The sequence below is a fragment of the Protopterus annectens genome, chromosome 8.part0 (assembly GCF_019279795.1).
Source record: "Protopterus annectens isolate FY-2018-M chromosome 8.part0, PAN1.0, whole genome shotgun sequence".
NCBI lineage: Eukaryota > Metazoa > Chordata > Ceratodontiformes > Protopteridae > Protopterus > Protopterus annectens.
In genome coordinates, this window is record NC_056741.1 from 177,088,764 (window position 1) to 177,160,852 (window position 72,089).

The window sequence follows — 72,089 nt, forward strand, 5'->3', positions numbered from 1 at the left end:
TTAGATTCTTTCCCTTTTTAAAGTTCTCCACTATGACTTTATTTCAAAACAAATGATCCTTTGTTCCATATGACTTTCTTTTATTGCCCCTTTATTCTACTGCCATAACTGAGTTTTCCTTTAAATGACTATAAACTCTGTCAGCATCAATCTCTGTGTATAGTTTATACATCATGGAAAGGCAAGTTATTGGTCTATAATTTTTAGGGTAGTTTGCAGGTTTACTTTTAAGTAGGAGCATTGTTTTTTCCTGTTGTTAACCAGGTTGGTGTCTGTTCTGGATGCGCATATAAATAGGTCTTACTCATGTCTAAATCTTCATGCAAAAATTTTAATACTTTCAGACAAAAATTAAGTACTGCATCTGGGCCTGGGATTTTCCAATTAGAGGTTTTTTTTAACTTTGTTTCAATCTATCTGGCTGTTACTTCATCCCTTTTCATATTCTGTACCTTTAACCCCCTTATTCTTTATTTTACTTCTTCAATACATTTAGCATCTTTGTTATGTTTCACAGAATCTTCATAGAAACACCTCCAAAATGTATTTACTTCCTCTTTTTTGGCGGTCTTTCACTTCCTTTTACCTTATTTCCCAGTTCTCTATAAAACTTTTTTGGATCACCAATAAATTGCTTATTTTGTACTTTTCCTTAATCTTCGTATCTTGTAAGTCTTTCCAACTGTACTGAAATTTTTAGTTTGTTATTTGTGATAGTGCATGCATGATAGATCCTGGTATGTTCTAACACTGCATTTTTTTTATCACGTCTATCTTTCTTAGTATTTTTGTCGATTTATTCCCTCTTCTTTAATCTTCTAGCAGTGACATTTCTTGTCTTAACTGCTTTATAGTTTTGTCTATTTGATATTTCTATGATGGTATTCGATTTCTCCCCTTCCTTTCCCTCACTACCATGTGATCTTGTGGTAAATCTTTATCAGTTATTAATTTAGCAGCACAGTAGTATATCCTGTTTACTTCTGTTATATCACATGGGTCTCTAACAGTCCTAATTACTATGTTCATTTGTTTTATCAAACTCTTTATCATGCAGCTATTCCGATGTTGTTGAAAGTCAGAGGGGAGTATGGCAGCCCTCTCAGTTAGGTCTGTTTGCAAGGAATTGTTGGGAATTTTGCATATGAATTCTACAAGCAGAAGTACAATTGTCATAGAGAAGTCCCTAAAGAAATTCTCATTTGTAATACAACCAAGCCTTACAGACACAATGACAAATTTGTAGTCGGATTTAACTATGAATGAGGAGATGTGAGGTTGGTAAGAACCAAATAATGGATGTTACTGTCTCTATTTGGTGATTTTACAGTTTATTCCAATGCATTGGTACTTTCAAAATCCAGGAAATGCTGAGCATTATTACTATATTCAGAGGTGTAAGTATGTCAATCAAAGCTTAGGTAACTGATTTTCCCTAGCTAGAAAGTATTTGATTTGTTATTTAATGCCTCAATGGTGTTTTCATGATCTATGAGGGACACTGATGGTGATCTGCAGCTAGCAGTGAAGTAGATGTTGGATTTGATAAGGGTGATATGTATCTCCAGGGGCTCCAAGTTATGGTCAAGGGTTATTTGATGTAAGTTAATGGTGTTTCTAAGAAATGCAGATACTGTCTAGCATTTACCCAAGGGTCTGAAGGCATTATAGGTGCTACACCATGGTACAGAGGGAGTGCTGTAACTGCAGTGAAACCACACCTCAGTAACTGCACAAATACAAATGTGTTCATGTTGCAGGAGAGTCCCATATTCTGGCATATTTTTATTCAGCCTCCTAGCATTGAGTAGTGCCACCATTATGCTGTCCCAATTTGAGTGTGATTCTGTTAGGTAGGAGTGTCCAGTAAGTCGACTGTAACAAGAAAAGACACTATGGGAGAAGCAAACCCTAATATAAGACAAAGCAAATAGTCTTACCTGTTATCTCATCCAAGACTGACACATGCTGGATTACCCTAGAATGACATCAGTTACATAGCAGATTGTTAAATCTGATTATCTTGTCTTGATATTTTAATTATTTTGTCATGACTTGACTATAAAAGTGAAACATACGTAATACAATGAATATTAATAAACTCAGTGAAAGTAACAATCAAGTGGTATGGAGAGTATTAGAATTTTGGAAGGTATGCTTTATACGTACAATACACATAAGGAAGCTAGGATATACAATTTGTATAAGTATACATATTTACAAAGTTGATGTAGTTCAGAGAGTTGCTATGCAATTTGTTTGACAATACTAAGTTAAGAGGGGTTCATTAGCCACTTTGTCTAGCCATTGTATCTAGGCATCATTCTGAGTGAGTGCAAGCTACCACTTAAAAGGAAAGTCTTTCTTACCTCTCAATGTGAGTAGTACATTCCATCATGTCTCTCTGTATGCCCCTCTGGGTTGAGCACTTCATGTCATTAAGTCTCACAAAGGCAACCATAATGTCATAGTCATATTTGTTTGGCTTAAGGAATCTTTAACACCCTTGTAATATCACAGATGCTGGCACCGGACAAGCACCTCATATTCACCCAATTATTTTCCATTTCGGTGAGTGTGGATTCTGTGTGCCTAATTACAGAATTGCCTATGACTAAATATTTCTGTTGTGTGGAAGCAGACTTAGAATGGCTTATTTCCATAAGCCTGCTTACCCGATGACTCCTGAGTGAGCTGTGTGGATTTGCAGTATGTGTGAGTGGAGAAGTAGTAGGTGTTGCTTTCTGTGCTAGAGGCTGGGATATTTTAGACTGTGATAAAGGAGGTTTGGGCATCTTTTTTATCTTTTCGGCCTCAGTATAATCATAGGTCTAGTAGTTTGCTGTGATTGATATAGTGGTGTGGAGATATGATGCATACCGATAGTAAAGTCAAAGTCAAAAGTCAAAGTAACCTTTATTGTCATTTAGGACTACACAAGTGCAGGCTAAATGAAATTCTGAGTGTCTACTCACCAGAGAGTACAAAGGAAGGCAAGGATAACAACAACAAAAGTATAACATTTCAGTTTCAAAAAGATATCCAATACAAGACCCACAGAAGGATAAATAAATCAATAATAACAGCAAAAACACACACCCGCCAGACAGTCATAAGAATACTGTACATAGCAGCATGACAGAGGAAGATTGCACATGTTAAGATTGTCCTCCTTTGTTCATCTGCATCAGACAAACAGCAGGCAGTTGCACATGAATAAGAAATTATAATGCTACATCAAAGAATAAAAAAAAAAGATATTGCACAATTTTCAGCTGCGCTATGTATTGTGAATGATTATTGATTAAATAATCTGTGGTCGGTATCAGAGTTTATAAGTGTCAACACTGTTGGGTAGAAGCTGTTTAAGTATCTGGTGGTCCTGCAGTTGATACTCCGATATCTCTTGCCTGAAGACAATTGTGTACACCAGCCATGTGCAGAGTGAGAGGGGTCACAAATTATTTTGGATGCACGTTTAATGCTTCTTGCTGAACAGTGATCCTGAATTGATGGTAAGTTGGTGCCAATGATTTTTTCGGCAACTTGCACCACTCTCTGTAGCTTCTTTCTTTCTGCTATTGTACTGCTCCCAAACCAAACTGTGAAGCTACTAGTGAGAATGTTCTCAACTGCTCCTCTGTAGAATGTGGTGAGAACAATACGTGGGAGCTGTGCATTTTTGGGCCTTCTGAGAAAGTGGAGATGCTGGTGTGCTTTTTTCATCAACTGTTCAGTGATCACAGTCCAAGAGAGATCCTCCAAAATGTGTACCCCCCAAAACTTTGTAGATTTGACCCTTTCCACCTCTACCTCTTCACAACACTAGTTAGTGCACTAATGCAAGAAGTTTGACTTTGTGTTTATTAAATATTTGCATCTCTTGCAGGTGATACTGTCAATTGTTAGCAGCAGTGAACAATTAGTAGGCATAAGGCTGTTATTATACTGCCTTAGAAAACCTATTGCAATCAGAATAGCTTTAGTTGGTGTGAGAGCAGACTGCTGAAACATATTGCCAGTGGGTGGTGGACTGAGACTTGCATAGTACTTGAGGGTTGTGGAGAGAACACTATTTATTTATTTATTTTATATTACATTTGTTGACTGGGATTGTCCGACTGAGCTGAAGAGCCCTTTTTCAGCAGAGGCCCGGGGAGAAAAGCTCCAACATATTATACAATTTTCATTGTAAATTAAGATTAAACAGCAATGTTACAGGATTATTACAAGGCATTAAGTAGCAATACAATGTTATACAGTGTTAATAATCATGAGTATAGTATAACTATTTCAAGATGTATAAAAAGAAACATGTCATTAAGACGAATATAGTTTTGGGGGTAAGTGGTTACAAAACCCCAGTTTTATCATAATGTAGTTGCATGAAGGCAAGGCAATTACAATGGAATGTTTCACTGAGGTGATTTGCTTAATAGAATTTAGAAGACAGCAGAAAGAGTAGTCAAGGAAGATTAGAGACAGCTAGTCAGAAGAATGAGTTAAGGGCAGAAAGTAGATTAAGGTATGAGAAGTAGGGGATGTTTAAGGGGGGAGTTAGTGGCAGGACCAGTGACTTTTAAAGTGCTCTTTTGTGGCTGTCTTAAATTGTTTAGGATTTGTAAGGGTCCTGATTCTAGTGGGAGCCTATTCCATGCAATAATGGGGTGATAGCTGTACATGTTGTGTCCAACTTTAGACTTGGGTTTGTAGATTTGTAGTAGGTCTTGGTTAGAGCTTCGGAGAGGTTTGGAGGGAGAATAATGGGAGATGAGCGGGGATAGTGTTGGGCAGTAAGAAGGCTGGTATAGGATAGAATGGATGATCTGGAGCTGAGAGCTGGTAGGGTAATTCAAGCCAGTTTAGGTGTTTTAGAGTGAGACAGTGATGGGATTTTTAGGTTTGTTGGGCAGCAAATCTAGCTACCTTGTTGTAGGTAGATTCGAGTTTGGTCAGGAGTGCTGAATTAAGATTTGTGAGATTTTGAGAATTGTACATTAGACTGGGTGGAAGGTAGGTAAGAGAGAGTAATCTTGGCTTCAGAGGTAAAGAATTTCTTGTTACCATAAAGGAGCCCTAGTTTTGAATGAGTCTTTTTAATACAGTTATTAACATGCAAGTCAAAGTTAAGCTGATTGTCTATGGTTACGCCTAAGAGCTTAGTGCTGGATTCTACCTGAATGGGAGAGTTATTAAGGGACTGTATGGAGAAGGAGTGTTTAATATTGTTGAACTTTTTAGGTAGGAAGAGTAACAGCTTTGTTTTTTTAGGGTTAAGAATGAGCTGGTTGTTGGAGAGCCATGTTTCAACTAAGTTAAAAGATGCTGAGAAGAGCTTAGAGGGAGAGTTGGCTGTGGTGGTGAATGTAGAGTCATCTGTGTATTGCACTAAAATGACTGAGGACAGGAGGTATAGAGCTGATTAGTAAAGATATTAAAAAGTAAAGACCCTAGGACAGACCCTTGAGGTACACCCATTTTTACAGGGAGAGGAGGGGAGAGTGCAGAGTGCCATCTCACTACTTGAGATCTATCAGTGAGGTAGCTGGAGAACCATACAACAGTATCAGAGGAGAAGTTGAGGTTATGCAGTTTGTGCAGCAGAAGAGTGTGAGACAGTGTCAAAAGCTTTTGAGAAGTCCAAGACTAGGCAAGAAATAAGTTTATGGTCATCCATGGCTATAGAGACAGTGTTGAGGAAGGATAATAGAGCTGTAGTGGTGCTATGTTTGGATCTGAAGCCATGCTGAGTGAGTGTAAGCAGATTTTCCTGTATTAGATATTGCATAACTTGTTTATGAATACATTTTTCTAGTACTTTAGAGAGAGGGGAGAGGCTAGTGATAGGTTTAAAGTTGGCGATATCAGAGGAGTTACCTCATTTGTGTATAGGTAGAGTGTAGCATTATTTCCAGATGGAAGGGACTTTAGATTCAGAGATAGAGAGATTAATTAGGATAGATACAGGGAGAGCAAGATAGTCAGCTGCTAGTAGAAAAAAAGTGGAAGGAAAACTGTCAGCTGATGCTGAGCATGGTTTTAATTTATTGAGTAGAGTTTTGATGTAGCTAGTAGATACAGGTTTGAGGGAGAAGGTATTTGAGGAGACAGTATTAGGAGTAGGTTCATAAAAGTTGGAGATGTTAGTAGTAGAGGAGTTTGGGTTTGGGTTCAGTAGCTTAGATATTGAATCAATAAAATAGGTATTGAAGATAGTGGCAGTTTCTTCAGATGTCTTGTCTGGGCATGGATTGGGGGAGTTAAGATTACTGGGATGTAATATTTGGTTACCAGAGTTCCAGAATTTTTTAGGATTAGATTTTAGGGCTGTGGGAGGTTTGTTATAGAAGTCTTTTTTATCTTTTTTTATGTTTTTGTCAGATTTCTGAGTTCTTTATATTTTTGCAAGTATGCAGAGAGCTTAGTTTGTGACTGTTACACTACACTACACTACAGTAGACTGGATAGATTTACAGATGAAGTATTTACGGCAATACTCTGCAGTTAGTTTATAGGGTAGAGAATTTCTCAGTACTTATTGAAAAGACATTTGCCTTTTGGTTCTTCTGGCTATTATTAATTCTGATCTCAGCACAATTCCAGACAACTTTGAATCACTGTCAATTTGCTCCATCTCCCACCATAGGCAGAACACTAATCCCAAATGTTCATAGGTTCATAGGTAGGCACTAGTCTATCAGTCCAAGGGCCTATGTAAGCCTAGTCAACAAGGTTTCCTGGCTTTTGCCACCCAAGAAGGTTATTTTCCTGTGCCCCTATCGAGCAGGGCCACAAAATTGATCCCGGGGGTGAACTTCCTATTTCCCATCCACTCATCAAGATTTTTCTTGAAGAGTGCTAGTGAGGAACTCTGCTTGACATAGATAGGTAGCTTGTTCCAGAGTATGAGGAGTCTCTGGGACAGGAATCTATCCCTCCAGCACATCCTGTTTATTGTGGTGACAAGGTTTAGGTCTCTAAAGTGTGTAGCTTGGGGGGGATTGGGATTTCTTTGGGTGTAGCATGTCCAGCAGTTCTGGGTTTGACACAGCTTTGTATGTTAGGCAGAGATCAACTCAGAGTAGGTGATATGCTATGGAGTAAAGATAGAGTTTTTTGAGAAGGTCAGCATAGGGCATCTGTTTGAGTCCCATAATCCTCTTTGCGAGGTATTTTTGTGTCCTTTCCAGCTGTTGCAGATGTCTTGTGAGGTACATTCCAAATGGGGCATTTTACTCAATAATGGGTCTAATGAGAGCTGAGTAGAGGGGAACAATGACCTCTTTTTTCCTGAATGAGAGCCCTTTCATGATGAGATGCGCCACGTGTAAGGATTTCCTGACTACCGTGGCAATGTGATTATCAAAGAGAGACTACTGTCCACCTGGGTCCCAAGGTCTCTTATCACACCTTCGGCATTAAGTGGACTGTCGCCTATGTGATAGTTCATGGGTACGGAGTTTTTACTAAAGGGGATGACAATGCACTTTTTGGCATTGAGCTTGAGGCCATGGCTCTGACACCAGGCATCAGTCTCAATGAGGCCATTCTGTAGGATGTCCACGTTGTTTGAGGACTCGACTATGGCACCTAATTTGCAGTCATCTGCAAACTTCATCAGCCAGAGGCCCTCTGCATTAGCCTGTAGTTCAGAGAAGTAAATCCCAAACAGGAGAGGACCCAAGACTGAGCCCTTTGGTACTCCACTTGTGACAGGTTTGAAGTCAGATTTGGAGTCTGCAACCTTTACAGTGTGGGCTATGTCAATGAGCCAGTTGGCAACCCATCTTGTGACATATGGATTTATACCCAATTTAGTGAGTTTATCTATGACTCCAGAATGGGGGATGGTGTCGAAAGCCTTGGCTAGGTCAAGATAGGCTGTGTGAACTACCTTACCCTTGTCTATGGCTTTGGTGACTGTTTCAAAGAAGTCAGTCAGGTTCAGCAAACATGATCTGCCCTTCACAAACCTGAACTGGGTGGGGTCCAGAGTTTGGAGGTCACCAATATCTTTGTTTATGAGTTCCATGATGATACGTTCCATGGCCTTGCAAACCAGGCTCATCAGGCTAATAGGGCGATAATTCCGGGGTCTGTAGTGGCTCCCCTTTTGTGGAGTGGTATAACAGTTGCTGTACACCATTCAGTGAGTACAAATCCTGTTGTGAGGCTATAATTGAACATGGTGCTTAGGTGGATGGCCAGTTCATTTTGAAGTTCATGCAGAACGCAGCCTGGGATGTTGTCCGGTCCCATGGATGCTGTGTTCTTGGCTTTTGAAAGTGCAGTTTTTACCTGCTTAGTTGTGATTGCAGGGCCACTGCATTCTTCCAGTATGGATATGGGCCCTTTAGGGGGTGAGGGGGGGTAACATTATCACTGAACCTATCAGCCAGGATGTTGGCAATATCAGTTGGCTCCATGATTCTCATAACATTGTGCTGTAACCCAGAGCAGATCTGGGTGTTGCCATTGAGATTCTTGACATAGAGATAGAATGCTTTGTGGTTGTCCTTCGAGTCAGTGGCAATTAGATCTCACAACCATCCTAAATTACTCAGTTTTTACTGAGTTTTGGGGTCCAAATGAAGGGGTGCCACAATTCCCAAGTGGCACTCCTTCATTTCCGATTTCTTTGCTTTTGTTTTTTTTTTTTTTTTTTTTTTTAATTTTTAATTTTCGCGCTGTTGGAGCTGATGTCATCACGTGTGCGATAATGTCAGCTCCATCAGCACAATCAGGCAGTTGGAATTGAGCTCAAGGAGCTCATGTCATTATTTCCGGCTGGCTGGGAGCAGACGGGAAGTGAATTTGAAAGAAGAATGCTGTTTCAGATGTTTTACAAGGGAACTGCTTTGCTGTTTGGCTTTAATTGCACTTTTTGCTGCTGTTTTGGACGTTTACAAGGGAGATGGGAAGAATGCTGGCTCAGGCAGAAACTGCTTTAACTCCGGCCTCTGCAGACAGCTTTGCATTTTGCTGCCATTTCAGAAGTAGGGACGAATGCTGCTTTGCCGTTTGGAACTTAAGTTTAAATCCGAGTTCGAGACTTTGCCTTAGGTAAGGTGTGCGTGTTCTCTTCAAAAGAGTAAGCTTTAGGTCTTCTTCTCATAGCTGATATTTCAGACTCTGCACCATCTCTGACGTTTTGATCTAGACTGTCTGTAATGGAGATACTCTCTTCTGAAGTTTGATTTTGTATCTTACATGCTGTCTGTTCTTTCAGACATAAGCTTACTGTTCTGGGCAGCATTAGGAAGTCCTTTTGAAAGGATTTAACATTTCTCATATTTTGCCACTGGAAACATGACAATTTACTTACTTATGTTCAATATGAGACTGAAAATAACTCAATGGCACCATTCTCAGCCATTCATGCTGAAATATATCAAAAATGCAAACCTAAATATGGTGAAGTATGAAATATAGCTTGACTAAATGTTCAAGCTGTACATCTAACCTGAAACAGAAATAAGATCGGAATTCGGAAACAAAGTCACAATTGCTTTAGTAAGCTGTTGTCCCTCTCAGCAACTGCTTTAATGGCCAAATAAAACAGGGTTAAGTATTTTTCAGGTATTTTTTTAAGCAAGGGTGAAGGAGTAAAGGTAATTAGATATGGGTAGACAGTATGGCAGTGCATTGCATAGTTTAGGACTCAGAGTGAAGGATGCTTTAAAATATTTGAGACATTTTCTCTATAAAAGTAAAATAGCTGCATCTACTGTAATATCCATTAATACACTGAAAGTGGATATTATTTTTAGATTCCACTCCTTTGTGTTTTTTTGCCACTGAGCATGCTCTTATTTAAACACATTTTTGTAAAGTTGGTCTGTGGACGTTTGTGCTTCATTTTGAGGAAAACACTGAACATGAAAGTCACAGCACACATAAAAGGCAAGCAGTGAGAAATGACAACAGACATTTTCCAGGACTTGTAAATGCAGTGAGATAACTGGCTGTTTTCCTTTATTATATCTGGTGAAATGCTTACACGGATGGACATGGCTGTGATGAATACGTATTTTAACAAGATGAAGGAGCATAGGGTGACATATAAGAGTGGAGGAAGATGCACACAGGTGGATTATATCTTATATAGAAGTGCAAGTCTGAAGAAGATTGGAGACTGTAAAGTGGTGGCAGGGGAAAGTGTAGTTAGGCAGCATAGGATGGTGGTTTGTAGGATGACATTGGTGATCAAGAAGAGGAGGATGAGTGTGAGGGCAGCACCAAGGATCAAATGGTGGAAACTGAAAAAGGGTAATTGTGAGGTGATGTTCAGGGAAGAGTTAAGACAGGCACTGGATGGCAGTGAAGAGTTACCAAGTAGCTGGGTAACTACAGCAGAACTAGTAAGAGAGATGGCTAGAAAGGTGCTTGGTGTGACATCTGGAAAGAGGAAGGAGGACAAGGAGACCTGGTGGTGGAATGAAGAAGTACAGGAGAGTATACAGAGAAAGAGGTTGGCGAAGAAGAAGTGGGATTGTCAAAGAGATGAAGAAAGTAGACAAGAGTATAAGTAGATGAGGTGCATTGCAATGAGAGAGGTGGCGAAGGCTAAGGATAAGGTGTATGAAGAGTTGTATAAAAGGTTGGACACTAAGGAGGGAGAAAAGGACATGTGCCAATTGGCTAGACAGAGGGACCGAGCTAGTAAAGATGTGCAGCAGATAAAGGTGATAAAGGATAATGAGGGAAACGTACTCACAAGCGAGGAGAGTGTGTTGAGCAGATGGAAAGAGTACTTTGAGGGGTTGATGAATGAAGAGAATGAGAGGGAGAGAAGGTTGGATGATGTGCAGATAGTGAATCATGAAGTGCAGTGGATTAGCAAGGAGGAAGTAAGGATAGCTATGAAGAGGATGAAGAACGGAAAGGCTGTTGATCCAGATGACATACCTGTGGAAGCATGGAGGTATTTAGGTGAAATGGCAGTGGAGTTTTTAACTAGATTATTTAATGAAATCTTGGAAAGTGAGAGGATGCCTGAGGAAAGGAGAAAAAGTGTTTTGGTACTGATTTTTAAGAATAAGGGTGATGTGCAGAGCTGCAGTATCTACAGAGGGATTAAACTGATCAATCACAGCATGAAGTTATGGGAAAGAGTAGCGGAAGCTAGGTTAAGAAGAGAGGTGATGATTAGTGATCAGCAGAATAGTTTCATGCTAGGAAAGAGCACTACAGATGCAATGTTTGCTCTGAGAGTGTTGATGGAGAAGTACAGAGAAGGTCAGAAGGAGTTGCACTGTGTCTTTGTGGATTTAGAGAAAGCATATGACAGGGTGCCTAAAGAGGAGTTGTGGTATTGTATGAGGAAGTCGGGAGTGTCAGAGAAGTATGTAAGAGTGGTACAGGATATGTACGAGGGTAGTGTGACAGCGGTGAGGTCTGCAGTGGGAGTGATGGATAAGTTTAAGGTGGAGGTGGGATTACATCAAGGATCAGCTCTGAGCCCTTTCTTATTTGCAATGGTGATGGACAGGTTGACAGACGAGATCAGGCAGGAGTTCCCGTGGACTATGATGTTTGCAGGTGACATTGTGATCTGTAGTGAGAGGAGGGAACAGGTGGAGGAGACCCTGGAGAGGTGGAGATATGCTCTAGAGAGAAGAGGAATGAAGATCAGCAGGACTAAGGCAGAATATATGTGTGTGAATGAGAGGGAGGATAGAGGAATGGTGAGGATGCAGGGAGTAGAGGTGGCGAAGGTGAATGAGTTTAAGTAATTGGGATCAACAGTTCAGAATAATGGTGAATGTGGAAGAGAGGTGAAGAAGAGAGTACAGGCAGGATGGAGTGGGTGGAGAAGAGTGTCAGGAGTGATTTGTGACAGACGAGTACCAGTAAGAGTGAAAAGGAAGGTCTACAAGAAAGTAGTGAGACCAGCTATGTTATAAGGGTTGGAGACAGTGGCATTGACAAAAAGGCAGGAGTCAGAGCTTAACGTGGCAGAGTTGAAGATGTTAAGATTTGCATTGGGTGTGACGAGGGAGGACAGGATTAGGAATAAGTATATTAGAGGGTCAGCCCAGGTTGGAAGATTTGGAGACAAAGCCAGAGAGGCAAGATTACGTTGGTTTGGACATGTGCTGAGGAGGGATGCAGAGTATATTTGGAAAAAGATGCTAAGGATGAAGCTGCCATATAACAGGAAAAGAGGAAGGCCTAAGATAAGGTTTATGGATGTGGTGAGAGAGGATATGCAGGTGATTGGTGTGACAGAGCAAAATGCAGAGGACAGGAAGAAATGGAAACAGTTGATCTGCTGTGGCGACCCCTAACGGGAACAGCCGAAAGAAGCAGAAGTAAAAAATGTTAGAATCCTTCACTGTGTTCTGGAAGATGAAGCTTGTAGTTTTGATTATATGTCACATTTCAGTTTTTATTTTCACTAATGCCACTTTTTTGAGGTAAGCCATGGCATCTGTCATATATCAATTTCTTCCAGAATTTTTTCTTTTCACTTTGAAATTTGTACTGTGAATTGTGTATTAAATCACAATTAGACTAGTAAATGAAAACTGAATCTATCATTTGTCATGAGACATTTCTTAAGAAATACTTTGGGGATATTTTATGTAAAATTGTTGTAGCAGTTTGAATTTACAGAAGTATGCCACTCTTACTAAATGCAGGCCTCAACCTTTGACCAAGCTATTTTACTTACATTCTTCACCTGCAACCATTTTAATTTTGGCTAGGACTTGTTTCAACTAGTCATACCTCTCTTTATGTAATGCACTGCCTCCCATTTTGCCGTCTGACAACTGCTGCTTTGTAATCATAGCACGTTTACTCTGGGGATTTCTGTCTACCTCACAAAAGAATAGAGAGAGAGGTCATAGACAGGAAGAGGAGAGTTTGTTGAATAAAATGTGCATAAAAGAATGGAAGGTTCAGGAAGCTTGCCATGTCATAAATAAATAAAGGTTGCTTTCTTTCTTTCACTGACTCCATGAACTGATGTTGAAATTCTTTTGCAATCTACTTCTCTTCATAATGTAGGTGTAGATGAGGAAGATGTGCTTTCCTGTTTTAACAAAGATCAGACCAAGGAAAACTAAATCTGTTTTTCAATGAAAACATTACGCTCTCACAAGGAGAAAGAATATGATTCATATTTAAAAAAAACTGGAAATTTAGATGATGGTTATTAAGATTGCTGTAAGAAATTATATGACACTCATTTTGTCTGCAATCAAACATGAAGCAATTGATCTATTAAAACACTTTTACTGCACTAAACAAGTCTGAATGAAAAAAAAAACAGTTAAACTAGTGAATGTGCATGATATGCCTAAATTTATTATTATGGATAAATAATTGTCACAGAATGAAAATAAAACAGTAACAGTTGTAGACTACATTGTTATGGTAAAGCAGTTAACAAATATCTATGTGCTTGAAAAATACCTGTGGGGGTGGGTGTGTGAATGTGAAAATGCCCCCAATGTATACACCTGGTGGCTAGAGGTATTTAGGATCAAACCCTGTACCTTTGGTACAGGGTAAAAAGAGCCTAAAGCCCCTAGCCACCACCACTTCTCAGCTTTGGTCAGATTTTTTTTTTGTTCTAAGAGGTTGAGAGCTATAGTGAGAAGTGAGAACTGAATGCACTAAATGATAGCCATTAAGTTTCAGTCTTCCTGTTGTTTAAATCCAAATCAAGGCAGAGGCACCTGCAAATAACTCCACAACTCAAAAAGAAATAGCGTATACTATTTAATTATCCGCTTTCGTCCGTAGACTTCTTCAGAAGAAGTCTACGGACGAAAGCGGATAATTAAATAGTATACGCTATTTCTTTTTGAGTTGTGGAGTTATTTGCAGGTGCCTCTGTCTTCGTTTGGATTTATTAGTTTTTTGGTCTTGATTTTATTATTGCTTCCTGTTGTTTAAACTGCTGATTTAGCATAGTGGTATGTTGCACTGACTGTAGTGTTCTGGGTTCAAGACTTGCCGATAACTTGCATGGTGGTAAAACAACTTTTTATTCTAACAGCTTTCCAAAATTATACAAGCAATGTTTAAAATGTGTCCCTGGTTTTTGACCTTTTGCCCCCCCCCCCAAAAAAAAAAAACTGAAATTGAAAATAAGTGTGAGAAACTGTGCAATATTCCTATGGCTTACACTACTGTCATTATGTTTATAGTTTGGGTGTGGAAGTAAACTTTTATGATGGAAATGTTCTGAATTGGGCAGTTTTGTAATTATTGGTTCATGCATTTTCTTTCATTGCCTACAGTACAGCCTACTGGAAAAATGTTCAAACAATAAATTTAAAATGTGCTCTGTCTAACAAGTATGCTGTATTATACAAGGAATATAGCTTAATAAAATCAGGAAGGTGTATCAAAGAAAAGAGCACGTGTATGTTTTTGTTTTGTGTGCAAGGGGCCAATGATTTGAAAACAGCACAAAGGTAATTTTTATCCACCACTGGCCAGATGCATTTTCTTTGGATGTGGTATAGGTTTCAATGTTTCAATGAATGTGAGTTTCAAAGGCAAAGAAGTTTTAATGCCAAGTCTATTTTCATTGTGAGACAGTATTGCTTTGTTTATCAAATGTCTGTTAGTTTGTGCATTGATGTGTTGCAAAATGTAAAAATAAAATCATTGTAAAAGTAAAGCAGTATGCACACATTAGTGTTTATGGTAAATGGGGTGAACTAGCCATGTAATGGGACATTGGAATGGCTGCAGGGGGACTCTGGTGCCATATTTTGGTTGTCTGTTCTTCAGTTTGTGTTCGAAAGTTGGTATCCCACAATTCCATCGGAGTTGGCGGGGTTACATAATCATGTATGCAAATTAGACGTTAATCAGCGTACAGATTTGTACCTATTTTTCATGGCCCTTGTCCAGCTTTTTGATGTTTCCAGCTTGAGATGTATGGTGGCAATCTTGTTTTCAAAGCTGGCTTTGAAAGATTTTATTAGGGATCTCAGCTTCTTATTGAGACTGACCCGGGAACTGTAGGTCAAAAATGCTTTTTTTGTATTGCATGTTGTATTGTTCAGGTAAAAAATATCCAGACTGTGTCTTTCAACTAAGCAATCTGATTTTGAATGCTGATTTAATAAATAATGTCTTCATACATATAAAAATAAATAAATAAATATACAAATACATACATACATACATGCATAACTACACATACATAGTTTTTACACACACACACACACAATTGATGTTCCTCTCCTGTGGAACACAGTCAACGTCAACTGTGACTTCCCCCCAGAGAAAAAAATTGCAGTTTAAGTTATTAAGTACTTATAAATAACTTGAGTCTACTAGTGAAATCACTGTTGAATGCACTAGTACAAAACTGGATCAACTAAAAAAAAAATCTAGCTTGACTGTTCATTTTTTTTGTATATATTTGCTCAGGCTGACTTTCCGTCATCAGCTCTGTCTCTCTGTCAATCAGCCATAAGGGGTGGTTTAGATTTGTGAAGTCTTTCATTCCCTGTGCATGCTCCGCTCACATGGGAATGGAGAATTAAATGGGTTGACCGCACTGGCCTTTCCAGAGTTTCAAGCAGGCCTGGTCTCCTATCATCAAACATAGGTTTCTCCACCAGAGAAATCCCACCACACCTTGTGATCTCCACATCCCTTGTCCCCCTTCCCCTCCAGATAACAGATGAGTGAACAACACCCATTTATTAGTCTCCTTCTTTGTCTGACTCCTTCAATACCAGAGCTGCTAGTCAAATCCCAGTTACCTGAGTCACAGTCAGTGCTTCATCCTGACCAGAGCTGCTAGTCATACTTCAGACAGTGCTCCATCTCTAACCAGGGCTTCTAATCAAATCCTAGACACCTAAGTCTCAGTCAGTCCTCCATGCTTGACCAGAGCTGCTAGGCAAATCCCAGTTACCTGAGTCATAGTCAATGCTACAGCCTTGACCAGAGCTGGCAGTCAAATCTCAGGCACTGGAGTCGTGGTCATTGCTCCATCCCTGTACATTATAGATCCAGGCTAGATTGACTATGCATCAGGCATGACCTACCCTCGTATTCGAAGAAACAAAAGACTAGAAAGTATTGTCAGTCAGTCAGTCTTCCCAAATGGAGTCAGCTAAACTGTAATTCTTATAAAGCTGGGTCTCCATTTCAGATTACTCAAGATCACTTAAGGTTGATGACTATTTGCTGACAACACTCTGCTGAAGGCCAACAACCAAGAAAAAAGTAAATCATTCAATCGTACAACTCCAGCCATAATTGAAAAAAATGGAAGGGGGTAAGTAGGCAAAAAAGCAGGGAAAGGTCAGGAAAGGAGAAAAATAATGATACAGTAGTAAGCAATGGTCTAAGAAATAATTTATGGTTAGGATTAATTCAGTGTTGCACTTCATGCTTTCATACATCACATTTAGTTTAATATTCATAAACCATTGATAGTGTTTGAGTCTTTCTATAAAGTCCCAGCTATGTTAGTAAAGTAAAGTAAACTAAGTTTACACTGTAAATTAATGAATGTTGAGTGCATTTACTTGACTGAAAGTCATACAATAATCTAATTGTGAGAGACAGCATTTGTGCATTTGGGCCCTTGTATTCTGATATAGGTAGCTGTTCTGATCCATATTTCAGCATAATTACCTATCTGACATATAAAATCGGTGCTGTTCTATCTTGTCTAATTGGCTTTTACATTTTAAATGATCAGTAAATTAGCTTATATAACAGAAAACTAATCTTAGCATCAGGGGCATAATGGCAGTTATTTATTTTGACATAATTAATAAATATTTGCAGAAAAACAGCCCACTATTATAAATTCATAGGGAAATTTCAGAATTGAACTTCTTATTGTCAGTATCAGTTTGACAGTTGTCAGTCAATGATGCTTTTTTCATTAGATGTACTGCAGGCCCTCTTCACATATAGCACATCAGAGCCCATGTCATATTTGTACAGAGGCTTATTATAAACACAGCAAAGCTTTCTTAAGAACTTGAAAGAGAAGTATATTTCTAACCTATGCAAGAACACAATAGTGCTACGTGTATGAATTTAAATCATAATCAATTAAATGAAGACTTAGTGAACAATATGTATTACTAATTAACAATATACCTCAGGATTACTAATTGACAGCTGAGCAGAAAACTGCCTCCTTTTGTAGTTCATATGAAGTTCCTGGTAATGGCAATATATTTTGTTACTTCCTGGAGCTCAAGAGAACCTCCTAGACAAGCTGAATCACAATAGATTTAATAAATACAGCTTTCAAACAAAAGGAAGGTTGGTAGATAATGCACAGTTTTTTTTTTCAAAAATATTTTTATTTTGTTTTCATTATAAACATATGCAAATGTACATATAACAAATACAATAAAACAATAACAAAACTATTTACAATATTTCCATCCATCCACGAAAAACATCATTTTATCCATGAGAAGTTATCAGTATTTGTTCAAAAGGTTTTCCAATTTTTGCCATGCTATTTTTTATGAGAAATATATATAATGGGAATATATAATGGGAAAAGAGAGAAAAGGAACATTAGTAACAAAAAGATTAGGATGAAAGAAGAGAGAGAGAAAAAGACAGAATGTTATTTAAATAGTTAGTACTACATGTAATTAGAAGTAGATATAGAAAGGAAAAGAGAAAGTTAATAATAAAAATGATTGACATTGCCTTACAGCAGAGACACTTTCCAGAATCAAATATATTATGATTCATAAAACAAAGCATTTAAAATTAGAAGGAATTTATTCATTTGTCCTTTAGTTTCTTAGTTTTGTTTGCTCCTTCATTCACAGACCATCCATTTTTTGATGCCTGTCTCTTCAAACTTTGGGATGACCATTCCATTTCTTCTATATCTGACAGTATTTTCTTCTTTTTGAAAATTCTACTGATTCTCATAGGGAATCAAAGATCTTCACTCCTTCTAGCAATGTGATTTTTATTCTGTCAGGAGAAATAATTGGAGCTTTAATATTGGCTTTTTTCAAGGACTTAATTAGAGGAACACACTCCTTTCTTCTGGATATGACTGTAGGGGTGTAGTCATTGTCAAAACAAATAACTTTATCACACATCTTGATGGGGGAATTAGTCCAAGCTGATTTCAGCACTAAGTCCTTGTCTTGTGAAGAAAGAAATTTAACTATTATAAACATGGGGTTAGATGAACTCAGAGATAATGCTGGATTTACCAGGGACCAATGAGCCCTCTCAATTCCAAAAGAGAGGGATTCAGGCATGTTTAGTGCTGATGAAAACCACTTATTGAGGAAGTGAATCATGTTAGCACCCTCTTCTTTCTCAGGAATTCCATATATTCTTATGTTATTCCTCCTTGATCTACTTTCAAGGTCTTCCAATTTCTTAGTCAGTCTGGTGTTTCAGAAGAAATTCATTGTGATGTTCATTTTCTGTCACTCTAGTATCTAGGTCAGTTACTGTTTCCTCTAAGGCAAGAATCTGTTCAGATTTGTTTTTACTATTCCATTTAGAAGTTCCAGTTGTTTACTGCATTCTTGTTTGATAGTATCCATTTTGTTTTTGAATTTATCCATTTTTAGTGACAGTTCCTGGATGTTTGTTATTATAAGATGTAGTTCTTTCTTCACTGCACTCTCCTGGTGTGGGTTCTTCACGTTGCTCATGCTTTAGTGACAGTTCTTGGATGTTTGTTGTTATAAGATGTAATTCTTTCTTCACTGCACTCTCCTGGTGTGGGTTCTTCTCGTTGCTCATGTTTTTAGTGACAGTTCCTGGATGTTTGCTATTATAAGATGTAATTCTTTCTTCACTGCACTCTCCTGGTGTGGGTTCTTCACGTTGCTCATGTTTTTAGTGACAGTTCCTGGATGTTTGCTATTATAAGATGTAATTCTTTCTTCACTGTGCTCTCCTGGTGTGGGTTCTTCACGTTGCTCATGCTTTAGTGACAGTTCTTGGATGTTTGTTGTTATAAGATGTAGTTCTTTCTTCACTGCACTCTCCTGGTGTGGGTTCTTCACGTTGCTCATGCTTTAGTGACAGTTCTTGGATGTTTGTTATTATAAGATGTAGTTCTTTCTTCACTGCACTCTCCTGGTGCGGGTTCTTCACGTTGCTCATGTTTTAGTGACAGTTCTTGGATGTTTGTTATTATAAGATGTAGTTCTTTCTTCACTGCACTCTCCTGGTGTGGGTTCTTCACGTTGCTCATGTTTTTAGTGACAGTTCTTGGATGTTTGTTATTATAAGATGTAGTTCTTTCTTCACTGCACTCTCCTGGTGAGGGTTCTTCACGTTGCTCATGCTTTAGTGACAGTTCTTGGATGTTTGTTATTATAAGATGTAGTTCTTTCTTCACTGCACTCTCCTGGTGTGGGTTCTTCATGTTGTTCATGTTTTTAGTGACAGTTCTTGGATGTTTGTTATTTTAAGATGTAGTTCTTTCTTCACTGCACTCTCCTGGTGTGGGTTCTTCACGTTGCTCATGTTTTTAGTGACAGTTCTTGGATGTTTATTATAAGATGTAATTCTTTCTTCACTGCACTCTCCTGGTGTGGGTTCTTCACGTTGCTCATGTTTTTAGTGAAAGTTCTTGGATGTTTGTTATTATAAGATGTAGTTCTTTCTTCACTGCACTCTCCTGGTCTGGGTTCTTCACGTTGCTCATGTTTTTAGTGACAGTTCTTGGATGTTTGTTATTATAAGATGTGGTTCTTTCTTCACTGCACTCTCCTGGTGTGGGTTCTTCACGTTGCTCATGTTTTAGTGACAGTTCTTGGATGTTTGTTATTATAAGATGTAATTCTTTCTTCACTGCACTCTCCTGGTGTGGGTTCTTCACGTTGCTCATGTTTTTAGTGACAGTTCCTGGATGTTTGCTATTATAAGATGTAATTCTTTCTTCACTGCACTCTCCTGGTGTGGGTTCTTCTCGTTGCTCATGTTTTTAGTGACAGTTCCTGGATGTTTGCTATTATAAGATGTAATTCTTTCTTCACTGCACTCTCCTGGTGTGGGTTCTTCACGTTGCTCATGTTTTTAGCGACAGTTCTTGGATGTTTGTTATTATAAGATGTAGTTCTTTCTTCACTGCACTCTCCTGGTGTGGGTTCTTCACGTTGCTCATGTTTTAGTGACAGTTCTTGGATGTTTGTTATTATAAGATGTAATTCTTTCTTCACTGCACTCTCCTGGTGTGGGTTCTTCACGTTGCTCATGTTTTTAGTGACAGTTCCTGGATGTTTGCTATTATAAGATGTAATTCTTTCTTCACTGCACTCTCCTGGTGTGGGTTCTTCACGTTGCTCATGTTTTTAGTGACAGTTCTTGGATGTTTGTTATTATAAGATGTAGTTCTTTCTTCACTGCACTCTCCTGGTGTGGGTTCTTCACGTTGCTCATGTTTTTAGTGACAGTTCTTGGATGTTTGTTATTATAAGATGTGGTTCTTTCTTCACTGCACTCTCCTGGTGTGGGTTCTTCACGTTGCTCATGTTTTAGTGACAGTTCTTGGATGTTTGTTATTATAAGATGTAGTTCTTTCTTCACTGCACTCTCCTGGTCTGGGTTCTTCACGTTGCTCATGTTTTTAGTGACAGTTCTTGGATGTTTGTTATTATAAGATGTAGTTCTTTCTTCACTGCACTCTCCTGGTGTGGGTTCTTCACGTTGCTCATGTTTTTAGTGACAGTTCCTGGATGTTTGTTGTTATAAGATGTGGTTCTTTCTTCACTGTGCTCTCCTGGTGTGGGTTCTTCACGTTGCTCATGTTTTTAGTGACAGTTCCTGGATGTTTGTTATTATAAGATGTAGTTCTTTCTTCACTGCACTCTCCTGGTGTGGGTTCTTCACGTTGCTCATGTTTTTAGTGACAGTTCTTGGATGTTTGTTATTGTAAGATGTAGTTCTTTCTTCACTGCACTCTCCTGGTCTGGGTTCTTCATGTTGTTCATGTTTTTAGTGACAGTTCTTGGATGTTTGTTATTATAAGATGTAGTTCTTTCTTCACTGCACTCTCCTGGTGTGGGTTCTTCACGTTGCTCATGTTTTTAGTGACAGCTCTTGGATGTTTGTTATTATAAGATGTAGTTCTTTCTTCACTGCACTCTCCTGGTGTGGGTTCTTCACGTTGCTCATGTTTTCAGTGACAGTTCTTGGATGTTTGTTATAAGATGTAGTTCTTTCTTCACTGCACTCTCCTGGTGTGGGTTCTTCACGTTGCTCATGTTTTAGTGACAGTTCCTGGATGTTTGTTATTATAAGATGTAGTTCTTTCTTCACTGCACTCTCCTGGTGCGGGTTCTTCACGTTGCTCATGTTTTAGTGACAGTTCTTGGATGTTTGTTATTATAAGATGTAGTTCTTTCTTCACTGCACTCTCCTGGTGTGGGTTCTTCACGTTGCTCATGTTTTTAGTGACAGTTCTTGGATGTTTGTTATTGTAAGATGTAGTTCTTTCTTCACTGCACTCTCCTGGTGTGGGTTCTTCACGTTGCTCATGTTTTTAGTGACAGTTCTTGGATGTTTGTTATTATAAGATGTAGTTCTTTCTTCACTGCACTCTCCTGGTGTGGGTTCTTCACGTTGCTCATGTTTTTAGTGACAGTTCTTGGATGTTTGTTATTATAAGATGCAGTTCTTTCTTCACTGCATTCTCCTGGTGTGGGTTCTTCACGTTGCTCATGCTTTAGTGACAGTTCTTGGATGTTTGTTATTATAAGATGTAGTTCTTTCTTCACTGTGCTCTCCTGGTGTGGGTTCTTCACGTTGCTCATGTTTTTAGTGACAGTTCCTGGATGTTTGTTATTATAAGATGTTGTTCTTTCTTCACTGCACTCTCCTGGTGTGGGTTCTTCACGTTGCTCATGTTTTTAGTGACAGTTCTTGGATGTTTGTTATTATAAGATGTAGTTCTTTCTTCACTGCACTCTCCTGGTTTGGGTTCTTGACGTTGCTCATGTTTAGTGACAGTTCTTGGATGTTTGTTATTATAAGATGTAGTTCTTTCTTCACTGCACTCTCCTGGTGTGGGTTCTTCACGTTGCTCATGTTTTTAGTGACAGTTCTTGGATGTTTGTTATTATAAGATGTAGTTCTTTCTTCACTGCACTCTCCTGGTGTGGGTTCTTCACGTTGCTCATGTTTTTAGTGACAGTTCCTGGATGTTTGTTATTATAAGATGTAGTTCTTTCTTCACTGCACTCTCCTGGTCTGGGTTCTTCGCGTTGCTCATGTTTTTAGTGACAGTTCCTGGATGTTTGTTATTATAAGATGTAGTTCTTTCTTCACTGCACTCTCCTGGTGTGGGTTCTTCGAGTTGCTCATGTTTTTAGTGACAGTTCTTGGATGTTTGTTATTATAAGATGTAGTTCTTTCTTCACTGCACTCTCCTGGTGTGGGTTCTTCACGTTGCTCATGTTTTTAGTGACAGTTCCTGGATGTTTGTTATTATAAGATGTTGTTCTTTCTTCACTGCACTCTCCTGGTGTGGGTTCTTCACGTTGCTCATGTTTTTAGTGACAGTTCTTGGATGTTTGTTATTATAAGATGTAGTTCTTTCTTCACTGCACTCTCCTGGTGTGGGTTCTTCACGTTGCTCATGTTTTTAGTGGCAGTTCCTGGATGTTTGTTATTATAAGATGTGGTTCTTTCTTCACTGCACTCTCCTGGTGTGGGTTCTTCACGTTGCTCATGTTTTAGTGACAGTTCTTGGATGTTTGTTATTATAAGATGTAATTCTTTCTTCACTGCACTCTCCTGGTGTGGGTTCTTCACGTTGCTCATGTTTTTAGTGACAGTTCCTGGATGTTTGCTATTATAAGATGTAATTCTTTCTTCACTGCACTCTCCTGGTGTGGGTTCTTCACGTTGCTCATGTTTTTAGTGACAGTTCCTGGATGTTTGTTATTATAAGATGTAGTTCTTTCTTCACTGCACTCTCCTGGTGTGGGTACTTCGATTTGCTCATCTTGAGATCTCCAGTAGAAAATTTCTTGACAGGAATAATTAAAAATTCTCTTGACTATGTATTAATTTTTAGAAAATAATAACGAGTCTATGTTAATTTAACTTTTAGTATACTTTTAGTTAGATTTTTCTAAAACGTTAAAGTATATTTCCTGTCAGGGTATTAAAAACTAAGCAGAACTATGGATGTCTGCTGCTATCAGACTGGCATCTTGGCCACGCACCTGATAATGTGCAGTTTTTGATGATCATATTTACTTTATTAAGATAGCTGGGAAGTTTACAGAAAGACACAATAACATCAGAAGATTTGCAGTTGCTACAATATACAGGCAAACATGAGCATTGAATAACATTAAATTAATTTTCACCTTAAGTTATTGCATTGGCAGTGCATTATATGTTACTTTGTCTCTAAGTCTAGGAATGTCTAGGAATGTCCACTTGGACTACTTCCACATCTCCAGCTTCTTCTCAGCTATCTAACTCACTGCAAGAACCAAATGTTCTTGTTTAACAAAGAGTACAATGCTGCATTTCTTTGCATTTAGCTTCAGTCCATGGTCATAACAGAATGGATCTAGGTGGATTGGGCCCTTATAGACGTCACTGGTTTCTTCTGGTCAGAAGATGGTAGCTCTGAGACTGCATGCACAGCAAGCTTACTTAGTCAGAAGCCCATAACCTTGTGTTGGGCATCAGATTAGTCTACCCTGAAGAGTAGCAGTGCAGCTTGGCACCCTGCGGGACACCACTGGTGGCAAGTATCTTTCTTTGTGTAGAGTTTGTTGATGCCTGATGTCCACTATACAGGATTGTTTTAAAATTTGGCATTGCATTTGTGGAATATAAGCACAGATGCCTCAATGCAGGAATTGTTATGGAGGAGAAATCAGTGGTATAAGCAGCTGCTTTAGCTATGGGTTCTTGTCAGGGTGCACAGCCTGTAAACCTCCTTTGGTCACCTGCAAACATTAGGAGCTGAGCACAGCTCAGGCTGGGTTCTTACAAAAACATTATAGTATGGTTGTCTAATTGGGCAGGAATACAGTGAAAGTAGGTGTGAAACAGATAGGAGCTATATGACTGAGAACTACGTTGAGAAGATTTGTGAGTTTATTGGGAAAATGCCACTTCAGTGGGAGAGCTTGCTTTGATGAAGTACAGGAACCATTGTACGTATTTGCTGCATGTTATGTATATTTGAAAAGTTATGAATGTGTAACTGAAATCACCAAGAAAGATTGTGTTAGGTTTGATTAAATATCACTGTAACTTGTTAATGCTGGTACCATGAGCAGCAGGGGGCATGGAGGAGGTTCTATGGTTACCAATAGTGTGATTTTAGACTTTCCCAAATATACTAATATATGCATGAGTTATATGTGGTATTCTCATTTAATTATTTGTGAAGTGATAGGGCTATGACTAATAAAGATATACCACTCCCAGAAGCACAGTTATCAAGGTGAAAACTGAATGTGGTGACGGCACTGGACCCACTTTTATGTAACTGCACAAACGTAAGTGTTGACGAGTTTCATGAAGATTTCTCCTGTGGGCAACTTGTTATTCAGGGTGCTAACACTGGCTACTGCTACATTAATATTGCATAGATAAGAATTTCTTAGCCTGGAAGGTGTAGAAGCCTGAATGTGTCAGGAAATACACTATGGAGGCACAGAATGTCTTGCTCAATGTACAGAAGCCCTGAGGAGAGAGGTACAGGTCATACTTAGTAACACAAGAAAGACTGTCAACTATCGTCCTCTAAACTGACATGCAATTAACCTCCTTAGAATGGCACCAGCCCATAGGTTCATAGGTTCATAGGTAGGTACTAGGCTATTGGCCCTAGGGCCTATATAAGCCTAGCCAAAAAGGTACCCTGGCTTTCACCACCCAAGAAAATTACTTTCCTGCACCCCTGTTGAGCAGAGCCACAGAAGTGATGCCTGGGGTGAATTTCTTATCTCCCATCCAATCATCAAGGTTTTTCTTGAAGAGTGCTAATGAGGAGCTTTGTTTGATACAGATAGGTAGTTTGTTCCAGAGTATGGGAAGTCTCTGGGACAGGAATCTATTCTTCCAGCATGTTCTGTTTATTGTGGTGACAAGATTTAGGTCCTTAGAGCATGTAGCTCAGAGGGATTGGGATTTCTTTAAGTGGAGCATGTCCAACAGCTCTGAGTTTGACATAGCTTTGTATGTTAGGCAGAGATTACCTCTGAGTAGGCGATATGCGACGGAGTAAAGCTGGAGTTTTTTAAGACAGTCTGCATAGGGCATCTGTTTGAGGCCAGTAATCCTCTTTGTGAGGTATTTCTGCAGCCCTTCCAGTTGTTGTATATGTCTTGTGAGGTACATACCAAAAGGTGCGCTGTATTCTATAATGGGTCTAATGAGTGATGACTAGAGGGGAACAATGACCTCTTTTTTCCTGGATGAGAAACCTTTTGTGATGAGGTGTGTCACGTATAAGGATTTCCTGACTACTGTGATTATCAAAGGAGAGACTACTGTCCACCTTGTGTCCCAAAGTCTCTTATCACACTTCCAGTGTTAAGTAGATTACTGCCTATGTGGTAGTTCATGGGTTTCTGAATCACTTGCTGAAGTCAGTTATTTTATGCCTATATTGTGGCATCATTCATGCTGATGGAAGGACATCGCTTAAGACAAGTTACTTATCAGCCTCTGAAACATAAAACAGCAGCTTATCCATTTTCGTCTTCCTGTCTTCCAAGTGGTGCATTGAGGGTTATTCACCCTTACTTGTTCGATAGCCAGATCATATGTATTTTATTTATTTATCTATTTATTGTTTGTTTGTTTTTATACCTCTCAGAATGGCCATATTTTTGTCTCATATTTTTGGTCTCTTCCTCATAAAATGTGTGATTTTCTGGCAAAGCATAGAGGATTAAAGTCACTAAATGACAGACGTTTGAGTTTCATAGTTTATATCCTTCAGAAAATGCATGCTAATTAACTCCTGTTATTCTAACAACTTTCTAAGTTTGCTAACAGTATTTAAAAACCATCTCTATTTTTGTCCCTTTGTCCCCCTATTATTTTAGACTTTGTATAGTTTTTTGCACAGAAAGATAGGAGGTATGACTGTTTTCGCCAGGAAAGTCCAATTGGACTGAAGACCCATTTTCATTAGAGGCCCAGGGAGAAAAGCTCCGGTACAATACAATACAATTGAACATTAACAAACATCAAACATATATACTCTGTACTTCAGCATGGGAAGGGGCAGTTTTATGAAGTATGTGCATAAGCATGGAGAGCAAGAAATCGGTAGTGGAATAATATACAAACAGGCAGAGTCTTATAATGGCAGTTGTTCATTACATTATTGGTACAGTGTTCAGACATATTGTAGGTTGTAATTTTATCTGTTTTAGAAAAGAGAAAGAGTTCAGCAAGGACAGCAGTTAGATGACAGAATAGTTTAATCAGGTGGACAGCATATGCAGCACTATGAGTTGAGTAGGTTAGTTACCCCTAAGTACCAGTATAACTCAATCATAATCCATGTGGATGTGAGTGACCTGAAATGTACCTCCTTGGATTAAATGAAGAGAGACATGATTAAGCTCTCAGAATATGTGTCACAGGCAGGTATGAGCCTAGCATTGCACACATTCTACTGTCTCCAAGGATGATGCTACAATACTGACAGAAAATGATCAATTTTAAAAATTTGCTTAGCTACTGGTGTCACTCCAAATGGGTCCAATACTTGTTAGCCTGGAAGGATATGGTTGATCGACTATGCTGCTTTGACAGGTGTGGTCTTTACCTGTCACCTCTGGGCTTTCAGATATTGGCCAAAACATTATCCACTCCTATAGTGCCTTTTTTTTAGGCATTGCCAAACAGACAAACCTTCAAACATAACAAAAGCTACCCACGACAAGGTAAAGATGTTACTGCTCAATGCTAGGAGCCTCAACAAGAAATTGCACTCCTTGGAAGTTCTCCTCGCCCGGGAGGATGCAGACATCTGTGCACTTACTGAAACATAGTTCAAAGTCACAGAAAACACTCAGGCAATGCAATGCTATGATGTTTTTCATACATACTGACCACCCACTGAACATGAAAGAGCTAAAGATGGAGGTGTATCTATCTACATAAAGGAAAAGCACACTTCAAGGCTGGTCAAACAATATGACATGCTTGAACTACTCCATGTCCAACTGATCATGGGAAAAATCTAGAACCATATTCTTGCCAGCTACAAGTCTCCCACTATGAACCAGGAAACCCATACATCATACCTGAAATTACTAGAATCACTCTCCATCCAGACCAATACCATACTCACAGGTGATTTCAACTACCCCTCCATTAATTGAGAGCCATACATGACCACTAAGATGGTGGGCCAAAGATTTCTTGACTTTGTAAATTCAAATGCCCTAGTACAGCTAGTCTGCACTCCCACTAGGGGAACAAATATCCTAGATCTCATACTTACAAATATGGGAGAGGGCTGCACCCCCCCCCCCCCCAGTGTTTTGTCCTCACTAGTAAGATCAGATCACAAAGCGGTCTACAGTGAAATAAAGGTAAAACTAGTCCCCAACTAATCTAACCCCAGAAACTTTAAGAACGTCTCCAAGGTAAATCATCCCCTATGAAGGGATGACATAGCTAGTTTCTGAGTAGCCCCAAATGCAGAAAGCACAGAAACCTATGCAGAGGCATACACAAAAGCCCTGTATGATCATATAAGCAAATACATGAAAATGCCAGTATCAGACCCAAATAAACCCAGTTCAAACTGCAAAAACTCACCACCCTGGTGGACCCCTTGTATTAATAGACTATACAACAAAAGAAAGAAAATCCTGTTGAAAAGTAAGAGGGAACGTGGACAGCAGAGAAAAAAATCCCTCATTAGTCTAAACAAGTGAATCAGGGTACTAGTCAAGTCACTGAAAGAAGACTTTCAGGTAAAAATAACCTACAAAGCTAAGAATAACCATAAGACATTTTTCAGTTATGTCCCAACAATGTGCAGAATTAGTTGTAGATGGCATCACCTATACTCAACCAGAAGACATAGTAAATGTGCTGACTGACAAATTTAGCTTAAAACTTACCTCCCAACAACCCCCAGTTCTCCCCCAGAAAATACCCTCCACCTCTTCACTGCCAATTATCACCAAAGAACAGGTTGCCACTGCACTCTCTAAAGCTAAAAACCTGACTTTAATGGGGCTTGACAATATACCAGGTTGTCTCTTAAACAACTTAAATCAGGAATTATAAGACCAATTAGAATACAGCCTGCAAACTTGCTTTGCCCCAATAGAGTGTAGAACAGAAACAGTCCTCCCTCTGCATAACGCGGGACCATTTACTGACCCAAGAAATTACAGACCCAAAGGTTTAACTAGTCTTATATGTAAGGCCATGGAAAGAATAATCATGGACCTGATAAATGAGGACATAATAGACCTTTAAACACTGGACCCAACCCAATTCCGCTTTGTCATGGGCAGGTAATGCCCACTAAATCTGCTGGATTTATTTGAAAATGTCACTAAGGCCATGGATGAGGGCAAAAGAGTACATACCGCCTACCCTGATCTGCCTAAAGTATTTGACACAATTCCCTACTTAGGTATTATAAATAAATTCACAAAACTGGGCAGAAATCTCTATATCATGTGATCAATAGTCAACTGGCTCATGGACAGTACATGTTGTTAAAGTAGGTGAATCCACATCTAGCAAGAGGCCAATTACTAGTGGTCTGCCACAGGGCTAAGTACTGAGACCACTCCTGTGCAAGGCCTCTGGATGACAAAGTTTGCTGATGACTGCAAGCTGGGGGCAATTACTGAATCCCCCAATGATGCAGATATGCTTTAGGAGGGTCTAGATCAGACAAATGATTGATGCCAGAACCATGGCTTAAAACTAAATGCAAAATAATGCATTATATTACCTTTTGAGAAGTCAAATACCCCTACAAATTACAACATCAATAGCATACCCCTTAGAGTGACTCAGAGGCGAGAGATCTAGGTACACAGATAGATAGTATCCTGAACATTAACTGACATATGTACACAGTGGATGACAAAATCCTTTTATGTGGCACAACTTAAAGATATGGCACCCAGATTCAAGTAAATTATAGTCCTGCATACTCAGCCCTCATTAGAGCAATAATCGAGAACAATGCACCATTTGGCATGTACTGACTAGGCACTTACATGACCTGGATCAACCTCAGAGCTTCTTCACAAAGAAAACACAGGGTGTAAACAATATGAATTGTGTTGATAGACTAAAAGCCCTATCTCTATACTCTGGATTTTACCGACTGTTACGGGGTGACCTATGCTTGACCTACAAAGCAATCAAAACTTCAGCCCTGATGGAGCTGCTATACATAGCTAGTCAAACAGCATGAGGATGACTCAAACTAGGGATCTAAACTTAGTCAGCGACTCAAGCAAAATATGCTGGAGAGACAGATATGTGTTTCAGAGATTACCCCTTCTTTGTAACAGGCTTCCTCTTCACATTAAGCAGAGCCCTTCCCTGTCTCTCTTCAAATGCAATTTGCATCAATGGCTGGAGAATCACAAATTCACTCCTGGGATAGTGCCTATGTCCCTTATGGTGGGTCAGTCTTTAAGGTACTCATCGTATAGGCACAAATCCATGCCATCTTCTTGCCCCTATGGCCCATATATTGGGTAAAATTGGGTAATAATGACCAGACTTGTAAGGGGCCTTAAGCCATTAACCTAGTAATCTTCTATGAACCTATGAACCTAGGTGTGTTTTTGCTAAAGCTTAAAAGACATTATAATGGTTATTGCCTAACTGTTAGGAAGACAGAGTTCCAGGATTTGGACACCAAGTGAGAGTATAGGGTGCAGCCAGACAAGCCATTAGGTTTGGATATAAGGAGTAGGGATTTGTTGGAAGAGTGCAGTGTCCTAGTTAGGTACTAAGATTGTATTAGGTTTGTTAGGGATGGACAGTCATTTGGTTTATATAGCAGATTCAGAAATATTCTGGTACTGGAAGGCAATGCATAATAACTCCACGGCTTGGACAATAAACAATTTATTGCGAAAGCCAGAAATAAAAATAACTCCACCAACAAATACAGTTAAGTGCTTTCATCTGACAAATGCAGACTTCATCAGAACTACAACAAGTGGTTCTGCATCAATTAAATATACTTTTAGGCGCCAAACAACATTCCCGTTTAAAACTTTAAAGATATATGCATCTAATTCATTCAATAAAATGAAAATAAAAATACATAACATGAACAGTCCCTATTGTTACAAGTATAAATACATTTCTAAAAACATCCATACATAAAAATATGTAATGTGTTTTCAAATCTAATAATTATTAAAATAACCATGATAAACTCTAAACAATTTTTTTAAAAAAACTTATGGGGGTTGATTTGGACCATAAAACTATGGGGGAGTTTAATTCATTGTTTGACAGTTTTGGTTATAGTTATATGAGTTTGTTAGTTAAGAAAAATGATGATAAATTGTCCCAGTTGTTACAGGAAGTCGACAAATTAAATCATGAAATAGTTAGTAATGAAATGTTTCCCCAATGGACAGAACTGCATGATAAACAGTTTGCCTTAGCTGAACAGAAAGCTACTAACATTTACCACAGGAAAAGTAGGAAAATAGTCTGTGATGTGGATCAATATTCCAATAATAGAGCATACATATGGCTTAAGGGCAAAAGGGAAGTGGAAAGGGATAGATACCATAGGAATGAGGATGGACAGGTTGACCATGATTTAAATTTTCGAGGGGGCAGATTTTTTCCCCCACCGAAAAACTCATACACACCTTGGAACAGGAGAAAGAGATAAATAACTGAGATAAATAACTTAGGTACTGACGCAGGTGATTTTGAAACACATTTGAATGAACCAGTTCATGGACAATGTGACTCAGTATTGAGACCAGCTGGGGACGTTAATATAGGTGAGACAACAATCACTAGAGTAGACAACATCACAAACATTTATAAAGGGTTTAAGGTGTTTAACTATACAAATGTTGATATTTCTGATGAATTTTACAAGTTATTTGCTAAAGGAATGAAATTTATTCCTACTGTGGAGTTTAACTTGGTGGATGTAATTACAGAATTTAAATTATATTGTCGGAGATTAAATCTAGCTATAAAGTTTAAACAAAATGAACCTGAAAGTAATATTATTGAGCATGGTACTCTTAAAAAGAAAAGTACATATATTCCTAGTAGTAATCCAGTGGTAGCAAGTTTTGAAAAAATGGTCAGTCAGGATATTTACAATTATTATAAAATGCACAAAATGGACAAGAAGAGTGCATCCGTTATTAATGATAATTTGACTGAAGGTGAACTTGATTGTTTACAAACCATAGTGAATAACAATGAGGTGAGGGTTATGAAGCCCGATAAATGGGGAGGGATAGTGTTATATAACAAAATGGATTACATTAATGAAATATATAATATATTATACCAATCTGGTAATTATGAAGCTATCTCCCTCAACGAAGTAAACATTGGATATAGACGAATAGATTTAGCGCTAGAAGAATACCTGATTGATCAAAGAATTACTAGTGAAGTCTATCAATTTCTGAAGGTTGATTAGCCCACATTAGCCACTATTATAGGAATTCCTAAGGTCCACAAAAATTTGGAAAGTCCACCTTTTAGACCCATCATATCAGGAAGCAAGTCTAAAACTTTTCCCTTGGGAGTTGCCATTGATAAATGGGTTATGCCAGTTTATAACAATATACCCCATTTAATCAAGGACTCTTGGATGTTTCTTGGTAATTTGACTGCGCATTTATGGGAAAAGAATCTTATTTACATTACCATTGACGTCACTGATCTTTTTTCTTGCATCCCCAAAGAGAAAGGACTAGACTATTTTAGTAATAGTTTGAGGAAATACTCAAACATGGATTGGGACAAAATTTGTCTGATCACTGATATGATGAGCTTAGTGTTAAACCACAATTACATTCATTTTGAGAATGATTTTTTTAGACAAACTTGAGGCGTTGCTATGGGAGCATCTTGTGCTCCCATATTTGCCAGTCTTGTCATGCTTGAATGGGAAACAGAATTCTTGTTGAATTGTGAATTTTACAACTATATAACATATTATACGAGGTTCTTAGATGATTTGTTTGTGCTTTGGAATGGCCCTGTAGAATCGATACACCCTTTCATTGATTATATAAACAGTACAACAGGTTTTTTAAAATTTACATTTAATATCAATGAAAATGGCACAGCATTTCTGGATACTTTTATTAGCCATGGAGACAGAGGGTTTGTATCATGTATACATAGAAAGGAGACTTTTTCCAATGATTATTTAGAGTTTAGTAGCAATCACCCTAAACATATATTTAAAAACGTATTTAAGGGACAGTGCATCAGAGCAGCCTGTATGTCATCGACTAGGGACATTCTGGTCAAGGAATTAGACTTCATTAAGTCTATGTTTAGTGCAAGAGGATATCCTTAACCCTTACTAAATGACGTTGTAAGTTATGTTAGTAGGGAGTGGGGTAAGAAGTATGTACCCCTATTAGGTCACCTAATACATGAAGTTCCATCACAGGTGAATAAAGCAACAGTGAGCCATACTCATAGAGTTTGTGTACTTACGTATTCTCCAGTTGTTCAGTACATTGAGAACATTATAAGGCAACACTGGAATTTCATAACTATGAATGAGAAATAGAGAAGTATATAATATCACCGCTTTCCAAAGTGTCCTCAGGCAAAGCTGAACCTCGTATTAAATCCAAGTTGAAAACCACGGGACACACCACGAGAAGTGAGAATTTCTTCTTTTTATTCAAAACAGCATAAAAACAAAAAGATAAGCGCTTTCGCGTGCTAGGATGCACGCTTCTTCAGATCTCATTAAACAGTAGATACATCCTAGTTCAAATAGTAAACTACAGCCAATGAAAATACAGTTCCAATTAGTAGCTTAACAGTTTTAATTGAAACCTATCTATTTATTCAATTAATCTGTGGACTAGTAAACAGCAAATAAACAAAACCAAGCGTTGCAAAACTACATTAGGTAAACGTTCTCAATAAACCTTTGCCCTTAAAACTCACTTCTTATTGTCAATAATATACTCATGCTGATAAACCATTAGTATCATGCTGCTACTAGTACCAAGTTGAAACAGAAGGACAGAATAAAGTTAATCTATCCATTTTGAGCATACCAAAAATTTTCGTGTCGGTCTCTCCTGTACCTACGTGCGTATGCGCTACATCTAAGGTTGTATACTAAGTAGACTAACCTACCTAATAATAAAAACTGTTGGAATTTAAATCTTCCATTTAAACTAACTAACTATTACTTAGATTATGTATGCGGCTAAATCTAACATACAAATACTGTCCCTATAGTAAAAAAGACCGAAATGAAAAGCATACAGTCCTAAATACAATGTTAAACATAAATAATTTCGTTGACTAGTAACAAAATAAAGTTAGTCAATCTATTTTAGAACACATAAAAACTTTCGTATTGGTCTGTCTAAACGCTCTTTGTTAGAGGTAAACAATCACTGTTTGTTAGAGCTTAACTGTTAGTCTTCAACGTAAGCTCAGCTGGACAGACTCAATAAATCTATAAGTCTATACAATTGTAAAACCTGCTCGTTATTAATATATTCAAATAATGTGAATATTATAAAACTGTTTCCTACTCTAAAGCAGCATCGAAAATACCTATTAATAAATAACACTAGAATGTTTCTCCTGTACCTACGTACGTGTGCGCTTTATCTTATATGGTGTATAAAGTAGACTAACCTACCTAATAATAAAAACTGTTGGAAATGGAATCTTCCAAGTAAACTAACTAACTATTACTAAAGTTATATATGTAGCTAAATTTAACATATAAATACTGTCCCTGTGGTAAAGGCTGAGAAAACAAACAGCCCTGAACACAATGTGAAACATAAGTAATTACATTAACTAGTGAGTGAAATTACTCAATTTAATAACGTAAATATAATAAATCTTTCATGATGTACAAGAATTATATATGTATTTATTAATAAGGCAGTTTGGATTCTAACTACAACTTGCTGCATGAGCAAATAATCTGATAAAAAGATTATTAATAAATCATTGTTAAACTCGATAATATTGATAAAATAAAATATCCAAGCGTAATATGACTGGGCTTCATAATTTAAATTAAACCTATCAATATATGGCCTTGATCTAAGTTGAAATCTACTCATGTTGGCTAAAAATAATCTTATTCACATTAATTTACTTAATAATATAAATATTAAATTCTGTCTTATGGCGTGTCCATGGCACAAAATATGTGCTTCCTTTGCCATAGCTATGTTAAGATGAAGTGCCATTAATTATTTTGTGTGTTATTCTAATGCCTACTTCTGACTGAACCAAAGCTAATGGGAGTCTCAATGTAAGCTCTTAGGAAGCGTAATATAGTTGTAGTTCTATAACTTGATAGTATGCTATCAGAGATCTAGATCTAGCAATAGTCAGCCTTAAGGATATATATCTAACTGATTTATATAATAAGGGGTGACAAAACAGGCCACAAAATTATACACTTCATGATGGAAAATTTCATAATTGAAGCATTCTATTGTATCACCTTAATAAAACTAATTTTATATGTATTTTAAAAAGGTGTTACTTTAAAATAGGTTTCAGTGAGATGTAGTTATTTATGCCTGGATCTCTATAACTATGAATGACAACTTAGCTCAGGTTTTAGGCATATATCCTAAATTTGTTTATAAGACAGGTTTCAATCTCAAAAGGATTTTGGAATCTAAAACGCATGTAACAAAGGTAAAGACAAAGGGTACTAGGAAATGCGGAGCATGTAATCAATGCAGTACTGTCAATAAATTGCGGGTTTTAAATTGGATAACTTTAACAAGACATATGTACGAAGTAGGGCAGGTAATTGTAATACTAAATACGTGGTCTATATAGCAACATGTGACATATGTCCTGCGTTTTACATAGGAAAAACGGAGAGACAGTTGAGACGACGCATTTATGACCATCTCTATTGTATTAGAACTAAAGATAAGAAAAATGCTTTCTATAGACATATATTAAAAAGTGGGGACACGCACCATTTTAAATTTACTATTATTGATCAGGTTGATGTTACAGCATATGGTGGCAATGTTAAAGCCCTATTAGCAATGAAAGAGAGCAAATGGCAGATTCTTACGGATGACATCAGGCTCCCAGGCATTAATGACTACATTAGCATCAAACCATTTTTATGTTTAGTTTAGTTCTTTATGCATTATAGGTGGTCGAAATTAAACCCCCTTTGTTTAGGGTTTATCATGGTTATTTTAATAATTATTAGATTTGAAAACACATTACATATTTTTATTATGTTTAGTTATTTATCATATTATTTATATTTATATTTAAATATAACATTTATATATAATACTTATGTATGGATGTTTTTAGAAATGTATTTATACTTGTAACAATAGGGACTGTTCATGTTATGTATTTTTATTTTCATTTTATTGAATGAATTAGATGCATATATCTTTAAAGTTTTAAATGGGAACGTTGTTTGGTGCCTAAAAGTATATTTAATTGATGCAGAACCACTTGTTGTAGTTCTGATGAAGTCTGCATTGGTCAGATGAAAGCGCTTAACTGTATTTGTTGGTGGAGTTATTTCTATTTCTGGCTTTCGCAATAAATTGTTTACTGTCCAAGCTGAGGAGTTATTGTGCATTGCCTTCCAGTACCAGAATATTTGTGAATGTTCCGTTGTAGTTGTCTTGGTTTATATAGCAGATTGCGAACAGAAGGAAGTTGAGACTGTATAAGTTGGAGAGGCAGTTCAAGCCACTGAGGTGTGTGAGTGCTAGGCAGTGGTGAGATCTATGGGGGTGGTTGATTTTAAATGCTGCAACCTTATTGTAGCACTCTTCAGATTTGTTTAGGTAAGTTTGATGGATGTTGATAATAAATTGGAGCAGCTTAGAGAAGGATGGGTAGAAGAAGGGTTCTATAAACTTCAGTAAAAATCATGAATTCCAGCAATTGATTGGCATCTGATAGTTACTCTGTTATTGCTTATCTTAACAGATGGTGCAATCAGCATTCTAACCATTGAGTTTCCTATGAAAGGAATATTTTCATGTCTACTGATGTGCTCTGCCTGCCTTAATGGCTTATTATGCATGATGTTTCGTTGATCCTTCTTTGTGGTAGAATAATAGTGTTTTTGATGGACAAGGTATGATTGTTCTGCTGAGGTCTATGCACAACAGCACATCACCTTGTCACTTTGAAGGCCTAAGAGGCTTGGGGGCTGGGGGTTCTTAGCATTTCAGCACTAACAAAAGGTTTGGTGTTAGTCATATGATGTGTTGCTATGAGAGTGCAGGAAGCACTGACAAACTGGCCACATGAAGTGCCTGAAATGTTTCCCTCCCGTTTATATAAATATCTACGCATCTCAATAATGGATACTATATAACTGATAATGTGTTGATAATGTAGCAGTTCTTATACCACCTTAATTGCATGAAATGTTTGAAATCTAGCAGCAAAAGGAAAGCAGGCAGACAGTGATTTCATGAAGTCTGGTTATCTGATGGGGAATCAGTATAACTATTTAATGAGCAGGATACCAGCTAAGATACCTACAAGAAAAATGTCCCATTTTAAAAAATGGGAATGCGTACACCATTCAAGCCTAATTTTGGAAAGACGTGTTCAGACAGGATGGCATGCATTTGTCCACATCAGGGAAGAGAACATTTTCAGCAGATATTTTGCATTATTTGACAAACACAAAGCAGTATTTTGCTGGCTGAAAATTTAACAGTTCATATATAGCAACATTTGATGCATCTGTGATGGTTTTTAACGCTAGCAGCAATAATAATAAAGTTTTTTTTTAATTGGAAAATGTGCTACGTCCCCACAAGATCAACGTTTTTATTGTTTGTAAATCATGGTTAAAGAACAATGACTGGAAACCAGTTCTGTCAGGGTATAAATGTTTTTAGTGTAACAGACAGTCTAACAAAAAGTCAGGTGGCAGTGTTATGCTAGGGATTAAAGATAGTTATGAGGCCTGTAATTATTACATGTTCAGTTATAACACTAGCACTATAGATTCTGTAACTGTGGAAATATAGACAACCCTGAAGCACATAACAGATGCTGGAGTGTATAGACCACCAAAGTCAAGTGCTAATGACCTAGAGAAAATCTTGCATTTCTTGCATGAAACACAGGAAAGAATAATAATAGAGGTTGGGGACTTACATTTACAAGAAACAGACTGAAATAATATTGATTCAACAGCATTTATAAGGAACTTATTTACAACATATGTTCATTAACAACAATTGCTTCGGATTGTAAAAAAAAAAAACTGCCAGGGAATGGAACATACTATACATTGCTTGTGTTCCTAAAGAAATTACAGTTAACTTCATGACAAGCTTTACCACCATTAATGTGCAGTGATCACAGGGTTATAAAGGTTAAGTTGTTGTTAGATAATTCTGCCAACCTGAAATCTAAACCAATGCACAGAAGATTAATTACAGATTATATGGAAGCAATGCAGTCACTATGCAAAACTAATTGGAGAGATACTTTCAGTGAAAAAACTGCTGAAGGAATGTGGAAAGTTTTGAAAGTGAAATTGTTTGAGTGCAAAAAAAATGTTTAACATCGGGATCTAGGCATGCAATGTCAGGGGCATATAGAGACAAAAATTGAAAGAAATGGAAAAGTGGTTGAACTACAATTTGAAAACTAAAATAAGCTGGACAAACAACTTAAACATGGTGTGAGACACGATAAAGAAAACTTTGAAGAAAATGTATATGAAGATTTTGAGCATGATAGGCAACCGTTTTATAGATACATAAGATGCAGAAGGAGTAAAGACATACTAATTGATAAACTGTGTGTAGAGTCTACATTTTTTCTCAGACAGAACAGATTATAGATATGTTTACAAAATCTTATACAAAACAGTTTTGATCTACAAAGGAGGTAATAAGTTGTCCTAATGACATCCAGATAATCTCAGATACCGGAATCAAATTAGATCATATTGAAAAAAGAACTATGCAAAATGGATGCAAACAAACCATAGAGAGGAGACAAAATTAGTACTGTTGACCTGAAGAACTTACAATACCATTATAGCTATTATTTACTGTGTCATAGGTTCATAGGTTCATAGGTAGGTACTAGACTATTGGCCCTAGGGCCTATAGAAGCCTAGCCAAAAAGGTACACTGGCTTTCGCCACCCAAGAAAATTATTTTCCTGTGCCCTTGTCAAGCAGAACCACAGAAGTGATCCTGGGGTGAATTTTCTATTAATCATCCAATCATCGAGATTTTTCTTGAAGAGTGCTAATGAGGAGCTGTTTGACATAGATAGGTAGTCTGTTCCAGAGTATGGGAAGTCTCTGGGATAGGAATCTATCCCTCCAGCATGTTCTATTTATTGTGGGGACTAGGTTTAGGTCCCTAGATCATGTAGCTCAGAGGGATTGGGATTTCTTTAAGTGGAGCATGTCCAACAGCTCTGGGTTTCACATAGCTTTGTATGTTAGGCAGAGATCGCCTCTGAGTAGGTTCATAGGTTCATACTAGGCTATCTGCCCTAGGGCATTTATAAGCCTAGCCAGAGTTTGTTTGGCTTTCACCACCCATTTTAAATTAATTTTGCTATGCCTTATAGGTTCATAGGTTCATACTAGGCTATCTGCCCTAGGGCATATGCGATGCAGTAAAGCTGGAGTTTTTTGAGTCGGTCTGCGTAAGGCATCTGTTTGAGGCCAGTAATCCTCTTTGTGAGGGATTTTTGCAGCCTTTCCAGTTATTGTAGATGTCTTGTGAGGTACATACCAAAAGGGGCGTTGTACTCTATAATGGATCTCATGAGTGATGAGTAGAGGGGAACAATGACCTCTTTTTTTCTGGATGAGAAACCTTTAGTGATCAGGTGTGCCATGTAGAAGGATTTCTTGACCACTGTGGTGATGTGATTATCAAAGGAGAGACTACTGTCCACCTGTGTCCCAAGGTCTCTTATCACACTTTCAGTGTTAAGTAGACTACCGCCTATGTGGTAGTTCATGGGTACAGAGTTTTTACCAAAGGGGATGACAATGCACTTTTTGGCATTGAGCTTGAGACCATGGCTTTAACACCAGGCATTTGTCTCAGTGAGGCCCTTTTGTAGGATGTCCACATCATTAGGAGTTTCGATTATGGCTCCTAGTTTGCAGTCATCTGTGAATTTAGTTAGCCAAAGACCTTCTGTGTTAGCCTGTACTTCAGAGAAGTAGATACCAAACAGGAGAGGAACCAGGACTGAACCTTGTGGTACTCCACTTGTCACTGGTCTGAAGTCTGATTTGGAGTCTGCTACTTTCACAGTGTGGGTTCTGTCAGTAAGCCAGTTGGCAACCCATCTTGTGACATAGGGATTTATACCATATGTCACATAGATATGGGGAAATTCCTCAAGAATGGAGACATGCACTTATTAAACCTGTCATTAAGGGAAAAGGGAGGAGGACAAACATTCCTTCTGCAGTTTTTCTATTGGAAGGGGAGAATCACACAGACACTTAAGTCTACTTTCATGTTGTGTAAAAATAACATAAAAGGTAGTATTGGATAAGTTATTAATAGAACTGGAATGGCAGGGACTTGAAACCATATATGAGCATGCATATGTTGAAAATATATTTATTACCAGATGCAACATGGTGTTCTATAGCAATGTAATAACAGGTATGAATGAAAAAATTGTGTAATGTAATTTACATAGATTAACTTCAGCATTTGATGGGGTCATGCACAAAATACTGATTAATAAATTACAGCACTAGGTATTGATGTACACATGATAAGATGGATAGCTGCATGGCTTACAAATAGGACGTGGCAAGTATCATACAGCAAATGGATAGGTGAAATTTTTGATTGCAGCCAGGATGTCCCACTCGGCTCTGTCCTATGCCCTTACTTGTTTAGATTGTTATCTTTCAGAATTATCTTTTTCATCTGAGGTGTTCTACAGTCTGTATGCAGCAGACTTCATATTGGGTAAACTAATTCCATGTTCTTCGGATAGGGAATGTTTGTAAACAACTTCAAATAATTGACCATTTCAGCCCAGAAGAATAATATGCTGAGAAATACATCAAAAACTAAGCATATGAGATTTGGGAGACATAAACTGAAAGGTAACTATTTAATACAGCACAAAGTGATTGAAATGATAGATTCATTTAAGGACCTGGGTATATGTGTAGATCCAACCTTGATTTTTTTTTCTAATCATATCAACCAATTTGTTAATGATAGTTATAAGACTATAGGCTGTATAAAAGCATTTTTAAAGTCTAGGAAATCACAAATGATGAAGTCATTGTTTGTTCATTAGATTAGCCTAAACCTGGGTATGGAATAATAATATGGAAACCTTATAAGAAAGTAAGCATGACTAAACTGGAAAGAATACAGTGGAAACATACCAAAGGCATTCATAGACATTTGAAAATCTAAGTTATCATGAAAGACTATAATATCTGAACTTATATAATGTCTGATATAGAGATTTAAGAGGAGCCATTATTTAGGTATGTAGGGCATTTAGAGACAACTATCTCTGGGAATGTTTGGGGTTGTTCAAAATGTAGTAGGGATTCATAAGGCATCTTAGGTCGAATATGCTATAGGAATGAGGAGTGTTCTAACTGGTTCTCTTTGAGAGCAGCTGATGCATGGAACAGACTACCAAATTACATTAAAGCAAGCCTAGTTTACACATTTTTAAGAACAGCCTGGACACTTATTATGAGAACAACTGTATGGGTATATTGTTAGGCTAGAAGGGCATTAATGCCTGTATTTGAAAAATATTTGTATGCATGTATGTAAGTGAGATAAAATACTTGGTTGGAAATGCAAAAGAAAGCAACAGTGGTTTAGATATGATATGGTAACTAAGAACCAAAAAGCAACTGTAAAATAGGGGAGGTCAGTAAATAAAAACTAAGAGCAAAACAAAAAACACACAACTGCACCTCAGGAAAATAAATACCACTTTGATTAATGAGCTGTTTCATCCCTGGTAATAACAATAAATTTCTGCAGACTAAAGTGACATAAGAAAGAAGTTGCCATATATTGCAAAATCACAAGTTATGTAGTACAGGCCATATGAGTAAATAAACAAGACCATATGGCAAAACAAATAAATATTTAATGTATGCATGAAAAGAAAATGAATATAATAAAAAAGTGAACTTTAATAAATACGACAACATTCCATAGTCTGACTGTTCTAATATTCAAAACACTTTTATATTGAAATATTGGCTGGGATTCACAAATGCCTACATGTTATGCTAAGCTTGTTTGTATGATGAGCAGTGAAGAGCAGGCCTTTCTTAAATTAGGAAAGAATAGTACTCATCATGGTTAGCTTGAAAGTGAGAGGTAGCAGAACTATATGCTAATTAACTATATAATTAGCAGTGCTAAATGCTAATGAACTAAAAAAGCATGGTATAGTGATTCAGAAATGGGTAAATCATGCTCAAAAATGCTGTGCTTGATTTAGCTTTTAATTCAGCTATATGCTCACATTCAGCCACCAGAACATTTTGAAATATGCTAGGGGTTGCTGCAGCAATTGTAAACCTGTATTAGCAAGAGGCTGTGATAGAGGGTGCTGTTTCTGATGTTTCCAGACATTGGCCACAAAGACATTGGCTTCTCAGGCTATATCTAACCTACATGGGCTCCATGAAATTGAAATAATGGGCCTCTACAATGTGGACAGGGACACCATACAGCAAATAGCAGACATGTTTCACTAATGTCTGTGGACCCATGGAAATAGTTTGAGTAGCAATCCCAGTGGATACTAAGGTATGTGCATCTTTACATATTTTAGCTGCAGGGACCTTCCAATAACCTACATGGTTCACAGTGGAGGTTTCACAGGTATCTGCCTGAAGAATACTCCACAATTTCCTCGATGAAATGCTGTAACATGTGGGGAGGGAAAGCCAGCATTATGCAAGATTCCTATGCCATAGCCCATTCCCCTGAGATACTGGGGGTCACAGATAGTACCCAAATTGAAATAAAGGCTAGGAAGGATGTATTGGAACCACCAAGGTTATCACTCCATCAACTGTTCAAGTCATACACATGGCACACCTGTGACTTCTAACAAAAGTGTTCAAGGGATGATATCCCACCTGGACATCTACAAGGGGATGCTGGATATATCCTAGAACCTTAGCTCATGGCTGAAATGAAAAATCCACATAACCCTACTGAACAAGGTTACAAACATGTCCACTCACAAATTAGAAACATCACAGAGTGTGTCTTTGGCCATCTCAAGTCATGTTTCCACTGCCTAGGTACATCTAGAGGCGCCCTGCAGTAAGACCCTACCACTCATGCCAAAATGCTGACTGTGTGTACCATTTTACATAATATTAGACTTAGAAAATAGTTAAAGCAAGATGTCCCATTGGATGGACCATAGTTCTCAGTGAAACAGGTAGTGGTCGTTGATACAGATGAGGAGTCAGATGAAGAGCCAGCAGCAGATGACAACAAAGCCAGAAGGTGGTGGGCACAATATATGCTATGCCACTGGCCAAGAGGCAACACATTGTACATGGACTCCCCATATAAGAAAAGTAAGTGCTCAGCAGATAAAGACTTGCATTGATGCATGCAAACTTACAAATGTATTGGCTGACCATTCTGGCATTAGACAAAAGCAGCACCAGTCAAACATCCTTCCAGAGGGTAGGGTACTCTCAGCATCATTTGCACAAGTGTGGAAGCAAACTCTCCTACACTACTACTACTACTACTACTACAGAATGTAGGCAGACTAAACACACATTAAAATGATTAGGTATACACAGAAAAAACAGGCCTTGCCTACCCATGCATTGGCTGGCCACTTTGGACATGAGGCATATGTAACCTTAAGTCACAGCTTGCACAAAGGGCAAAGCACAGTCTTTATCATCCACACAGGTATGTGTGTGTGCGTGTGTTTGTGTGTGTGTGTGTGTGTGTGTGTGTGTGTGTGTGTGTGTGTGTGTGTGTGTGTGTGCATGTACACATATGTATGCATGCATGAAGTGCGATGGTCAGTGTGGGGTGTAGTGTTTGTGTGCCTGCAGGGACACAACTACAGCATTTGTGCCAGGAGAACCAAAAAAGCACAAAAAACCAATAAAACCAAGTCCAAGTCAAAGCACGAGATGAGAAAGCAAAATGCAATAGCGTACTTCAATGTTTAATGCCCGCTTTCGTCACAAGACTTCCTCAGAATGCAACAAATCATCCCCAACAAAACATTTAAATACTAATACCAATTACATGCAAATTGCTAATTAATTAACAAAAATTAAACAATTATACTGATAAAATCAATAAAAATACTGTGTGATTAAATAAGCAATAACATAGTATCACTATCTTTATCCACATGTAATTTCCTGTATTTTAAAAAACATTTCACATTAATGGTGTCATTGAGTCCTGGAAATTTATCTGAGTTAAGTTTAATTTGCCAAATAGTCTCACGTTGTTCTAAATAATTTTTAAAATCACCTGCTCTTAAATCAGAATGTACAATGTCCAGAACAGAGAATAAAATTTTTTTGAAAGAAGTACAAACAACTGAATGCTTAAAAAGAGCATTATTTTCATCCCTTGCTTTAATACTGTACAAATGCTCCCTAATTCTAGTTTTGAGACATCTAGTCGTCATACCAATGTAAAAAGCTGGACATCCTGAACATTGGCTGACATAAACAACCCCCTTTGAATTGCAATAAACATAACCTGGAACCTTAAAGGTCTTGTTGATGGTTTCAATCTTAATGTAAGGACCCTCAGAAATAAACCTGCACATATTACAGCTGTGGCAACAATGCATTCCAATTTTATTAGTGTGTAAATTCGTTTGAATTTGATTATTGAATTCTAAAATTTTCTTTAAGTTATTGTGGTTCCTAAAAACAAATGAAGGTCGATCCCCTACAATTTTTCGTATGTCATTGTTGCCATTTATTATCTTCCAATTATTGATAATAATTTGCCTGATCTGGCCCCCATCCGAACTAATATCTAAAGAGCACATGACATGTGGATTGATGTCATTCTTTCTGTTCAAATTACTATTAGAGCTGCCTGGCAAAATAGAGTAATCTAATAAAGCTTTAAAAGAAGTAGTGCGTCTGCTTAAAATCTCATCTTTTGACTGGAGCAGTTGAACAATACTGTATCCCCTCTGACTAAATAAAGAAATAATAATATTAAATTCATCAAGAAGGTCACAACATTTTGACGTCATTCGACTAGCTCGTATAAATTGACCACGAGGAATATTTTTAACAACATGCCTGGGATGATTGCTTGAATAATGTAAGTATCCATTGGTGAACGTCTCTTTACGGTAAATCCTGCTATGAAACCTAGATTCATTTTCATCCCAATACAGTAGTACATCCAAAAAATTGACCTGCAACCCTACACATCCTTTAATAAATTTCAAAAAATCAGAAGATAAATTAATATCTAAAATTAAACTATCAACAGTAGAGGAATCCCCCTCTATGACAAAAAATAAATCATCAATAAAACGACAATAAAACTTAATATGAAACTTCCTGTTTAAAATGGGCATAACCTCGAATTCCCACCAGGCCATGACTAGATTAGCAAAAGCTGGAGCAGCCGGAGACCCCATGGCCACCCCTTTCTTTTGTCTATAATACTTTTTTCCAAAAAGAAAAAAATTGTTCTCTAGAATAATTTCCAAAAATAACCTGATAGTAGAAATAGCATTGGTAGTTAACCCGACGTTTTTCCTAAACAAGAAATCGCAAACTGCATCTATTCCTGAAATGTGGGGAATACAGGTATATAAAGAGACAACATCAATGGTGAAAATAATGTGCCTCATGGGATCAAAATCACTTTCCTGCAAGAATGTCCCAAATTTGCTTAAAAAATGCCATGAATCTTTGATGAATGAAATTTCACCAGCCAAGATAGACCCCAACACAGCATCAATTACCAAGGAAATGCCCTCAGTCACAGAATGTGGTGAAGAGACAATAGGTCTAAGCGGGGGATTCTCAATGTTCTTATGCGTTTTGGGTATACCAAAGATAACCCCTATACGTGGCTCGTTAACTGTGCAGAAATCATAAATGTCACGAGTAATTTCCCCTGTCATGAATAAGCCATATAGCTCAGAAAAAAGTATTATAGACAAAAGAAAGGGGTGGCCATGGGGTCTCCGGCTGCTCCAGCTTTTGCTAATCTAGTCATGGCCTGGTGGGAATTCGAGGTTATGCCCATTTTAAACAGGAAGTTTCATATTAAGTTTTATTGTCGTTTTATTGATGATTTATTTTTTGACATAGAGGGGGATTCCTCTACTGTTGATAGTTTAATTTTAGATATTAATTTATCTTCTGATTTTTTGAAATTTATTAAAGGATGTGTAGGGTTGCAGGTCAATTTTTTGGATGTACTACTGTATTGGGATGAAAATGAATCTAGGTTTCATAGCAGGATTTACTGTAAAGAGACGTTCACCAATGGATACTTACATTATTCAAGCAATCATCCCAGGCATGTTGTTAAAAATATTCCTCGTGGTCAATTTATACGAGCTAGTCGAATGACGTCAAAATGTTGTGACCTTCTTGATGAATTTAATATTATTATTTCTTTATTTAGTCAGAGGGGATACAGTATTGTTCAACTGCTCCAGTCAAAGATGAGATTTTAAGCAGACGACTACTTCTTTTAAAGCTTTATTAGATTACTCTATTTTGCCAGGCAGCTCTAATAGTAATTTGAACAGAAAGAATGACATCAATCCACATGTCATGTGCTCTTTAGATATTAGTTCGGATGGGGGCCAGATCAGGCAAATTATTATCAATAATTGGAAGATAATAAATGGCAACAATGACATACGAAAAATTGTAGGGGATCGACCTTCGTTTGTTTTTAGGAACCACAATAACTTAAAGAAAATTTTAGAATTCAATAATCAAATTCAAACGAATTTACACACTAATAAAATTGGTATGCATTGTTGCCACAGCTGTAATATGTGCAGGTTTATTTCTGAGGGTCCTTACATTAAGATTGAAACCATCGACAAGACCTTTAAGGTTCCAGGTTATGTTGATTGCAATTCAAAGGGGGTTGTTTATGTCAGCCAATGTTCAGGATGTCCAGCTTTTTACATTGGTATGACGACTAGATGTCTCAAAACTAGAATTAGGGAGCATTTGTACAGTATTAAAACAAGGGATGAAAATAATGCTCTTTTTAAGCATTCAGTTGTTTGTACTTCTTTCAAAAAATTTTTATTCTCTGTTCTGGACATTGTACATTCTGATTTAAGAGCAGGTGATTTTAAAAATTATTTAGAACAACGTGAGACTATTTGGCAAATTAAACTTAACTCAGATAAATTTCCAGGACTCAACGACACTATTAATGTGAAATGTTTTTTAAAATACAGGAAATTACATGTGGATAAAGATAGTGATACTATGTTATTGCTTATTTAATCACACAGTATTTTTATTGATTTTATCAGTATAATTGTTTAATTTTTGTTAATTAATTAGCAATTTGCATGTAATTGGTATTAGTATTTAAATGTTTTGTTGGGGATGATTTGTTGTATTCTGAGGAAGTCTTGTGACGAAAGCGGGCATTAAACATTGAAGTACGCTATTGCATTTTGGTTTCTCATCTCGTGCTTTGACTTGGACTTGGTTTCATTTGTGCCAGGACTATACCCTGGTATATCAGACAGGTCTAAGCCACACATGGAGGAGGATGCCCCCACCCATGAAAACTGCCTCTGGCAGGATTTGTCCAGCTAGTTCCATCTCTTTGGCTAGAAGTCAGAGTACCTGAATGTAAAATATGTCTACTGAATGGGCTGTCATCATGACCATGGCCATGACCACATGGACAACCTCACCTTATTGTAGACACATCCAGATCTGATGTAGCAGTGGAAGTGCTATCACTATGCAATTATGATCTGACATCGAGAGCCATATTAGCTAATATTGGATGAGATACCAGCAGACTGATCTCATACATGTCCCCCTCCACAGGAGATGATCTAGAATAGATACTGCATGGTCCCGTATATCATTCGCTCTGTCCAAGGAGTTACACATATGGTTCATTTAGTCCCATACATCAGAATGCATAACATGCAGTAGTCTTAAGGCCTCTTCCATGTGGAACTTGCCTGTGCCTCCATAATGGCCCTGTATATATATTGGGTGGCAGCTAATGACACACTAACCTCAGGGAAAAGCAGTAAGCATTCCTTCTCTGAGCACCTCTACCAACACCCCTGTGTGATACCTCCCACTCACCATGGCTAGGTGGATATTCTGCAATGTCTGCACATGGGGCTACCACATTACCCTGCTCAACCACGCCATTGTCAGCACCTCCTATCTCAGATGGTTCATTGTCATGGGTATGTGACACTATGTGTCTGACATACCTCCTGCAGTCCTAGACAGTGCCAGTTCATTCCTGCCATCATTGTCTGAAGATAAGAATTCCGAGCATCAGACAGAGTTTGATCCACTGTGCTGGTGCCAGACAATGCTTCTCCCTGAATACACTAAAAAATAATAGTAAAATTACTCATATGGCTAATGCCAAAATACCACAACGACAAATTTAACTGCTATAATTTCCATGAATAGTAAACATACCTAATGCATGCAAGTATGCCCATACTATGCGCAGGTGGTCATTATACCTCAATGCCTGATGTACCTTGACACAACAGGTAAGAGAGGCAGTATAAGCATACATGTGACTATACCTGGGGTATCACAGGTAAAAATCTTCTTGGGCATGTCTAGCTCATCCTCTGATGATTTGCCTTCATCCCTGATTGATGACAGGAACTCCTCTGTCTCATTAAGTGGTGGCTCAATAGATGCCCCACCACCTGCAGCCCTGTACTCCAGTACCACAGCCTATACTTTGGGCTTGGCCTTGTGAATCATGTCATTGGACCTGTGTAGAACAACTGAGTATATATGGCCCTAATAACCAACTGAACTTACATCTTTGACCACCTGCAGACAGACATGGTCACTGAAGAGCTTTCGGAGGTGTGTGTATCAAGTTCCCATCCACCATGTAGATGGAAGGCCTACATCTGAGACATGAGACTTTTGTTAGTAGACTCCACTTGTGATGTGCTGATGAGGCCATAACAAGGCCTAAACATGCATGTCCACAGCTAATGGGGTTTGGCTTTATTGGCCTGAATTTGTCCATTAAATGACTTAAAAAGAAAATAGTCATAGGCATTCGAATAGATGTATAGCTGAAACGCCTGATGTTCTTAAGGGTCATTTGCATATATCCTATGGGCCTCTAATTCAAGTGGTTTAAGGAATCACACAATGGAAATTCTAGCTTGGCAAGATTTTTCTTGCAGTTTCATTGTAATGCCTGAACAGGCTGAGGGTGCAGACTCAGTTTCATCAGCATAGAGTTGGCTAAGGTGTTGGATATAAAAATCCCACCTCCACCCCACTGATTGAATATGCCCATAGGATTATTTCTAGGACAAAACAGAACAACAATCCCTGGCAGGACTTTAACAACCAGGAAGCTGTACTGCAAAGGGCATGGGAGATGGAGGATAACTTCAGGTTGGCAGGGTACCAGGTTTGTGCAGTCCTGGATTACAGTTCATGTAAGTCCTTAATGCCATACTTAAGAAGATACCAGGAGCCAGGATTCCAGGTGCAGTTCTGCTACCCACTACTCTACACCTATCAATGGACAATGTACAGGTCACTTTCTATGATCCTGCAGTGGTTAATTACTTCTTGAAACTTGTACTTAGTAACTATTATGGATCAAACAAGGACAATGTTGCTCTCCTGTATAGTCTGTTTGAGCAAGATTGGGAGTTTAAATCAGACATGAACTTTATCATGTGAGGGTAGACTTAAAATCTGTGATAGACCCTTGTGTTGATAGGACCCCCCCCCCCCCAGGAGTGGTGCAGCTACTGAAAATGGAGGCAGAATTCAATAAAGGGGTATAAATGATGCATTTGTTTGATTTTTGGGAACCCACTATCCTAATGAGAATGACTTCAAGTCTCTGGGCAATAAAGAGGGTGGAAGTAGCTTAGATATGTGGTTCTTTAGTAACAAGGGTCTGTACTGGGTTAAGGATGTGACTATATGCCCTAAGGGCCTAATGTTCCATGACAAAATTTAGGTGAACATCTTGCCGGGTATATGCTCACCTGGCTCTTGACAGTGGTGCTTTGATCAGGAGCAAATGTTTTGATGGTGAATTAAGAAAGTCATCTACCCAGTTCTGGGGGCAGGGATTAGGTATAAACCTTAGTGATACACATTCTTGGGAATTCTTCATAAAGGAAATATAGGCAGCAGACTATGGGATATGCTAATAAAGAAAGCAACCAGCAAAATCAGGAAAGGATATTCTGGAAATAACAAACTGAATTAAAGAGGCTTTGTTTAAAGAAAAACAGTGTAGGGAAACACAATAAAGCTAGAAATGAAATCCCTCAAAAAGCAGTACAGGCAGTTGATCTATTCCTGCCTATTGAATAAATGGGAACACTGGAAAATGTTTTATTAGACCAAAAGAATAACCTCTAACAAACTATTAGCCAAGGACCCCAGCAAAGGATCTGCTTAGCCCAGGGTTATGGGCTAGTGATGGCCAGTTACAAACAGACCCCTATGTAATTTATTGGGATTTAATGGGAAAATACTTCAATAGTACCCAAGGTTTAGAGAAGATGGCTCATGTCAGTTATATTAATTGGTTTACTGGAGTTCAGTTCCCTTAGCTGATGAGGCCAAAACTATGTTGAGCCAACTGATTTCACAGGCAGAGGTAGTTGAGGAGATCTCTGCCCTCCCTAATGGCAAAACTCCAGGTCTAGATGGCTTATCAGCAGAAACTTATAACATCACTATTAATGTAATATGAGCTCCTTTGATGAATTTTTATAAAGAGACAATGGTACCTATTAGGTTCCCTGCAGATCTTAACTGTGTCAACATGGTAATGCTTCCTAAAACACTGCATGGTAAGGCAGTTCAGGTGAATTACTGGCCTGTTTCATTGTTAACAAACAGATTTAATGATAATTGCCAGAATCATAGCTACTAGGTTGGAGCAGAAAATTTGATTAATGGGAAAACTGGCAGCCCTGATCTGGTCAGATTTTGGTTAAATGTACAAACAATTTGGACTAAAAGGAAAGTATTGCATCTGTCCTGTTGGTAGTTCTTAGCAAAGTCTTTGGTTGTGTGATCTGAGAGTATGTGTAGGAGTCAGTGAGTCATCTGAGCTTTCCATCAGTATTTTTGAAAGGTGGCAACTTCTGCATGCCAGCCCCTCAGCACAGGTATAAACTAACTTGATTGTGTCCCTGCATCTAACTCTGCATAAAGGTACAATGTTATCTGTTTTCCTCCCTACATTTTGTCTTTGCTATTTTTATATGCAAACATGCCTTCATGTGAAATTCCCCCATTGTAGGCTTAAGGTAGATGGGATTACAATGATTCTTACTATGTAATTTGCAGATGACTGCACTACATGGATTGAAAATCCTGCTTCACAGGTAGACTCCATCATGGGTTTTTTGCAAGAACTATCCAGTTATACTGGTTGTCAAATAAAAAAAAATATGGATGAATTGGACATTTTTCCACTCAGTCCAGTGGCTCAACTAGACCTCTCTGAAGCTCTGACCAGGACATAGTACTTATCTATAAACCTAGAACGAATACTGGGTGCAACCTTTATAGCTACCATCCTACCATCGCATGGAACAAGCATCCACTTCAAATAAGATTACTAAATCAACCAAAACAATTTATCTCATTCTTTCCAGTACAGCTATTTTGATTGCATACTGTTAACTCCCAGTGGGTGTGGCTTGAGCCTTTAAAATATGAAATTATCACCTTATAGTTCTAATAAAATACTCATTGACAGAGATCAAATATGAATACAGTTGTGTTTGCCATCATGTGTGCTTCAAGATAAAATATGTTGATACCTTCTGTGTAGTATGGTTTTGGAATTATTAACGTGAATATGAACAAGCAATATTTGACGCCTAGACGAGCAGTAGGAGGTAACTGCAGAAGCACCTGGAAGGGTCACTCAGCTGTAATGAGTTAAAGCAGTTGCTTAAGAACACTTAAAAAGTCTCCCATCTTGCCTCTGTATTCACCCACTATAAACTGCCACTAGCCCTAAACTGCTCACTGATTTGACCACTACCCTTAACTTTTGTCTTCTACTCCCTTACTGTCTCACACATCTCCCTGCCTTGCCTTGCTAACCTGTCTCTTTCAAGCCATGATTTTCTGTGTCTCAGCTTAACTCTTTTCTTCCTAGATATCTCCTCTAAACCATCATCTGAAAGTAACTATTACTTATATTAATGTAAAACTTTAAGAATGTCTTCTCTCACACAGCCTGCTTTTAATGGCAACTTGTATAACTTGTTACTTGTTAAAATGCTGTTACTACTTGTAAGGCAATGACTCAGTCAGAAATTCTGGCAGCTAAAGTTAAACTTAATAACTTCTCTACCATCACTGTAATAGCTATGTATATTCCTCCAGGAGATAATACCTCCTGCTTGAAAACTTTCTCTCTTATCTCACTGAACACTATTTGAATGAAACAATTCTCCTCATTGATGTAAATATAAATTGGCTAGCTCTAAATGACCCTAACTCTTCCTCTTTTATTAATTTACATGGCATTAGCCAACTAATATCAGCACCTACCCACTACAATAACTCACAAATCCCTAGTACTTTACTTGACTGGATACTTGTATCCGACCCTTCAACATATCATAACCCAGAAACCCTACCCAATTCCCTTAGTGATCACTTCCCAATAAAGGTTATTAGGTTCACTCCCCACTTTACCAGGCCATATAGATATATTACCTGTCGTAATCTATCCAACTTCTCCCGACACCTTTAAGACCCTTCTCTCTAGAGTTAACTGGCGTCACCTTAATGAGCTTACCCTGGATGAAGTTGTCCAATCATTTAACTCAATCTTTCTTAATATATTAAACTCCCTGGAACCTCACCGTACTGTTAGGATAAAATCTAAAGTATCTCTATGGCTCTCTAAGGAAACCCACACTCTAATGAGAAATAGGAACAAGTTGTGGAAAATCTGGATGAGAAATAGACTCCATTCTGACTTTCAAAAGTACAAAGAACTCAGAAACTTGACAAAAAACACATTGCTAAATATAAAAAAGAATTCTACCTCCTATAGCACTAAAATCTAATCCCGAAAATTTTTCGAACTCTGTCAACCAAATACTGCATCCTGATAACCCTTCCTCCCCTAATCCCTGCCCAAGTAGTACATCAGAAGAAACTGCCACTATCTTTAACACCTTCTTCATTGAATCTACATCAAAGATGACTAACACGAACCCCCTCAGCTAGTGATTCTAATCCCTCTATCCCACCTCCCAGTCCTAACTCCATTAAACACTTTTCTCTTCAACCTGTATCTTCTACTTAGATCAAATCTCTACTCTCCAAGTTAAAACCTTGCTCTACTTCTGCTGATAGTATTCCTTCCTACTTCCTTAAGGTAGCAGCTGATACTCTTGCTTTTCCTGTTTCCATCTTAATCAACCAGTCTATCTCTGAGTGTAAAGTTCCATCTATCTGGAAAGAATTTCAGCCTTTACCTATCCACAAAGGAGGTAACTCCCAAGAAATCTCTGATTTCAGACCTATAGCTATTCTGTCACCCCTCTCTAAACTAATAAATAAATTTAGTAATGAAACAGGGATCAGAGAACATAGGGTAGAGTTGTGTATGCAGACATCCATCCATAAAAATAACCCAGGCTAAAGGAGGATTGGGGGCATACAAGTGGCCAAAAAGTCTTATAATACTGATGTGATCCATCCTCAAAAGATTAGGAAGATGAATATCCCCAAGCACAAGAGACAAATAGTAAGGGCCCAGATCCCTCTAGGAACATGAAGGTTACCACAACAATTGTCTCATATCCTTTTTCTGAAGAACATTACAGAGAATCCACATTGGGAGACTCTGAATAATGTATAATCTAGGTTAAAACACTGTTTTATGAAGGAGGTGCTTAACTTAAAGGAGACATTCCATGACATTCATTCCTGAATATGGGTAGCTATCTGCTGTGTCATTATCGCAATGTTAGCATCTCTGGTTTCTGCAAGTGATTCAGCCAGATTACTGCCTAAATATTTAGTGGTAGTTGAATTTAAGATAGTCATATGAAAGTTCTTGAAGGAAGGTCTGGTTCATTCCTTTATGCATCAGAATTGACATTGAGGGATTGGGTTTATATTCAAGAAGGTGATGCCAGTGCATCAAGATCTTCCATACCTTGCGTAGATCCTGAGAAGCATTTGACAAGTAGAGCAATAAACCATACACAAACAACAATACACCACTGGAGAGATAACCTCAACTAAGGGGTGAAGCATCTGAATGTAGACCAATTTGTAGGGTTTGGTAAAGTGGTTTTATATCTGGGATAAATAATAATTGTGCCAAGGGGTAACACTGACAGACTACTTTAGAGATAGTACAAGATTGAGAGACATATGGACCAAGTATCACCACTGCTATAAAAGCCTGATAAAGGGCCTGTATGGCTTTAGCAAAAGAGGTAGGAAACCAGAAGAGGTATAGGACTTTAAATATGTAGCCCCCATTTGACATTATCAAATGCTTTTTGTGCATGACGTGCTAGCAGTGCCCATTGCGACCTGTGTAAGTAAATCTGCTCACTCCACAATGCTGCTTGCAAAATATAAGGATACAGCATGTGTGAAGCTTAACAAATCTAACTTTATCAGATTGAATAAGGGAAAGAAGAAAGGAAGACACTCTAGTTTCTCATATCCCCACGTATGTTTTCCTGTCTAGATTTAGAAGATAGATTGGCCTGTAATTTGGTACAAGTTTAGAAATTTGGACTAAGAAGAACTGGTCCCCTGAAAGGGAATGGCTAAGTGAAAAGTCTTTGAGTGCCATGTGTCTAAAAGGATTTTGATGGTCACTGGTGGAAGATGCTTGTATACATTTGCTGGGAGGCCATCACTACCTGCTGCTCTGTTTGTTTTCAGATTTGTAATACTGGTAGTCACTTCCATCCTTGTACTAGGGATAAGCGATTCTGCTTCTGATACAGCTTTTGATAGTACACCCTGAACTTATGACAGCAAGTCATTAAGAGTTGCATCTCCCTTATCCCTATTTTGAGGGCATAATGTCAGGGGCATGTGGTGTATTAAACTTCTACATTTTCTAACAAGTCTGGTTAAAAACTGAGGTGAAAATTCATAGTACTGTAGGTGATATCTGTCCATGGCATTTTGTGTTTTTGTATTAATAACATCTTGGTCCTACTCTTTTTTTTATCACAAAGTGAATTGTCAAGGGTAGGACTTTTATTTTTATAAGAGAACTGGTACTTTAAAAGTGACATATGGTTCCAGAAGGGTGTGTTCCCCTCCCTTTTGTGTCCATGCCATTCCATGTTGGTTTTACAAGCCTCCCTTCACCATTGCCTTCACACTGTTTGTCTGATGTCTGCTAACTACTGTATACCCATTCCCTCAGTGTTTTACCTGACAGCCTGTGGCACATCTGTCTTCCCCTGCTACCTTATTTCCCCTTAATATCTACCCTTTTCCTTCCCTGACTTCCTTCTTTAACTTTCCCTTCTCTTACAGAAAAAAGGTACCTGTCCCACAAAAAATAATATGCCTTCAACATATACCTCTCAAACTTCCACATATTTGTTTTGGTTGTTTACACATAAAATTTGAATTTTCTGGCAAATCATTTGAGGCTCAAAGACAGTAAATAATGTCATACTTTCCATTGTCAGACTTCATATCTTTCACAGAATACATGATAATGAGACACCTGTTAATATATCCAATATCTACAGGTATATGAATAAAATCTGTCCATGATTTGGGGCTTTTGTCCCCCCCCTTAGACTTGACTTCATACTAAAATCTTGAGCTACAAACCTGAGTGATATACTCCAACCCCACCTCCCTCCTAGTTAATTCCTTATTTCTTACCTTCTGTTCTACAATCTGCTTATTCCTCTTTTTATATCCGTCCTATACTCCTATTTCTAACTTTTAATCTGATCAAAAATGAAAAAAGCACACCACACACATTCCCTGAAAGGGGCTTCTAAATCACTTATCTTTTTTATCATGCTATGTGTGACAAGTCACAAAGATCACCATTGATAACCATGTACAAATGGCACTGCTTGTTGTCTAGCATTAATGAAGATCCCAGACACAGTAGAATCCACTCATGGCTTTTAATGAATCTTCACAAAGTAAACTTAAAAGCACTTTTCATCTGTTCTCAAAGCAGACTTCATCAGAAGTGTTTTTTTACAAAAACATTTCAGTTTAAATAATCTTTAGCACCAAAAATGCGGGATAATTAAGACATTAAAGAAACACTACATAATTAATCATGAAACATACACTAAGCTGAAGGTATGAACAAACTTACTCAAATATAAAAATATATACTATGATTTAAAATAAAAATCACGTATACGTAAACACAAAAACATTCCCCAATGAGGTACAACCTTAAAAGACATGCTATGCAGACTTTCTAGTTTAAAAATACCACTAATAATAATTCAACTGTTTGGACCAGGATTGTCAATTCACAAAAAATATATATATAGTAACAAAATCAAATTAGATTTTTCAAAGCGTTAAACAATTCTAAAGTAAACATTTTATCTCAGCAAGCTCTTCATTTTCAGAATGCTGCTGATGGAAGTAAATTAATTTAAGCCAGGAATATTGCCTGCATCTAATTTGATTTGCCACTTAAGTTCTAGCTCCTCTAACTTCAGGGGAAAAGGTCCCCTTCTAGTACCATATTGTATGCAATCATAAGTTTAAGTTTTTAGCTATTGACAAGGTGGAATATAGTACTAGAGGGGGACCTTTTCCTCACTATTACCGAAATACGTTGTTCTTAAAGAACAAATTTGTAAAGATTCCTGGTCCTTTCTAGCTAAAATAAATAGTTTAGAATACATTGAAAGTTACAATTTCTTGACAATAGATGTCAAGGACCTGTATACTTGTATTCCACATCAAACTGGCACGGAATGGGTGGCACTTATGATGTTAAAACATAATGCTCCAAGCAGAGATGTTTCCTTAGTGTCAGAATTGCTAGACTTAGTCCTTATGAACAACTTTTTTATATTTAACAACCAATTTTTCTTACAAAAAGTGGGTCTGGCTATGGGCTCCCCTTGTGGGGCGAGTATAGCCAATTTGGTCATGGCGTACTGGGAGTATGTATTTAAAAACACTACTGTCTCTAACTCCATAGCCTATTATACTAGATACCTAGACGATATCTTTGTTTTACTAAAAGGTGACACCAAAGCGGGTGACGATCTATTAGTTAGTTTTAATAGTTCAACTGACTTTCTTCAGTTCACCTCTAACTTTAGTTCGGAGTCTATAGCATATCTGGACATTCTGCTGATGAAAAACAGAATGTTAAATTGCTACACAGCAAATATATTCAGAAAAAAGATTTATTCCAAAACTTTTTTACACTTCTCCAGTTGCCACTCTTTTCATCAAAAGAGGGCAGTCATTAAGGGTCAACTGGTTAGGGCTTCCCACATTATTTCTAAGGATGACGACTTCGATGATGAATGTCAATTTTTGAAAAAATTATTCCTCCACCGAGGTTACCCGGAGTCCTTATTGGACACACTTATAGAGGAGGTCAATAATAAGAGGAAAAGGCTTATTTTAAGCTGATACTGGCACTTAGACGTATCGATGGGTCAACCTTACAAGGAGTTGATACTCTGGCGTCATCTATACAAAATTTTGCAGGACCAGAAAAGGGCCAGCCATTGTCTTGTGGTTTTATAACCACATTCAGTGTTCACAGTTCCCTATGTGTGAATATACTGAAGAAGAATTGGGATCTTTTTAGATCTAACCAGACTCTATCTGACAAATTCTGTGACTTTCCAAATATAGTATTTAAATGGGGTAAGAACCTCAAGGACTTACTGGAAAGACAGTAAACGAGATCATTTAAACTAGGTGGTATGTTTAAATGTGAGAATTGTAATTATTGTAAACATGTTGACACAGTCAATTCGTTCTTGGTCTCAGGTTATAAGTATAGACTTAAGGATAGATTTAATTGTAATTCTAAGGGTATAGTTTACTTAGCCAGATGCAGCTGTTGCCCTGCATTTTATGTAGGGAAAACGGAGCATAGGCTCCGGGATAGGATGTACGAACACTTGTACGCTATTAATCGCAATAAGCCTGATAATGCCTTGGCCAAACACATCCATTCAAACAGCGATCATAAGTTTAAGTTTTTATCTATTGACAAGGTGGAATATAGTACTAGAGGGGAACCTTTTCCCCTGAAGTTAGAGAAGCTAGAACTTAATGCCCACCGAAAAATAAGGTCCACCGCTTTACGGCAGCATGTCAAGCTGCCATGGAGCTCAGACTGAAAGAAAACTTACATTCACCATTATTTTACAATTTTATTTAGCAAGTGTAAGATATATATATATATATATATATATATATATATATATATATATATATAAAACAAAATTAAAAAAGTGAGCATTTATGTCTGTGTGTGTGAGTGTATGTGTGCATGTGAGTTAGAGTGAGACCGATCAAGACATTTTGCACTTGCTAGGCAGCGATTTTGCTATTTAGTGAGTGTAAAAACTAAATGAAACAGAAAAAAAGTATGTGTGTTTCTGTTTCTGTCTGTGTGTGCATGCATGTGCATTTATGTTTCTGTCTGCGTGTGAATTTATGTATGCTTGTGTGCATGAAAACGACGTGTGAGTGAGAGAGAAAGTGAAGAGTGAAAGCGATCAAGCACTGGCATTAGCAGTTGTTAAGAGGCTTGAGTACCTTTCGACCTCTTAGCTCAAGGTATCTGGATAAAGCCTAAAATAAAGGGGCAGCCAAGGCTCGTGTGTGTGTGTGTGTGTGTGTGTGTGTGTGTGTGTGTGTGTGTGTGTGTGTGTGTGTGTGTGTGTGTGTGTGAGTGTGATCCTCCACTGGCTGCAGCAATACAGAGGTTTACATACCTCTGGACCTCTTAGCTCAAGAAATCTGGATAAAACCTGAAATAAAGGAAGAACAAAGGCTCAAAAGTAGGAATAGATTTTAAATATTGTTCTTATAAAATTACAAAGTAGCTTAAATAACAGGATTTGTATTAGCATGAATTTTCTGAAGGAGATGTCTAAAAGTCAAATGTACGTCATTATTTTGTGACTTCAATCCCCAGTGACTGACAACAAACCACAGATTTTAGGAATAAGTGACCAAAAAATAAAGTAAATATCTATATTTTTAAAAAAATGTTACATTGTGGGTGTAAAATGCTTCCTCCAGCACCATTTACATATATTACAGCAACTTTGAAACATTAGATGCAGGAACTATTTTACATTAAAATATATAAAAATATATAAGTATGTAAAACACAGCAATTTTATGGGCAGATCATTTTCTAAGCACAATAATGCCCTCCAGGTCGTGTGTTATTGTGTAAATAACACCCTTCCAGGGATGTAGAGGCCCTCTGCCTACTGTGTCAGGCATTACTGTTTGCTTGCTGCATGTTCGACAGTAAATATAATAAACCCTTAGAGATGGGTGTCACTTCCTTACCATATAGAATAACAAATTATACAGAATGTAATCAAAAACTATAGTAATATTAAATTCAGTTTTGATGACACAGATGGCTCCTTAAGAATTTTCTTTAACTAGTAAACTTTTGTCATTACATCATAAAAGATTGAACCCACAAGACACTGCAACCGAAGTCAGTGCATAAGCAAATGTACTAACATGCCTTTGTAGAAACAGGTGAGTCTCATATCCTAACAGAACAAGCTGTCAGCTATATCTCAGCGAGAGAGCTACCTACATTGAAAATTAACATTTGTGATGATTTAATAGTGAAAGCATGATGTAAGTAAGTATCTACTGTTCTAAAAAATTGTATTGACATCATTTTGTGGGTGTTATCATAACGACTGACTGAGTAGAGAGTGAAACTAATCCCTCAAAAAACATACCATTATCTTTTTTTCAAGCCACTTGCAGTTTTAACATCAGGTGTGCAATCAGAAATGAAATTATCTAAAGAAAAAAAAAGATACACTCAAAACTCATTCAGTAGTCTCTTCTTTGATATTCACATCACCACAGTAGTCAGGAAGTCCTTCTACGTGGCACACCTCATCATAAAAGGATTCTCATCCAGGAAAAAAGAGGTCATTGTTCCTCTCTACATGGCACTCATTATACCCATTATAGAGTACAGCGCCCCTTTTGGAATGTACCTCACAAGACATCTGCAGCAGCTGGAAAGGCCACAGAAGTACCTCACAAAGAGGATCACTGGCCTCAAACAGATGCCCTACACTGACCGCCTCAAAAAACTCCAGCATTACTCCGTAGCATATCGCCTACTGTGAGGTGATCTCTGCCTAACATATAAAGCTATGTCAAACCCAGAGCTGTTGGACATACTACACCTAAAGAAATCCCAATCCCTCCAAGCTACATCCTCTAGGGATCTAAACTTTGTCACCACAATAAACAGGACATGCTGGAGGGATAGATTCCTGTCCCAGAAACTTCCCATACTCTGGAATAAGCTACCCATCTATGTCAAGCAAAGTTCCTCATTAGCACTCTTCAAGAAAAATCTTGATGAGTGGATGGGAAATAGGAAATACACCCCGGGGATCACTTCTGTGGCTCTGCTTGATAGGAGTCACAGGAAAATAACTTTCTTGGGTGGTGTAAGCCAGGGAACCTTGTTGGCTAGGCTTACTTAGGCCCTCTGGCCGATAGCCTACTACTTACCTATGAACCTATGAAATGCAGAGGGCATTCTACTGGATCACAAATTTCTGTAAGTATGTTGTTGGTTTTCATCTTCTACTGTGATTCAGGGGACCAGACTCAGGATATTGATGATGAGAGGCATGCTTCCACAAACTCCAGTCTCAGAAAGCTAGCATTGTGGTGTCCAGACTTTAAATCAGCATTGTTTATCAAAAGTCCCATATACAACTACTATTTGTACCATACTGTGTTTGCCTTCTAAGCTTGGAGATACTATTACTGCAAACTAATGATAAACATATCCTATTTCCATATTAATTAGCTGCTCCATATCTGAATCCTATGTACCCACGCTATGGAAAATATCACACATCATTCCCCTCCACAAAGGTGACCCCTCCACTGACCTCTCCAACTACTGCCCCATTGTCATCCTCTCCCCCCTCTCCAAGACACTCGAAAAATGCATCAACTCACAGGTCTCCAAATTCCTCCTTAACAATAACCTCCTCTCCAATACCCAGCATGGTTTCAGATCACACCACAGCATGACAACTGCTCTCCTCTCCTTCAACAACACTATCCTCCATCACAAAAACAATGGCTTCCTCCCTTATTCTGTATTTCTAGATCTATCTAAAGGCTTTGACATTGTGTCACACAATCTACTACTCTCTGCTCTATCTGACCTCTCTTTCTCCACACCAGCCACAAACTGGTTCCACAGCTATCTAAAAGGCTGCCAGCAATCAGTCATCCTGGACAACAATCTATCCACTCATCTCCCTGTGACTCCATCCTTGGCCTCCTACTTTTCTCCCTTTTCACCAACAACTTGCACACTGCCTCCAAACATACCTCCCTCATACAATATGCAGATGATTCCACCCTCATCTGCTCAGTCCCAACTCTAACAAAACTCCAACAGATCACCAAAGAATCTTTCTCTTCAGTTGAAAGCTGGCTATCTAATGCCCAGCTTCTCCTCAATCCAAATAAAACCAAACTCCTCATCTTCCAGTCCTCCAAATCTACCCTAAACATCCCACATTTCACTATTCAAGCCAAGTATAATACTTCAATTTCACCAACAGTTCACACAAAAGTACTTGGCGTACAGATAGACAATAATCTCAAATTTGACATCCACATATCACTAACAATAAAAACAGTTCACAAAAAACTGGGTGCCTTATATAAAAGCTGCCCATACCTCACCAAACCAGCAAGAATCTCTATCACCAATTCTCAACTAATCTCCACCCTGCTCTACACATCACCAATACTTACAAATCTTAGGCAGTCAGACCTACACCAACTCCAAGCGTGCTACAATAAAATCGCAAAATTTGCCACTGGTGCCTCTTACCACAGCCACTACTTTGTCTCCCTTAAAAACCTTGACTGGCCTGAACTCCCTCATTTCCTACACCAAACTCAACTCACCTTTGCTCATAAACTAGTAAACCACCCTCTCCGAATCCCATCGCTCCATACAATTCTCCAACCCTACCACTCTTCTAGACCACTATGCTCCAGCAACAAAAATCTACTCCAGGTCACCAAAGACAAAAACTCAGCAGGTGAAGCACTATTTTCCTGTGCTTTATCCAAGCTCTGGAATAACCTTCCCACTATCATAACTACCCTTCCTTCCTACAGTCTTTTCAAGACTGCACTTATATCCCACCTAAATTCTTACTGGCTTTGTCCTTGTCCAAATCCCGACTAATAACCTCCCCCCTTCAACCCTTCTCTCCTTTCCCAGCTTTAGATAGAGTATCCCCTCTATTACATTAAAAACTGAACTGCAGATTACTCACTGCTTGTTAATCCTTCCAGGATTTAGTTAATCATTTAGTCTATTATTATTGTGATCTAGTTACTGTTTAGAACATTTGTAGTTCTGTGTTTTACTTCTTATTTCTCAATGTTAATTAGAGCTTACTACTCAATTGTACTTAATTTGCTTTTGTATTTTTCCATGTCATGATTATCTCTACTGTATTCATACCTTGATTGTTATTGTTTACCATCTACCATGTTATTCTGTGGAGCTTTTCTCCCTGGGCCTCCACTGAAAAAGGACCCGTGCCCAGTTAGAATGTTCCAGTAAACAAATGTAATAAATGAATAATTAAATAAATAAATATCAGGGAATTGTTGGCTTTTTATGCACATGATTGTCAGTGTTATTGTACTCTTCACACAAAAAAATCTCTGTATCTCTGCACTATATTCCCAAAAACTATTGAGAATATTATACACATAGCTGAGGAAAGGCATGCAAATTGTATTCTTAAAAATCTGCTATTAAACATCAATGTCATGTACATTACTTGATTTCTTTATTATGTGCATGTTTTCATTCATCAGAGAATTATGGGATGCAGCAGTGGCCAAAGAGGTTTCATCAGGGAAGGAAACAGCTACTCAGAAGGTATCTAGAGGCTGATATACAGTAGAGCTGGAGCCAGCACCAGGTGACCTAGGCAATTGCCAAGGGCCCAGTGCTGACTGAGGGGCCTGATATGGCCTTAAGGTTAAAAAAAAAAACCTCTGCCACCTTTGAGAGAAACACTTGAATTATCATAGGAGAATAGTTAAAAAAAAAGCTCTGCTGAGTACTCAAATTAGTATATGAGATTGTTACAGCAGCTGAAAAGAATGTTAGCACATCCATATACATCAGCACGGGGATGGTATGTTTTCGCAGGCACAGAGCATAAATGCCTGCATGGGATATTTGTTTGCAGACGATCAGGTGGGGAACTGGTTGAGAGCAAGACCACAGAACTTTAACTTTTGCAGTGTTTGGAGTTCTCTGAAAATGGGATTAATTTTGATAAGAGTGGAGTGTAACAAGGTTTTGCTTAGTCACAGACACATTTCAGTGCAGAAGGTATAGTCCTTGTTGAATGTAGAGTTTTACAGAATGTGTGTGTGTGTGTGTGTGTGTGTGTGTGTGTGTGTGTGTGTGTGTGTGTGTGTGTGTGTATGTGTGTTTGTGTATGTATTTGTCAACAAAGATAGGTTTTACAGTGTGTGTGTGTGTGTGTGTGTGTGTGTGTGTGTGTGTGTGTGTGTGTGTGTGTGACATTACACATTTCAAAGGACATAGTCACATGTATCCTTCTAGGATGTACTTAAGAAAATGCAATAATATTACTTTTATGATTACCATATGATGCAGGATTTCAAGAGACTATAATTATACAATAATTGAATATCAAACCACATTTATCATTACAAATATATATAGTATTTTAAAAGAGCAATTCAAAATTGCAGCCAATGTTATTCTTCATATACATACAATACATACAGATGGATTATTCTTTCATTCTCAGTACCTCCTCACCTCTCATTTGGCTTCCTCATTTAAATTTTTATTATTATAGCCCTCATCTGTATAGTGACAACACACTGTGCACCAGTGTACTGATGACATCTTATAGAATACAGGATAACACATCTACAGCACTATATTTTGTTTTCATTTACTTAAGGGTGGTGATTTATCTGGAATATTTTCAAAGATTGCGTTATTTTTTTATTAATCTGCAATGCTATGTGATATATTCTTTGTGTATTAAACTCTACAGTGCAATGTTTTTTTTAATATAGCACTATACTAGTTCATGGCTTTATGGATGCAACAAGTGATAACTGTAGGGCATTCCCTTGCTAAGAAATAGTTTTAAAACTAAATTAACTAATGTAAACTATCTTGAGTGGGTTATTGTGCGTGATTATTCTTAGTTAGATATTACTGCAAATAAATTACTTTTCCTGTAGAAGATACTAAAAATAATTAAAAGCTTTTGACTGAAAGAACTACAAGTAAATAAATATTTTTCTGAACATATGTATACATTTAGGCATAATATTAAAATTGTTTACATGGCACCTGAAGGAAGCCTATAATTAAACTATTAACAATGCAGCCACTGTCGTTGTTTAAGCTTTAACATGCTTATGTGATCACACTGACGAGAAGAAGATAAAAACAGACATTATTTTCAGCTAAGGAGTGCGGTTTTGTACTTCAGAACTGGTACACTTCATGCATACAAAAAAGGAAGCAGAAGTAAAAGAAACAAAAAGTAAATAAGTGAGAAAATGAAGGGACAGTTTTAAAAGCAGAAGTCAGAAATAGAACGAGCTGTGGAAATTGAGATGCCTGGGCTGAAAAGTATAAAAAATGGTATGCTGTGAATTTACTGTGTTTTCTTGGGAAATCAGAAAGTGAGTTTCTGGTCTGTCCTACAGTGCAATTTCAGTAACATGGCATCACAGTTAAACATAGCCAGTGTCCATTATATTGAAGTAGAGAAGCAAAACTCTTGCAGCAACAGAGAAAGATCCTTGGAAAAAATAATTCTATAGCTGTTTAAGTGTTTATTGGTCGATGGTGCTGTTGTTGGCCTAATGCTTCTAACATTTTATACCTTGATTCAACCAGAGATCATTTGTTATTTGTTTTCTGTCACTAAGTTAGGGAATGGCTGGGATTCATAGTCCAGGGTAAGGGAAGAAAGCTGAGGACGTGCCAGCAGGAATCCTAGTCTACAGAGCCTCAAACATGTCCACTTCCAGATGGTGCTACAGTGGAGAACCCAGATGTTGAGAATGGTAAGAGTCTGTGCTGGCACCGTGGTCAGCACCAACTGGGACACTGTGTCTTCTACATGCTGAAGAGAGGTTTTGACTAGCTGAATTCTCCTGTCCACTACCTGCACCAATATGTCCTCAAACAGCTCTGAAACCCCGTTTCTGTGAGGCTTGACAAGCTGCCACATGCTGAACTACCTGTCGCCTCTACTCTGACCCTGTGAACACATCCCTAAATGGGCAGAAGGTGACCTATCCCTAGCTTGACATGCACGGGTCTGGTCTACTCCTGAGGGATTTGAACCTGTAAAAAAAAATAATAAATGGGAGATAAGCAAAATATAAAAGGAGAAAGGAATGCATAAGCAAAATAAAAAAAAGAGAAAAAAGAAAAACGTTGGAAGAGACAAAACAGAAAAAGCACAATGAATTTGGAGAACTACTTGCAATTTAATACAATATTGAAGTATTACAGTAAAACTTTTATTGAAAAAATCTTGTATATTTGAAATGCTTATGCATACAGTGGGGGTAGTTATTTGGGAAATTCTTATACATACAGTGGGAGTAGTAATTTGGGAAGTGCTTATGTATACAATGGGGTAGTGATTTGGGATGTGTTTATGCATATAGTGGGGGGGTACTGATTTGGGAAGTGCTTATGTGTACAGTGGGGTAGTGATTTGGGATGTGCTTATGCATACAGTGGGGTAGTGATTTGGGATGTGCTTATGCATACAGTGGAGGTAATGATTTGGGATGTGCTTGTGCATACAGTGGGGGGTAGTGATTTGGGATGTGCTTGTGTATACAGTGGGGTCGTGAATTGGGATATGCTTATGCATACAGTGGGGGGGTAGTGATTTGGGATGTGTTATGCATATATGGAGTTAGTTATTTGGGATGTGCGTATGCATACAGAGGGGTAGTGATTTAGGATGTGCTTATGCATACAGTGGCGGTTGCATACAGTGGGGCTAGTGATTTCAGATATGTTTATGCATACAGTGGGGGTAGTGATTTGAGATGTGCTTATGTATACACGGGGGTAGTGATTTGGGCTGTGCTTATGTATACAGTGGGGGGGTAGTGATTTGGGATGCATTATGCGTGCATGGAGTTAGTGATTTGGGAAGTGCTTATGTATACAGTGGGGTAGTGATTTGGGATTTGCTTATGCATACAGTGGGGTAGTGATTTGGGATGTGCTTATGCATACAGTGGGGTAGTGATTTGGGATGTGCTTATGCATACAGTGGGGTAGTGATTTAGGATTTGCTTATGCATACAGTGGGGTAGTGATTTGGGATGTGCTTATGCATACAGTGGGGTAGTGATTTGGGATGTGCTTATGCATACAGTGGGGTAGTGATTTGGGATGTGCTTATGCATACAGTGGGGTAGTGATTTGGGATTTGCTTATGCATACAGTGGGTAGTGATTTGGGATGTGCTTATGCATACAGTGGGGTAGTGATTTGGGATGTGCTTATGCATACAGTGGGGTAGTGATTTGGGATGTGCTTATGCATACAGTGGGGGTAGTGATTTGGGATGTGCTTATGCATACAGTGGGGTAGTGATTTGGGATGTGCTTATGCATACAGTGGGGTAGTGATTTGGGATGTGCTTATGCATACAGTGGGGTAGTGATTTGGGATGTGCTTATGCATACAGTGGGGTTAGTGATTTGGGATGTGCTTATGCATACAGTGGGGTAGTGATTTGGGATGTGCTTATGCATACAGTGGGGTAGTGATTTGGGATGTGCTTATGCATACAGTGGGGTAGTGATTTGGGATGTGCTTATGCATACAGTGGGGTAGTGATTTAGGATGTGCTTATGCATACAGTGGGGTAGTGATTTGGGTTGTGCTTATGCATACAGTGGGGGTTGCGTACAGTGAGTCTAGTGATTTGAGATGTGCTTATGCATACATGGAGTTAGTGATTTGGGATTTGCTTAGGCATACAGTGCAGTAATGATTTGGGATGTGCCTATGCATATAGTGGGGGTAGTCTTTGGGGATGTGCTTATGCATACAGTGGGGTAGTGATTTGGGATGTGATTTTGCATACAGTGGAGGTTGCATACAGTGGGGATAGTGATTTGAGATGGGCTTATGCATACAGTGGGGGTAGTGATTTGGGATGTGCTTATGTGTACAGTGGGGGGTAGTGATTTTGGATGTGTTATGCATACAGTGGGGGGTAGTGATTTGGGATGTGTTATGCGTACATGGAGTTAGTGATTTGGGATGTGCTTATGTATACAGTGGAGTAGTGATTTGGGATGTGCTTATGCATACAGTGGGGTAGTGATTTGGGATGTGCTTATGCATACAGTGGGGTAGTGATTTGGGATGTGCTTATGCATACAGTGGGGTAGTGATTTGGGATGTGCTTATGCATACAGTGGGGGTAGTGATTTGGGATGTGCTTATGCATACAGTGGGGTAGTGATTTGGGATGTGCTTATGCATACAGTGGGGTAGTGATTTGGGATGTGCTTATGCATACAGTGGGGTAGTGATTTGGGATGTGCTTATGCATACAGTGGGGTAGTGATTTGGGATGTGCTTATGCATACAGTGGGGTTAGTGATTTGGGATGTGCTTATGCATACAGTGGGGTAGTGATTTGGGATGTGCTTATGCATACAGTGGGGTAGTGATTTGGGATGTGCTTATGCATACAGTGGGGTAGTGATTTGGGATGTGCTTATGCATACAGTGGGGTTAGTGATTTGGGATGTGCTTATGCATACAGTGGGGTAGTGATTTGGGATGTGCTTATGCATACAGTGGGGTAGTGATTTGGGATGTGCTTATGCATACAGTGGGTAGTGATTTGGGATGTGCTTATGCATACAGTGGGGTAGTGATTTGGGATGTGCTTATGCATACAGTGGGGGTAGTGATTTGGGATGTGCTTATGCATACAGTGGGGTAGTGATTTGGGATGTGCTTATGCATACAGTGGGGTAGTGATTTGGGGTCTGCTTTTGTACTTTGGAAGAATAATAAGAGTTGTGCTTATGCATGCTTGTGATGAACTGAAATAGCAGGGGCTTTAGACTTTCTGAAGGTGTGTGTGTTTCTCTCAGATGATTTACTTTCAATACGGAAAATGCAATACCAAAAAAAAAAAAACTAAGTTATTATTGCAATTAATTGGGTTACAACTCAGTTTATAAAACATTTCTCTTGATCTGCCAGGTCTTCAGTTGCATTTCCTTCTTCTTTAAAGTTATAGCAATAGATTTCTTAGGTGTAATACATAAATCACTTCTAAAAACATTTTTTTCACTTTCCTAGTACCATTAACGTAGTATAATGATTTCTTATGCATAGTATTACTGGCTGTTGTATCAATGTCTTCCTCAGCTATGATGAAGAGAGAAGGTGAATCTTGTTTACCTGTATTTGAATTTTTCCTACATATAAAAATAAATATGCCTGTAATCCTATCTAAACAGTAATTCCTTGTTTGTTTTCAAGTCCTTATGCATACCTGTATAAATTAGTACAATACTGCACTAATATTCCCTTTCATTCAAGATGATAGTATTTAATATGAAAAGTGTCTTGAATGTTGTTTTCAAAATGCATGTAATACTTTCCTGTCATACAGCTAAAGTGCAAATGCTGAGATGTATCAATTCAAGTAAGTGTGCATTTCCTTTTTGGCAGAACTGTGTCTGGTTTAAAAAGTGACACTGACGTAAAACCACATGGTACAGTAACCCCACCCTCCTTCCACAACATGTAGTCTAAGTAGGGTGTGGTGCGTGAGATTTCAGACACGTTATGCGCAGCTAGAAATACTTAGAATAAACAACTATGTTAAGGAACTATTTCAGTTGTATTTTTGTGGCCTACACTAGACTGGCTTCATGTAATGTTACCTTCTACATATTCCCTACAATGCTAAAAAAGCATAAATCTGTAACTGCAATTATTATTTCGTAACTTTACTTATTGACATTTGTTTATTGGGAAAGGCCAAGTGGGTAGGAGCCCATTTTCTTCGGATGCTCAGGTAGAAAAGCTTCAAAGTATTACAAACCATTTTAAGAATAATAACTATAGAGTTATTAAAAATAATAGAAAAAACACAGCTTAAATAAGTATACCAAATTAAACATAATATGAAAACATTGGTTAAGAGCAGATTCAAGTTTTATGACAATGATTTAAAAGAGAAATTTTAGCCATTTAGAGAAATTAAAGGTTAGCTAGTATAATACAAACAGGAATTGCAATACGAAGTGAGAGAAAAACAGGCTAATGGTATATTTAAAGAGAGAGAGAGTCAAGGAACAGAACGTGATAGACGTAAGGAAGTGAGTGAAGAAGGGTGAATAAGGACATATACGGTATAAATAGGTATTTTTCCACATTTAGGGATATAGTTTATCTGGGTACTAAGGAAGAACAGAGCCAGCTTTTGGCTATGAAGTTTTTCAGAATGGTTTTGAAGGATGGAAGGGAGGGTATTGAACTGATGAATATAGATAAGGAGTCACAGGTCTTAGCAACATGGTACAAGTACAGACAATGCTCAGCAGATTTGAAAGGATTCCGGAGAGACAGGAGTTTTTGGTCACTGCATCACAACGTCTGACTAAGAACATAGTTGTGTAGAATGTTATTTAGTGCCAGACCATTTTAGCAGCTTTGTTATAGCATTGCTCGAGTTTTGATTTTTGTGATGCCTGAAGGTTAGTAAGGATGAGAGCACCATAAAGAAGTGTGGCGAAGAAATAAGTGGTGGCAAGTCTAGCTTTAGTTGTGCCAGTGATAAAGTTTTTTTGGCTCTATAAAGCATCTCTAATTTTTGATTTTTTTCTGTTGCACGTTTGAATATACTGATCAAATTTAAGATTACCACCCACTATCAACCCTAATAATTTACTATGAGAAGTGAATTCAATGGTTGCATTATCAGGAGAAAGGACTGTACATTCTTATTTTTCATGGGGGAGGGATTTGGGGAAAAAAGTAGTATTTTTTTATTTTACGTTTGAGCATGAGTTTTGAGTAACAAAGCCATATTTCAGTTGCTGTTAAAGTTTCATAAGTATTTTTTTGGTAGTGTGCCATGTTGTCATATGTGCAAATGAGTGAGTCATCTGTGTACTATATTAGGGAGGCCTGTTGTATGGATGTGCAGAGGGTGTTGGTGAGAATGTTAAAAATGAGGGGACTAAAGATAAACCCTTGTGGTATACCAGTGGTGACTGGGAGGTATGGTGAGAGGGTGGAGTGCCATTTTACTGATTGATACCTATTGGATAGGTATCTTTTGAACCATAGTGGTATGGGCTGAGAGAATCCTAATAAGGATATTTGAAGTAGAAGTTTGCTGTGACAAACTGCGTCATAGGCTTTGCACAAGTCTAAAAGTAAGGAGGAGACTTGTTTGCTATTATCTATACCTTTACTGACAGTATCTATATATATTAGAAGTGTATTGTTAGTTCTATGGGAAGGACAGAAGCCGTGTTGTGTCACCATTGCAGATACCTGTAAAGTAGTACATGATTTACAGTTACATATACAGATTAGATTTAAATATTCTTACCTGACATTTCTATTTATTATTATAATTTGTTAACAGACTACTAATATTCCTCTTTGTTTAAAAGATCAAAAGATGCATGCATGATAACACACATGCTCAAGATTTCCTAAGCATTTCATTATAGCAGTACAACTATTTTGAATTTCAGGTACAGATATCTGTCTTTGCAAATACAGGATGTATGCAAATTTGCTAACCGTTCTTTAGAAATATGTATTTATGCAAATTTGTTAACATACACACACACACACACACACACACACACACACACACACACACACACACACACACACATAACACACACACACACACACACACACATATATATATATATATATATATATATATAGATATATATATATATATATATATATATATATATATATATATATATATATATATATATATTATATATATATTGCAAAACAAACCACAGATGGAAGGAGAGTCCTGGACCAGGAAGTTGCACAAAATAATGAAATCCAAATATAAAAACAACAATTTATTACAGAAAGAACATGAGCTCTTTCGCGGACACACAACTCCACTTCCTCAGACATTATAAAAATCCATTCAAAGCTAAAAACATATATAGCAGAGCCTATTATCCAATTAGCATCAATTATCCAAACAATTAATGTAAATTGAATTTAAAACATAAAAATATAATACAGAGCTGTCAACCAATGGATGATCTACATGTACTATCATATATTCATAAATTAACTAAGGTGCAATTGATTTATATAATATAAATTTGTATAAAAATAGAATAAAATACAGTATGTAAACCGCTCAGTGGTGTAGACAGTTCCTACAAACTTAAATATACAGCAAACAAATTATGGGAATAATAAAATGTTTAAATATCATGTTATCTAAGGCTCCTAGCCTTAAGCAGAGGTTTTAATGACACACTGTCATTCAAACCTCTCCCCCTATGTGCCCCTAACCTAAGAATCCACCTAACTTCTAAGTATTCTGTTTCATTAGAAATATCACCCCATCGTAAATTTACTGGTTTAAGTTTGTAGGAACTGTCTATACCACTGAGTGGTAAAAAGCAAATGCAGTTGCAGTAATAATATTTATTAGTCTTTGTAATATGCTTCTGGATTTTGTCCTTGTGATTGGATGATTGTGTCATGTTGTTTTATTTATTTTATATAAATTACGTGTCTTAATAAATTGATTCTTAGCACTGAGGAAGGAGATAACCCGAAAGCTTTGCTGTATAAGTTGTTTTATTGACTATTAAATATTTGGAGTGTTTCTGCATTTGTTTTTTTGACTTGCACCCAATGCCCAGCCTTTTTCATCAAAAAAAGTGAACAGAAAATTAGACACTGTATTTACGAGCATCAGCATGATATTAAAAAAGCTAAGGCTATCAGTGCTCTGTACAACCATATTTCTAGTAACCCTGATCACCAGTTTTTATTTGTCATAATGGAGAAAGTGGCAACTAGCCCATTAGGTGGCCCATGGTCCATAACTCCCGAGAATAAGGAATTATTGTGGCAAATTGTTCTTAATGCCACTGTACCACCTGGAATAAATGACATCTATTCTATAATGAGTCTACTCAAGCTGAAGGCATATAACATGTTTTTAGTAATATGCCTCACATATTAGCATTATTCAGTGCTTCAAATATTAGTGAAGCATTTTTAGCAATGAGGACATTTTTGGACGAAGAAATTTCTGTAAATATATATTTTATT